Raw genomic sequence first — 71838 nt, 5'->3', positions numbered from 1 at the left:
TTTCTGACTGGAGTGAGCTCCTTTTTAAACCCAGGTGCCCTTATTAGCCTGCCTTGATTGGCTGCAGGTGTTCTAAATAAAGTAGCTATCTCCACTGCCTTCTAGAAAGATCTTAATTGGCCCCAGGTGCCTTGATTAACCTGGAGCAACTACCATTTGGTTACCAGGGTACTAGAGACTTGTTTAGCCTGGGGCTAACATACCTGTTTCTCAGTACTTTATTGTAGCCCTCTGGCCTTGCCCCATCACACCGCCTTCTAGCTAGCACTTACTATTTTGAACATGAGAGACTATTTCAGAGAGATTGGAGAAAGCTGGTTGCATGTCTGGTCCCTCTTAGCCCCAAGAGAGAACAAAGAACAACACAAACAGCACAAACAAAGACTTCCCTCCACCAAGATTTGAAAGTATCTTGTCCTCCAATTGGTCCTTTGGTCAAGTGTCAGCCAGGTTCACTGAGTTTGTTAACCCTTTACAGGTAGAAGAGACATTAACCCTTAACTATCTGTTTATGACAGAAGGATATTCCACCACCTCCCTAGGTAACCCATTCTAATGCTTCACCATCCTCCTAGTGAAAAAGTTTTTCCTAATATCCAACATAAACTTTCCACACTGCAACTTGAGACCATTACTCCTTGTTCTGTCATCAGGTACCACTGAGAACAGTCTAGATCCATTGTCTTTGGAAAACCCTTTCAGATAGTTGAAAGAAGCTATCAAATCCCCCCTCATTCATGTTGTGCATGGCATATTCTCAGTTTGTAGTTAAGTACTTAAATGTGTGCACAGTAAAATTTAGTTTACGACTTGCATCATTTGCAGAACTTCTTTTTCCAGAGAAGTTTTAATTATGCCCACTGGACTTACTCTAAGTATCTCTGAATGTTAGCATGGCATGCCTGTGTTGGTGTGTATCTGGGATAAGAACAAGATTATTAAAAAATAAGTTATCATCAGATCCCGAGTCCTACTTCAAAACTTACTAACTTATCAACAATCAAAAGAGATTGTTAGTTGTACCTGAAACCTCCAGTATTTTGAAGCTCTGCTGGACTGCAAAAATATGCAAATGAAGTACGGAGATTCCATTTTTTGCAATGATTTGTTCTGACACTGCAGGAACACAGCTGTGCTTGACTGGGCATCAAACATTTGGCCCATAAGTGCTCAGTATGATATTGGTATATTTTAGCAAGGTCACAGAGTACATAAAATGCTCATGTGCATCCAAAAGGTTGCCAGTGAAGCTGGTCAGAAAATTTTTGTTAAAAGTTTTCTGTCAGAAAATGTTATATCAATGTAAGTTATTTTTTTTCATGAAATCATATTGATTTCAATGAAAATTCCCATGAAAACAAATCTTCCCAAAACAAAGAGTGGTTTTGGTTCAGAAAATTTAATTTCAGGAAAAAAAAATCAATTTTATGTGTATAATTTTTTTACTTATTTTCATTTTTATAATACTTTTATTATTTTCTCAGTAGTGGTTCATAATTACACGTCATATTGTAAAGTTATGTCATAACAGGACATGTCATGTACGATTATGACAGTCAACATTTATTTAATTTATTTTTGTATTAAAATAATTAAGGGCAGCTTCTACTTAATACAGATTGAAACATCTTATTTTCTAGGTCAAATGGTCTCCCGTTTGTGTTATAATGAAACAGTTTGATGCTTTCATACCCAGTCATACCTTGGTTGGACAGCACCCTTTAAGCTCCATGGGTCAGGAATCCCTGTTATAAAGGGCAGATAGAACAACATACTCACCTTCCATGTCAGTTTTTTGCAGCACTGAAAAAACACAGATTCAAAAGATCTGGACTTGAGTGGACATCTGGCCCTTTCAGAGGCCTTATCAACTGGTACTGTTACCACAGAACCAGAAAAAGGTTGTTGCAACGCCAAAGGGAAAGACACATGAACCTTCCCATGCCACCTTGTATTTGGGCTTGTTCTGTATCCCATACTGTCCGCAGAGCTGTCAGCCCAGCGTCCCACTGATTATCTCCCACACCAACACCAGCAATAGTCTCAAGTTTCAGTGGCAGAGGTCTAGGTTGGATATTAGGAAACACTATTTCACTAGGAGGGTGGTGAAGCACTGGAATGGGTTACCTAGGGAGGTGGTGGAATCTCCTTCCTTAGAGGTTTTTAAGGCCCGGCTTGAAAAAGCCTTGGCTGGGATGATCTAGTTGGGGTTGGTCCTGCAGGGGTTTGAACTAGATGACCTTCTGAGGTCTCTTCCAACTCTAATCTTCTATGATTCTATGTTTGTCTGCATGTGTGTGTTTTCCCTGTGTGCTGTTCCAACTCTGCACAGACAACTGGCACAGCAGATCTCGAGCGAACTGCCCAATGATCACAAGATCTGGTAAGGTATGAAGGCATCCAGGCAGATTTATTTTGATGAAGCAAAGTAATAGCACCTGGCAGACTCTGAGAATATTAAGATATATGCCCATAACAATGGACGCAGCTCAGTCACTGGCGGGACTTTCCACTGTCCCCTAGGCTGCCCAAAGATATCTCCTCTGAGATACATTTTTATACCCTGATATAAACAAGTTATGTAGTGTATCCTGACCTTTTAGGAGGGGTCAGTGAGTTTGCTATTTTTGGGGAATGTTTTGTACCTTTTTTGATATTGGGATGTTTTGGTACCACTTGATTTTGGGATGTGTTTGCATGAGTACCTGTACTTAGCACTTTTTAGGAATGTGTATTTGTGATAGGACCTTCTGTGGCCAGGCAGCCTAGTGGCTAGATCGTTAGTTGTGGGGGGTTTGAAGGGGAAGCTGACCTCTCCTTCAGGTCCTGACCTAGGGTCCTATGTCACTCACCCCTAAACAGGAGAGAAGAACCTTTCTCCCAGACATGAGGAGGGCTTCAGGACCTGTTTTCCTGGGATGCTCCCTATGCAAGTCCTTTTAGTTTTGGGCATAGCCCCTCTAATCCAATTTCCCCACATTTGGGGCTTGTCTTCAGGTTCCTATTGGCAGGAGAAGACCTACTTGCCTCCAGTGGCTGTGCTGGTAGGCAGGCTGCTGGTCTGTGCCTTCAGGCAGACATACAGAGAGTTCCTGCCTCTTTGCCAATCAGCCCCTGACTGAGCCAAGCTCCCTTCTTTTCTCCCCTCTTCAGGCCTGGCATTGGCTGCAGGTATAATGGGGTGGAGCTAGCTGAACCCAGAGGTGTTCTTTAACCCCTGCTGTGCCTGGCTGCAGTCTCTCTGCTCCTTCACAGTATTTTTGCAATATTAGCCCTGTTCTTGACAGATACCATGAGCAGGTTCTACCTTATACCAGGCCTTTGATACAAGGGTTTCTATTTTAGGCTCTCTTCCTACTACATTATCCTTTAAAAATTGGAAGTCGAATTCTACTAAGAAAAATAGAAAGGAGCATAAACTCTGGCAAGCCAAGTGTAAAAGTACATTTAGGCAGGCAAAAAAGGAATTTGAAGATCAACTAGCAAAAGACACAAAAACTAACAGACAAAATATTTTTAAGCACATCAGAAGCAGGAAGCCCACCAAACAATCAGTGGGGACACCGGATGATTGAAATTGAAGAACTACTAACTGTTGTATGCAACCTCTCACTTCAATCATCCTCTGTACCGATTGACTGGAGGATAGCTAATGTAATACCAATTTTTTTAAAAGGCTAGGATCTTGGCAATTACAGGCCAGTAAGCCTAACTTCATTACCACACAAATTGGTTGAAACTATAGTAAAGAACAGAATTGTCAGACACACAGATAAACACAATATATTGGGGAAGAGTCAATGTAGCTTTTGTTAAGGGAAATCATGCCTCACCAATCTATTAGAATTCTTTGAAGTAGTCAACAGGCAGGTGGATAAGGATAATCCATTTGATATAGTGTTCTTGAACTTTTAGAAAGTCTTTGACAAGATCCCACACCAAAGGCTCGAAAGCAAAGTAAGCAATCATGGGACAAGAGGAATGGTCCTCTCATAGATCAGAACTGGTTAAAAGATAAAAAACAATTAAATTTAGGAATAAATGGTTAGTTTTCACAATGGAGAGAGGTAAAGAGCAGCGTCCCCCAAGGATATGTATTGGGATCAGTGCTGTTCAACAGATTCATAAATGATCTGAAAAAAGGGGTAGGTGGCAAGTGAGGAGGCAAAATTTGCAGATAGGAAAATTCTCAAGATAATTAAGTCCAAAGCTGACTGTGAAGAGTTACAAAGAGACCTCACAAAACTGGGTAACTGGGCAACAAAATGGCAGATGAAAATCAATGTTGATAAGTGCAAAGCAATGCACATTGGAAAACATAATCCCAAATATACATACAAAATGGTGGGGTCTAGATTAACTGTTGCCACTCAAGAAAGAAATCTTGGAGTCATTGTGGATAGTTGTTTGAAAACATCCACTCAATGTGCAGTGGTAGTCAAAAAAAAGATAATAAAATGTTGGGAATCATTAGGAAAGACAGAAAATAGTATATTGCCTCTATATAAATTCATGGTACACCCACATCTCTAAAACTGCGTGCAGATGTTGTCACCCCATCTCAAAAAAAGATATATCGGAATTTGAAAAAGGTTCAGAAAGGGGCAACAAAAATTATTAGAGGCATGGAACAGCTTCCATATGAGGAGAGATTAATAAGACTGGAACTTTTCAGTTTGGGAAAGAGGTGACTAAGGGCCTGGGGAGAGAATATGATATAGGTCTATGAATCATGACTGGTGTGGAGAAAGTAAAAAAGGAAGTATTATTTACTGCTCATAACACAAGAACTAGGGGTCAGAAAAAATTAATAGGCAGCAGATTTAAAATAAAGAAAAGGAAGGATTCCTTCATACAACACACAGTAAGCCTATGGAACTGTTTGCCTAAAGATGTTGTGAACGCCAAGACTATAACAGGGTTCAAAAAAGAACTAGATACATTTATGGAGAATAGGTACATCAATAACTATTAGCCAGGATGGGCAGGGATGGTTTCTCTACCCTCTGTTTGCCAGAAGCTGGGAACAGGTGACAGAGGATGGATCACTTGATGATTACCTGTTCTGTTCATTCCCTCTGAAGTACCTGGCATTGGCTACTGTTGGGAAGACAGAATACTGGGCTAGATGGACCATTGGTCTGATCCACTGTGCTCTTCTTACTGGCAAAGTTTCAAACTTTTTTTCCAAAATTGCTCCTGTGCGTCATTTTTCTCAATAAGACTGAAACCACAGGTTGCCCTCAGTTAAGATGGCCAGGACTGCCCCACAGCCTTTGCAGATGGCAATGAGGTTGCCCCTAGTAAAATGGCAACTGCCTCCCTTTCATTCCAAAGGGACAGAAGCCAGCCTACTCTCAAGAAAGACGGCTGCTTCCCTTTTGTGCTAAAAATCTTCATTAATATCTGATTAGTTTCATTCTCTTAAAATTATCATGGTTTTACAACAACAGGATACAATATAAAATGGTATATTTATCAGGCAAGAAGAATCCCATGCACAGCTACAGGCTGGGGCCTGATGGGCTAAGCAGCAGTTCTGCAGAAAAGGACCTGGGGATTACAGTGGACGAGGAGCTGGATATGACTCAGTGTGCCCTTATTCCAAGAAGGCTAACAGCATGCTTGGCTGCATTAGTAGAAGCATTGCCAGTAGATCAAGGGAAGTGATTATTCCCCTCTATTCGGCACTGGTCAGACCACATCTGGAGTATTGTTTCTAGTTCTGGGCCTCCCATTACAGAAAGGATGTGGACAAATTGGAAGGAGTCCAGTGGAGGGCAATTAACATGATTAGGGGGCTAGGGCACTTGATTTATGAGGAGAGGCGGAGGGAACGGGGCTTATTTAGTGTGAAGAAGTGAAGAGTGAGGGGGGATTTGATATCAGCCTTCAACTACCTGAAGGGGGGTTCCAAAGAGGACGGAGCTAGGTTGTTCTCAATGGTGGCAGATGACAGAACAAGGAGCAATAGTCTCAAGTTGCAGAGTGAGAGGTCTAGGTTGGATATTAGGAAACACTATTTCACTAGGAGAGTGGTAAAGTAGCAGAATGGGTTTCCCAGGGAAGTGGTGGAATCTCCATCCTTAGAGGTTTTTAAGGGTTAGGCGTGACCAAGCCCTGGCTGGGATGATTTAGTTGGTGTTGGTCCTGCTTTGAGCAGGGGGCTGGACGAGATGATCTTCTGAGGTCTCTTCCAACCATAATCTATGATTCTATGTCAGCTGTTGGTTTTCCACTGAGTGGAATAAATTAGTGTATATATAGAGAAACATTCTATTAAAAAGAAGTTGAGATGGAGAGGGCACAATTGTGGCTGACTGGATGGTGTACTTGAACTGTGCTTTTCCTATTTTCATTTTATCATCGTATTCTTTATTCCTATAGTGGTAACAGCTACAAGCTCCACCATGGGCCAGAGCCCCAATTTTAAAGGTGTTGTACAGACATAAAACAAAAAGACAGCCATTGCTCCAAGGAGCTTACAATCTAAGTAAAATTTGGTTAATGTTGGAGTCTTTTGAATGTTCACCATCACAGAATGATTCCCTGGGTATCCATTATTTATTAATTAGAAGTTTAGTGTCTGAATAATCTTACCAATATGAACATTTAAAATAGAACCATTGCAGTTGCTGAAAGAGGTTTGTCTGTTTTCTGCATTCATGGGAAAACAAGGGGAATGTTCACTGATGAACTGAAAGCAAGACATTTATTTAAAATCTCACATGAACATCATTTTCCTCCTGGTTTGTATAACATAATTCTGCATGTCACCCTTTTGATTTCCCATCTGACATCACTTTTCTGCTCCATAATTTTCTCATGGCACTTTTCACCTCCTCATTTCTTAGTGTGTAGATCAGCGGATTCAGCATGGGGGTGATAATGGTGTAGAACACAGCAACCATCTTGTCCTCTGATAAGTGGCTAGAAGGGCGGATGTAGGTGAACGTGCAAGGTCCAAAAAATAAAATCACTACAGCAATATGGGAGCCACAGGTGGAGAGAGCTTTATGACGCCCTTCAGAAGAACGTGTCCTCAAGGAGATTAAGATCACAATGTAGGATATAACCAAGAGAAGGAAACAACCCAAAGCAATCATCCCGCTATTAGCAACAACTATGATGCCAACAATATAGGTGTCAGTACAAGCCAGTTGTAGCAAAGGGTGAACATCACAGAAATAATGGTCAATTTCATTGGGCCCACAGAAGGGTAAGTGGGTGGTTATAAGAGTCTGTACCATGGAATGCACAAAGCCCCCTACCCATGAGGCCACCACCATCTGGCCACATACACGCCTGGTCATGATGGTTGTGTAGTGGAGGGGTTTGCAGATTGCAATGTAGCGATCATAGGCCATCACTGTGAGGATGAAGATCTCAGTGCAACCAAAGAAATGGACTCCGAATAGCTGTGCTATGCAGCCAAGGAAGGAGATTATTTTTTTCTCAGTGAGGAAGTCTGCAATCATTTTGGGGGCTGTGACAGAAGAGTAGCAGATGTCTACAAAGGACAGGTAACTCAGGAAGAAATACATAGGTGAGTTCAGATGCTGACTGCTAACTACAGTGAGAACAATGAGGAGGTTTCCAAGAATAATGCTTATATAGAAGCATAAAAACAGCACAAAACACATTTTCTGCAGCTTCTGATTCTGGGAGAGGCCTAAGAGGACAAATTCAGTCACATTGCTTATATTCGTCATGTGCTCTGGTTAGGTGGTAGCTGAGTGATATAGAGCTAATTTACCTGCCAAAATAAAGGAATTATATCATTAACACAGATATATTGACTAATTACATGAATGTCAAGCTTTATTAACCCAAGAGGTAGATATTGACAAAGATGAAGGTAAGATCAAGATTATCTAAACAAGCAATTAATTTTTCGTTCCACTAAAATCAGGCTGTTCAATTTTCACCAGTCAGTAGGATTCTGACCAGACTGATGTGTCAAGGTGCTTAGATGGAGTGGGGGCAGGCAGAAGTCATTAGAGTTCAATGAGGCCCACTCACCCTAAAAATCATTGCTTCACCCCAAGTGGCTGAATGGTCATTTTAATGGAACTCAAGTTTTTCTGATTTTCAACCAAATCAAGTGAATAGTATCCATTCATGCCTAGACCATTCCCTGAAATTTTATAATTGGATGTGGTTTTCAGAACTTATTGCATTACAGAACAAGTTTTATTGAGCCATGTCTAGGGCCACTCTTTGCTCAGTCAACTTTTAACAATGTATTATTTTACTATGGTACTACGGGAGACAAGTATATGAACACCTCACAGTTTTTAAGTTGCTTATCCTCATAACACCCCCAAGAGATAGGGAAGTGATATCAACTCCCTTTTACAAGAGAGGGCCTGAAGCACAGAGACTTCGGGCTTGTCTCCACAGTGGGGTAATGAGCACATGCAGGAGTGTGATTTTTAAAGAGCACTAATGTGTTACCCATTAGTTGGTCCATGTAGCAGATGATTATGTGCAATAACAGTTCCCTAGTGTACTTTCACATATTGATTTGTTTAAGATCACACAGGATATATGTGATAGAGCATAAAATGAAACTCAACTTTTCTGGGTCACCAGCAAGTGGTCTAGCTACTGGGCCATCCTTCCGCATTGATGTAGCTTCAAGATCTGCCCCTCTAGTTTTTGTACGAGAGTTAATAAAAGTAACCTATGAGTTCAAACATCTCATGCATGGGTCCAGTATTCAGTAAAGTCAGTGGAAAGACTCCCATTGATGTAAATGGGCTTTGGAGCAGGAAATCAAGTTTTCTATGACAATGTTTGGAGGGTATTTTAGACTATATGAACAAGAAATAACAGAGGCCAAATCATCTCCCCCTCCCCCAAGACTGATGGGTGAAGCATCCCACCTTTCCCTTATAGAAGAAGGTGTTTTTGCTGAATTGTTTCCCCTTTCTCTGTATACTTCAAGAACTGGGATTCACATAAGGGGAGAGGGTAAGGAGAGGGTAGGCCTACGTAGATAAGAGTGAGGGATACAGATCATCCCCTCTTGACTCAGCAGAGATTAGGTAGAAAGATTTATAAAGGCTGGGGCTATGCTACCTGTTCTGCTTCCCCCACACATTATAGAGAGGCCCCATTGAGGGATGCCTAGGGTCAGCCATGGCCAGGGAGTACATGTTTCCCTGTGCCCTTAATGGGAAATAGAGTGCTTGGATTTGGCGTGCACTTATTAGCATTTTTACAGAATAGAATCTCACCCTGCCAACTGACCCTAGTACAGAATTCCAGAGAGGGAAGGCCAGAGCCCCAGCTGGTGTCAATCAGCTTTACTACATGGAAGTCAATGGGGCAGAGCCCCAGCAAGAGGTAAATCAATAGAGGTCCATAAAGAACAATGCATCTGACTTCCAGGTGGTATAAATTGGCATTCCATTTGACATTAAACTAGCTCCTTTGATTTACATGAGCTTTGGATCTGGCCCACACTTTTTTGACCTTGTGTTCCAAAATATTTTAAAATCTAAGCCATAGGAAATATTCAAAATATGCTTGAGGAAGAGCATCCCTCTGTTATTATGGATGTATTTATTGCCTTCCTCACTCTATAGCTAGCAGTAGGCCTGCTTCTATCTAGCAAAGAAGTTAGTATAAAGAAATGACCATTGAGCCTTTCATACTGCATGCACCAGTTCAACGTATGAATCTGACCATTTGTACATGCAAAAGATCAGATAATTGCATGTACACATTGGTACTGATCTATGCAATCACTGCATCTGCACATGTGAGTGTAGGTTTGGATAGCTTATTATTGCCTGGGGCTTTTAAAATAATTAAACAATGATATTTTTCACTTAGGAAATATTCATTTCTGTCCAACAGGAATGGAACCAAGACCACCTATGCCTTTCACACAGAAAAGTGAAAAGACATTTGGGGAGGGTGAAGTCAGCCATCTTACTCAAATCACTAGTTTTAGAAACGGTGTTGTTGGAGCAAGAAAACTGATGAAACAAAGATTGTTTTCAAGAACACACCTCTTATTAGTAAGAGCAGGGGATTGAAACACAGGAAACAGAGGAGAGAAGGTTTTTTTTTTAAGTGGGATTCTTTCAGAATGCCATGAAGGATCAGTGCTTCTTTCAAAATAATTGTTATGATCAGTGATGTACATGCTTGTTTCATTTCTGTTGCCATGCTCTAACTACAGCCTGCTCCTTATTACTTAATGCCTTTTGTTCAGGCCAGAATCAAGGGTGTCCTAGACAAAGAGCAAAATCCAGACCTTTGAGAAAGTGATCCCATCAGAGACATTTCCATCCTGATAAAGCTAATGCTGTCCCTTTAACTTGTTCAGTGACGCATCAAATTGCTATGTAATCCATTAACAAACAAGGTCAATATAGACATAGACCCTACCTCTGTGTTCCCAGTCATTTGGGGAAGGAGGGGGTATGATCATTCTCTTGTTTTTTAAAAACGTTTCTCACCCTTCTTGCTGTGTGAAGAGACCCACACAAAAACATTGAGAGAAACTGACTAAGACCAGTTTCATTGGAAAGAGTTAACAGTTATATGGATATAGATATAACCCAACCCACCCCCAGAGTGGACACTAATAGGCTAAATCCTTATAAAAAACATTTCTACTGGCATAACTGGTTCCACACTTGCTGTTGTACTAGTACAACTATTTCAGTTTTCTTTTAAAAAAGTCACTTCATAGCCAAATGCATAGATTAATAGATTCAGGCCAGAAGGAACCACTGATCATAAAGTCTGAATGCCTGTATAGTGTAGACTTTTACATTTTAGCCAGTTATCCCTTTGTGCCCAATAACTTGTGTTTAACTAAAAGCATATCTTCCAGAAAGCCATCTGGTCTTTATCTGAAGGCATCAAGACATGCAGAAATCACTGCTTCCCTTGGTTCAGTGGTTAATCCCCTTCTGTTAAAAAAAAGGGGCATTTTATTTCTAATTTGAATTTGTCTGGCTTTTATTTCTAGACATTGGTTCTTGTCATGCCCATCTCTGGTACAGTAAAGAATCTTTTAGTACTTAGTATTTGCTACCTGCAAAAGTACTTACACACTGATCACGGCACCTCTTGATCACTGTGACCCTCAAATCTTTTATAGTAATTGCTTTGTAGGAGATAGTCCTCCATTCTGTAGGTACAGCCAACATTCATTGTTCCTAGATGTATGACCTTGCAGTAGTTATACAGGCAGAAAAACTGTTTAGACCAGGCCTTCTGACATAAGTGTGGCTTATTTGATTTAACTGAATCCCCTTCCCAAGTGACATAAGCAAAGACCAAAAAGGCATGCTTATACCAGAACGAACATTTCTGCATTTGGGATAATACTGGTATAACGATATCAATTTCAATCATTTAAGGATACACCTACATGGGAAAGTTTTGGGTAAGTCCTAATGCAGAGATTTTGATTATGTCATAACTCAAATTAATTGACATTAATGAACACTAGAATCCTGAATCTAGATGTTCTACAAACATTTTGTTTCTGGTTGTGCTGCAGCCCAGCGTGAATCAAGACCAGGAGTAAATATTTGAAGAATGTCTATGTCAACATTTACAGTCATGTTATGCCACTCAAATTAACTGAAGATCAGCTAATTTACAGCATGGCCAAAAATTCTCATCTAGACAAAGCCTACCTGGCCATATGGCCACACTGTAAGTTGGGAAACACTGAAACTGACAATATACAAAAGTACAGTCAGATGCAGAGTAACTAAACTGGGGAAATTCTCCCCCTTGCAAAAAATCTTAAATTACAGTGATCTTAGTTGCCCCTTGTAACAGTAGGTAGAACATTTTCAGATGGAAGTGTTATGTTTATGCAGCTTGTAGTGCAGATGTAGCCTAAGTGTGATTCTCCTGCTTATGTATACATTCACACTAGCTCTAGCATGAGTCTAAGTAGTACAGCTGTGGTTGGACAGACGGCTGGGCTGTCCAAAGTACATACAACCTTCCTGTAACCAGTGGGTACTTGGCATGGCTCAGCTGTGCCTTCACAGCTGCTACCCAGGCTACTGCAACTAGACTGCTCTTTATACCTGTGCTAGCTTAATGAGAGCTGCTTGCATACACACTTGAGCAGGGGAAATTATACCCCTATCTCATAGTACAGGTGTAGCCTTAAGGTGTCTTTCAGATTTGAGGCAAAAGAATCAGTACTTTTTGTGGTGTGTTTATGGAGTTAGGTGCTGTACAGAGTCCTGATCCAGGACTAGGGCTCCTAGGCACTATGGAAACCACCAAGATTTTGGGCCCAGTTCATTCTTGCCCTGCACAATGGTTGCCCTTCAAACCCACATTGCACTGACATAAGCAACTCTGGAAGATGCTGGCCGAGGAAGAATCAGGTTTAGAGCCCATAACCTTATGGCTGGCCAGCGTACCCAGTAGGAAATGAACTGGCATCTCAATCACACAAATACTGTCCCTGTTGACTGTCTGGGCAAAGAGACTAAGAAACAAAATGGCCAAAGATACTGACCTTTTGTCTGATCTACAGATGGGGTATTTTCAGGTAAAAAATAAGACCTATTTTTGTTGAGATTGCCTTAAAGTTAGCCATTCTGCACACTGAGAACTTCAGTGTCCATTCCTATAAATCTAGTTCTTTCCTCAGAACTAAACTCAGATAATTATACCAAAGCAGTTGGTAGAATATAAAGTGTTTTATCTCCTTGTCTGTCTCATCCACCTGTTGTGTCTTCCTTTTAGGGTATGTGTACACGGCAATTAAAGTTAAGCCTGCTGCACATGTAGCCATATCTGAGCAACCTAGCTAGAATACACACCAAGGTTCTCAGGCAGGGCTGCAAAGCTCATGCTGCTGCTGCTCTGCTGTATTGAGTGTAAAAGCTAGCTCAGGCACTACATGTGCTGCAATCACATCTGATTTCAGTGTGCACACCCCCTTAGACTACATGTTCTGTAGGGCAGGGACTATAGATTTCTACAGCACCTGGGGCTCTGGCATGGCTGTCCTCTGTCTAACACAATTAGAGCTGGACAATTTTCAGCCAAAATTTTGGCCAAAAAAAAGATTCAGTGACAGCAACACATTTCACAAATTGGTGTTGGTGTTACTGAATTGTTTCAGCCAAAAAAGTTTAAAAATCTGAAGAAAAACAAAGTGTTTTCATTTTTCAGTTAATGACCTTTTGAAATTTCCTTCAGTTACATTAAACTAAAGCATTCAAAAATGCTCACAGTAAAAAAAATTCAGTTTGAATGTTTCATTTGACACAATGTGAATTCTCAAACTTTCACTTTACCAAAAGATTTGGAAGTTGGTTGGACCCAAAGCTATATTTTTTTTTAAATTCTTTTGAATTGCCAGCAATCCAAAAAAATCTGCATGGTCCTAGTCACAATTTAACAATAGAATTTCCTGTCCACATGATTTCAGCAAGAGATAGGTGAGGTAGGCAGACTAGATTAAATTTTTAAAGAATATTTCGTTTGTTGTGCTTTCTACAGTTGAAGAAAAAGCCAAATTAACTATAAAACTTACCCTGACTGTGTCTGCAGATTCCAGTAGTCTCCTGAGTGTTTTGGTTTTTATCTCCTCAGCTTCTCCCTGATCCTGTGATAAAATCTTTAAAGAATAAAACATGTAAAGCATGGGATGCTTTACACAGGGCTTCCTGTACTGTGGCATCAGAAAATCATTTCAGTAAAGGTCCCCTGATTTGTAAATGCCACAAAACCTGTCCTCAGACATCCCATGCAAACTAATCTGTCACTCTCCTTTATCAATGTGGTACCTAAATGCTTTGTACCAAGATGAAGATGAACTGATTTACTGGACTAGACAGAAGACAACCCATGAATGCAAAGTGGTTCTCTCTTATCCAAGTATCTCCGAAAGCAGCAGAAGCCAGTTCTGACTTTCTGGGAAGAAAGTGATTTAAGTACCTATCCTCATCTTGCACCTTGTAAAAATCTGTCTGGATCCTTGGGGAGGATAAAAGGGTTTGTGTCCTGATTGCAAAGTTATAGCAGAAATCTTTAAAGTAAGTTAGGTGCTGGTAGTAAGTCACTGACTTTGATAATGAGTTCCCAGAGGCATTTCAATATTTCCCTCCACCCCCATCAGAAATAGCTGAAGGAGCAGCTGAAGTTTATATTGCATTGGACAAGTGTTTCTGGTAAATGTTTAATTAGTCCCTTTAGCTCTTTTCAAAGTTTCTCATTAAGTAGCACTGATAGATGTTAAGGCCAGCAGGAACCATTAGATCACATAATCTTACCCCCTTAGCACTATAGGGTTTGGAATCCAGTGCTAAAAAGGTCCATTTATAGAGTATAAGTGAAGTAGATAATTTTTAACTTCATGTATTCAAGTGAAAACAGGTGACAAAACAAGGAAAGCCAAAACAAGTGTAGTAACACTCACTCAGATGGGCAAGTTCCCCCCTTCTCCTCCACATGCTGACCCACAGAAGGGGAGATGTTTTACAGCCAGAAGCTACAGGGACTTGGCTTGTTCAAGTTATTGCAGCTCATGTTTGCAGTACTAGATACCCAGGGTCCAATTCCTGATGCATGCGCCAGGCCATCACAGAAGCACTCACATGTCCCTTAACTAACGTAATAATAATGCATAGCTGTTATGGAGTGTGTTTCATCTATAGGTCTCAAAGCACTTTACAGGTGAGGAAACTGAGCAGAGTGTTGCTCAGAGTTGCCCAGCAGGCCAGTGGCAGAATCAGCACAGACCCCGGGTCTCCTAAGTCCCTATCCAATGCATTAGTCCCTCAACCACACCCCCTGCCAATAAAAAGATCACATATTTTGACATATGCATTTGATACAAACACAGCTGTACAAGTCCTTTACAGTGATAGACTCAAGGAGCTCAGTCTATTTGGCTTAACAAAGGTGGTTAAGGGGTGACTTGATCAGTCTGTAGGTACCTACATGGGGAACAAATATTTAATAATGGTCTCTTCAAACTAGCAGAGAAAGAATTATTCAAAGGCTGAAAGTTGAAACTAGACAAATTCAGACTGGAAATCGGGTGTGAGTTTGGTTTTTTTTAACAATGAGTGTAATTAACCACTGGAACAATTTACCAAGGGTCCTGGTGGATTCTTCATTGCTGGCAATTTTAAAATCAAGATTGGATGTTTTTCTGAAATATCTCCCCTAGGAATGGTTTTGGGGAAGTTCTCAGGCTTGTATGATCCAGGAGGTCAGACTAGATGGTCCTAGTGGTTCATTCTAGCCTTGGAGGTCTATGAATTATAGAGATGGTAGATTTGCTAAAAAGCCCTCTTTAATCTAGAGGAGAAAGGTACAATAAGAGCCAATAGCTGGAAGCTGAAGCTGGACAAATTCAAACTGGAAGGTACAATTTTTTAGTTGAGACAGTACCATACAAGCTAGCAAACAGTGGTGGATTTACCATATCTTGATGTCTTCAGATCAAGAGTAGATGCCTCTCTGGAAGATACTATTTAGTTAAACACAAGTTATTGGACTCAGTTCAGGGGTAATGAGTGAAATTTAATAATCTATGATATACAAGAGGTCAAATAGGCAGCAGATTTAAAAAACAAACAAAAGGAAGTACTTCTTGACACACTGTAGTCAATCTGTGGAACTCATTGCCAGGGAATGTTATGAAGGCCAAAAATATAACTGGGTTCAAAATAAAATTCGTTACATTCATGCAGGATTGATCCAGTCAGTGACTATTGCCAAGATAGTCAAGGAAGCAACTCCATGCTTTGGGCATCTAAGCCTCTGACTTAGAAAACCTGGGACTGAACAGGGGATAGATCACTTAATTGCCCTTTTCTGTTCAGTCCCTCTGAAGCATCTTGCACTGGCCACTGTTGGAAGACAGGATACTGGGCTAGATGAACCATGGGCATGACCCAGTATGACTATATCATCTAATTTAAGAACAATGGTCCCTTCTGGCCTTGAAATCTATGCCGATAGTGTTTGTGTAAAAGAACTAGAGGAAAGCTGAGTCCATGCTAATGTTTTGCAATTCCTCTCAGACATACGAATGCCTATTTTGCAGGGAGATCTTGGACCTGGTCCAGTTGGGGGGAATCTACCAAACATGTTCTTCATGTTATGCACAGCTGACTTGCAATTCCTTGAATGATAAACTACTAGAACCAGAAAAAGTAATTCAGGAAACATAGCACACAGAAGGCATCCTTAATGAAAAACTATGAACTATTTCATTATTCTTTCAAGGTCAGGCTGATTTTTCCACTGTGAGGAAAGGACAATCAGGCCCATAGGGTTTCTATCCCTTTCCCAGAAAGGAAAAGGGAGCCAGCATATGCTTATTTCTTGAATGGATAGCATGTTACTGCCAGCTGCTCTTTACCTCTGGCCCCACACTACCTCCAGTTAGTTCTGCAGGCAGAGGAATCTCTGGTGCCCCCTGCTGCTGACTTCACATATCACAGGCAGCCACTTAACTTCAGATCTCTCTCCTTGGGCGTACAGCTTGGCATTAGGAGTAGCAGCTGTCTTAGTCTGTATCCACAAAAACAGGAGTACCTGTGGCACTTTAGATACTAACAATTTTATTTGAGCATAAGCTTTCCCATAAAAGCTTATGCTCAAATAAATGTGTTAGTCTCTAAGCTTAATATGCAGATCTTGGTCTCCTTGACAGACCAAGGAGTAATGGTCCCAAGTTGCAGTGGAGGAGCTTTAGGTTGGATATGAGGAAAAACATTTTTCACTAGGAGGATGGTGAAGCACTGGAATGGGTTACCTAGGGAGGTGGTATCTCTCCTTAGAAGTTTAAGGTCAGGCTTGGCAAAGCCCTGGCTGGGATGTTTTAGTTGGGGATTGGTCCTGCTTTGAGCAGGGGGTTGGAGTAGATGACCTCCTGAGGTCCCTTCCAACTCTGATATTCTATAATGCTACATAAGCAACAAAATGTTAGGTTTAGGTGAGGGCTAAGGCATCAGAGAGTTTCCTCTGCCCATTTCATGCTGCAGGCATTCTGTGGCCCTAATTTTAGTGGAAATCTGGCTGCTGAAGCCTTCCTCTCCACCTCCATGCATCCTGCACCTATTGCTGGGCCCCTCATCCTCATTCTAGCCAGTCTCTCCAGCTAGGCCTCTTACCTCCCACCTGGAAGAAAAAAATAACTGATTAAGTTTAGACAATTAATAACTTCAGTCAAGTTAAGATCAGCATCCTACCACTGAGAGATCAAGTCTAGGTAGGCTCATTTTAATAGTGAGGCAATGGGTCAAAAAGGACCTAATGACAAAAGTAAGGAAATTAAAATCCTTAGAGCACCCATGGCAATGACTCAAGCAGCCATTATAGATTCCCAGAAGGTACTTATCCCCCAAGTCACAAAACCAGAAGTGGGAAGGGAAAAAAGAAACCACCCACCTCCATGTGGCTGAATGGCAAAGCTCAAGAAATTAGCTGAGCCAAACAGGTATCCTTCAGAAAATGAAATTCTAATCCCCAGGAATCCAAGAGCACGTTCACAACAGCCCATAAAGTGTAAAATGGAATTTGGAGGGCCAAGAGGGAACTTGAAAAGAAAGTAGTCAAGGACCTAAAAGCCAACAGCTGTATATTCTTTCATGCTATTAGGAAGACCAGGGCTGGCTCCAGGGTTCTTGCCACCCCAAGCAGTGAGAAAAAAGCTGCAATCGTGATCAGCAGCAGCTCAGCTGTGCCGCTCTCTTCTTTGGCAGCAATTCAGCAGCAGGTCCTTCCCTCTGAGAGGAACTGAGGGACCTGACACTGAACTGCCAGAGAGCCTGACATGCTGCCCCTTCTTCTTGGCCACCCTAAGCACCTGCTTGTTGAGTTGGTGCCTGGAGCCAGCCCTGAGAAAGACTGTCAGAGAATCAGTGATATATACAGTGTGGCCATGTCAGTCTCAGGATATTAGATGGAATAGCTTTCATTGGACAACTTCTGCTGGTGAGAGACATGCTTTTGATCTTGACGAAGCTCTGTGGGGCTCACAAGTTTCTCTTGCTCACTGTAATGGTGTGGAACCCATCTCTTGTGAGCACACCTTCTGGTCAGGTGTCTGCACTTCTCTCAGTTTACAGTGACTTCTTCTGGCAGTTTCTCATGACTCAGCCCTCCATCCACTGTCTTGACAGAATCACTGTCTGTACAGAACACAATTCAAACAGACCCCCTTCCAGGGTATTAATCCAACAAAGTCTTTAAGCACTCTTGGCCCTAATAAGGGGCTATACCTGCAGTGCTTCCTCCCTGGAGACTTTTTCCACTCTGGTCTGTTCTCACTCCAGCTTGGCCTCCTAACAGTTCAGATCCCCTTCTGGGCAGTTATGACTGAGCAGTTATGACTGTGCAGTTGTAGGACACTTCCCCTGTGACCTATGGGGATGGGAGAAGAACTAGGCCCATCCACTACTCCAGGTTCCAGCCCAGGGACCCTAAGAATAGTAGCCACATGCCACCATGTCCCTTAATTAAACTGCTTTCAGTTCCCTGGATCACTTTCCCAAAGCCCCAGCCTTCACCAATGTTTCATCCTTACCTCATGGCTCTTCTGTGTCCAGGCCCAGCAGTCAGCCAGGAGCTCTTTCTTGCTCCTCAAGTCCCTGCCAACACTTAGCTGTCCATGGTGGTGCAGTTCCCTCTAGCCAGCCAGGAGCACCATCTGCACTCCTGTAGCTCTAACACAGAACTGATAGTGGGCAGCAGGGCAGCTTCTTTTATACTAGCCTTCAACCCTCTAATTGGCTAGCCCCTTGAAGCCTCCCCATGATTGGTTGCTTGGAGGACTTAGCTCCCCTACTCCTTTTCTGTGACAGATATTATAGGACCCTGAAGCCTACAGCAGGGACCTCTTCACTATCTATATTGTCTATGGTGTCTGTTAAGTATCAGTGACTGAGTAATCTGAAGCCCTTATCTGCCTTTCCATGGATGGACATTGGGGGGGAGGGGAGCTTCATCAGGAGATAATCCTTAGAACCTGTGTAACAAACAGCATAATAAAAATCAGATATACAGAGGTACACGAAGTAGTCATAAAAATATATACAGGTCACTCCCGTATTCTTCACATCAATACAAGGGCTGTGTGGCTTATTTTTGTGTTTTATTTGTGCCATTGGAATGTCAGTTAATGATACTGCCAAGAATGACCTTGAGCAGATCACTGCAGACTATGTGGCTCTGAGAAGAAGGATAAAGGAGTTTGAGGCGCAAGTGGTGTTCTCGTCCATCCTCCCTGTGGAAGGAAAAGGCCCAGGTAGAGACCGTCAAATCATGGAAGTCAGCAAATGGCTATTCAGGTGGTGTTGGAGAGAATGCTTTGGATTCTTTTGATCATGGGATGGTGTTCCAAGAAGAACAAGTGCTAGGCAGAGATGGGCTCCACCTAACGAAAAGAGGGAAGAGCATCTTTGCAAGCAGGCTGGCTAACCTAGTGAAGAGGGCTTTAAACTAGGTTCACTGGGGGAAGGAGACCAAAGCCGTGAAGTAAGTGGGAAAGTGAGATGCCAGGAGGAAGCACGAGCAGGAGAGTGCAAGAGGGGAGGTCTCCTGCCTCATACTGAGAAAGCAGGATGATCAGCAAGTTATCTTAAGTGCCTATACACAAATTCAAGAAGCCTGGGAAACAAGCAGGGAGAACTGGAAGTCCTGGTACAGTCAAGGAATTATGATGTGATTGGAATAACAGAAAATTGGTGGGATAACTCAAGTGACTGGAGTACTGTCATGCCTGGATATAAACTGTTCAGGAAGGACAGGCAGGGCAGAAAAGATGAGAGAGTTGCATTGTGTGTAAGAGAGCAGTATGACTGCTCAGAGTTCCAGTATGAAACTGCAGAAAAACCTGAGAGTCTCTGGATTAAGTTTAGAAGTCTGAGCAACAAGGGTGATGTCGTGGTGAGAGTCTGCTACAGATCACCAGACCAGGAGGATGAGATGGATGAGGCTTTCTTCAGGCAACTAACAGAAGTTACTAGATGACAGACCCTAGTTCTCATGGAGGATTTCAATCACCCTGATATCTGCTGGGAGAGCAATACAGCAGTGCACAGACAATCCAGGACACTTTTGGAAAATGTAGGGGACAATTTTCTGGTGCAAGTGTTTGGGGAACCAAACGAGGGGCAGAGCTCTTCTAGAACTGCTGCTCACAAATGGGGAAGAATTAGTAGGGGAAGCAAAAGTGGATGGGAACCTGGGAGGCAGTGACCATGAGATGGTTGAGTTCAGGATCCTGACACAAGGAAGAAAGGAGAGCAGCAGAATATGGACTCTGGACTTCAGAAAAGCAGACTTTGACTCCCTCATGGAGCTGATAGGCAGGACCCCCTGGGAGAATAACATAAGGGGGAAAGGAGTCCAGGAGAGCTGGCTGTATTTTGAAGAATCCTTATTGAGGTTGCAGGAAAAAAAATCCTGATGTTTAGAAAGAATAGTAAATATGGCAGGCGACCAGCTTGGCTTAACAGTGAAATCCTTGCTGATCTTAAACGCAAAAAAGAAGCTGACAAGAAGTGGAAGACTGAACAAATGACCAGGGAGGAGTATAAAAATATTGCTCAGGCATGCAAGAGTGAAATCAGAAAGGCCAAATCACACTTGGAGTTGCAGCTAGCAAGAGATCTTAAGAGTAACAAGAAGGGTTTCTTCAGGTATGTTAGCAACAAGAAGGTGGTCAAGGAAAGTGTAGGCCCCTTACTGAATGAGGGAGGCAACCTAGTAACAGAGGATGTGGAAAAAGCTAATGTACTCAATGATTTTTTTGCCTCTGTCTTCACAAACTAGGTCAGCTCCCAGACTGCTGCACTGGGCAGCACAGTATGGGGAGAAGGTGACCAGCCCTCTGTGGAAAAAGAAGTGGTTTCTTAGAAAAACTGGACAAGCACAAGCACATCCGAGGGTGCTAAAGGAGTTGGTGAATGTGATTGCAAAGCATTGGCCATTATCTTTGAAAACTCATGGCAAATGGGGGAGGTCTCGGATGACTGGAAAAAGACTAATGTAGTGCCCATCTTTAAAAAGGGGAAGAAGGAGTATCTGGGGAACTACAGGGCAGTCAGCCTCACCTCAGTCCCTGGAAAAATCATGGAGCAGGTTCTCAAAGAATCAATTCTGAAGCACCTAGAGGAGAGGAAAGTGATCAGGAAAAGTCACCAAGGGCAAGTCATGCCTGACTAACCTAATTGCCTTCTGTGAGGAGATAACTGGGTCTGTGGATGAGGGGAAAACAGTGGATGTGTTATTTCATGACTTTAGCAAAGCTTTTGATACAGTCTCCCACAGTATTCTTGCCAGCAAGTTAAAGAAGTATGGGCTGGATGAATGGACTATAAGGTGGATAGAAAGCTGGCTAGATAATCAGGTTCAGTGGGTAGGTCCTGGGGTCGGTTTTGTTCAATATCTTCATTAATGATCTGGAGGATGGCGTGGATTGCACCCTCAGCAAGTTTACAGGTGATACTAAATCGGCAGGAGCGGTAGATACCCTGGAGAGTAGGGATAATATACAGAGGGACCTAAACAAATTAGAGGATTGGGCCAAAAGAAATCTGATGAGGTTCAACAAGGACAAGTGCAGAGTCCTGCACTTAGGACAGAAGAATCCCATGCATTGCTACAGACTAAGGACCGAGTTGCTAGGCAGCTGTTCTACGGAAAAGAACCTAGGGATTACAGTGGACGAGTAGCTGGATCTGACTCAACAATGTGCCCTTGTTGCCAAGAAGGCTAACAGCATTTTGGGCTGTATAAGTAGGAGCATTGCCAGCAGATCGAGGGACGTAATTATTCCCCTCTATTCGGCATTGGTGAAGCCTCATCTCGAATACTGTGTCCAGTTTTGGCCCCCACATTACAAGAAGGATGTGGAAAAATTGGAAAGACTCCAGTGGAGGGCAACAAAAATGATTAGGGGACTGGAGCAAATGATTTATGAGGAGAGGTTGAGGGAACTGGGATTGTTTAGTCTGCAGAAGAGAAGAATGAGGGAGGATTTGATAGCTGCTTTCAACTACCTGAAAGGGGGTTCCAAAGAGGATGGATCTAGACTGTTCTCAGTGGTGGCAGATGACAGGACAAGAAGTAATGGTCTCAAGTTGCAGTGTGGGAGGTTTAGGTTGGATATTAGGAAAAACTTTTTCACTAGGAGGATGGTGAAGCACTGGAATGGGTTACCTAGGGAGGTGTTGGAATCTCCTTCCTTAGAGGTTTTTAAGGTTAGGCTTGACAAAGCCCTGACTGTGATGATTTAGTTGGGGATTGGTCTTGCTTTGAGCAGGGGGTTGGACTTCCTGAGGTCGCTTCTAACCCTGATTACACATAGGGTGACCAGATGTCCAGATTTCATAGGGACAGTTCTGATATTTGGGTTTGTATTATATAGGTGCCTATTAACCCTTCCCCCTACACACACACACACACCTTCTGTCCTGATTTTTCACACTTGCTGTCTGGTCACCCCAATTACATGTAAATATGCAAAAATGTGCATCTGGGCTTCTCACCAGCACTGATGTTATCAAGTATCAGGCAGTGTCAGAACTCTGCTCCCCTCTCTCGGCTGGTCTACACTACGGGGGAAAATCGATCTTAGATACGCAACTTCCGCTACGTGAATAACGTAGCTGAAGTCAAAGTATCTAAGATCAAATTACTCACCATCCTCACGGCGCAGGATCGATGTCTGCGGCTCCCCATGTCGACTCCGCAACTCCATTCGGGTTGGTGGAGTTACGGAATTGATATAAGCGCGTTCGGGGATCGATATATGGTGTCTAGATGAGATGTGATATATCGATCCCTGAGCAATCAATTGCTACCGGACGATACGGCGGGTAGTGAAGACATACCCTCAGATCTGCTGAAAGTAAAGGAAACAGCTTGCCAAAGATTAGTTCTCAGAAATAGATATCGTAGCAATCTGAGAAAGGGTCCTGGTGTATTTAGGTAGTAACCTGGCTCTGCTAATTGCCACAACAGTTTTCACTTTCTTCTTTGTTTAAATTTTTGCTGGTTTTCCCAATTAGCATATTTCTGTAACATTTGTGGTGACTTTTGCATCTGTCTTGAAACTTCATATCACCAAGTTCTCTGGGCCCATCCTATATATTGTGTGGCATATGGGCTGGGGCAGATCTGTTGGAGAATTTCGGTGTCTCACATTTTGTAACTAACTCCTGCTGTAAGGTTTGTGAGTGAGTGTGGGATTGGAGGCTAAGAACCAGCCTGTGACTCCGGTGCAGCATCCCTTGGCCGGTCAAGCCCCAAGATCTACCAGAACAGTGTCCAATCCACACACTACAAGGCTAAATACCAAAATCAAATCACCCTAGCCCCTCCTTATCACAGTACAATTTGATATATCTGGAAATTACTTTACCGATTAATACAGAGAAAAACAAAACACACAGAATGTATAGATTTGTCAAGAACGCGTTTTAAGATGCAAATACTGAAGTGTACAGAAAACAGCACGTGGTGAGTGTTTGTAAAGGGATTTTCAGGAGAATTCCTATCATATTCATAGACTGCTTAGACATTATTCTGGCAGCCACTATGGAAAATTGAAGGAGAGAGAGAGTGAGCAGCAGCAATTGCAATTTTTTATCTATTCATATAGAGGCAGCAAAACCTCAGGTACTGCTGTTCCATAGTAATAGCAATACACAACAGTGACATACTGGGTCAGAGCATAGTCCTGATATTTCAGAATATAGGAGGAAAAGTTAGACTCCAGGACTGGAATAGCAGGGAGGCTGTGGGTTGCGGTTGAGGGGCATCGGCAGAGCTGGGAGTTGGGGAGCCCAGGACTTGGATAGTAGGGGGCTGCCAGCTCATCCAGAATGTACAATGTACACCCTGCTAACATCACTCCTTTGTCATCAATACATTTTAAGAAAAGGCTAGACAAACACCTGTTGGGGATGTTCTACGTTATACTTAATCCTGCCTCAGCTCAGGGGGATGGATTGGATGACCTCTCAAGGCCCCTTCCAGTCTTACATTACTATGGTTATATATATATATGTCCTGCTGTATCCTAATGGGGACAGACATAACCAATCCCCAATGGGGGTGGCAAGTGGAAGTTAGTTGGGGGGACAGTTTAGGAATGGAGGGACACAGGCACAGCCTGCCCCCTACTCAAGCCCCATGTGGAGAAACCACCCCAGAGGCTGGGAGGCAGCCAAATGTAGGTAAAAGCATCTAGGGTAAAACTTATTGCCCTGCCTCCTGTCCAGCTTCCTGTAAAGGCCCATGCAGGTGGCAGGAACGTTAAAAGACATTCCTTGTGATATTTCACTGGAGAATTATCATGGAGGCTTGATCCAGTGTCCATCAGTGCTACCAGAGCAAGCTAATGGGAAGACAGAAACACAGGGCTCTGTTACCCAGGACAGCTTAAGATGCTCAGTGAAAATGCATACAACTTTGAGCTGGGAGAAGGTAGAAACCCTGCCCAATTCCCCTCGATCTGGTGAACCAAGCTGGCTATGGCGTAGCCACTCAGAGGCCAGATACAAAGGCCAGGGAGACAACTCCTCTGCACCACAGGCTAGGGTGACTTGACAACCCTGAAACTCTCCCCGTCAATGAAATAAAGGTTTTTCCTGGAGGAGGGAAAGGCTTTCAGTCCAGGGACAGACATGATTAAAAAGCATTCCAGGGCTGGGGACGGCCCAAGAGAAAGCAAGTCACCAAGACTCTTCCCCACCTGATATTGGGTAACCGGAGCCCAGGAGTAAGATTAACAGACTGTAAAGCCAGCAAGGCCCATTATGATAATCTAATCTGAACTCTTGCATAACAGAGGCAAGTGATTCCTGAACATCTGCTTGAGCCAGAACAGATCTTTCAGCCCTATAACTGGGGCACAAACATATGCAAACATGCGCAAATTAGAATCTGTTGGGGTTTTTGTCGGCCTATGTTGGTGGGGATGCTGTAGTAAGGCCTGAGGGTGCCTGTCCTGGTGAGCTAAAGTCTTATTTTATGTGAGATTTGCCTAAGGAAATATGCTACTGCACCCTTTTTGCCAAAAAGTTTACTGCCCTTGGGGCTCCCAGACAGGTACTGTGGCCTGCAAACGAAGGGACAGAAGCAAGGGTCTTTCCACTCTGTCTCTCATCACCTCTACCCAATGGAAAAATGGAGTTCTGTCAAAACTGACAGTCTCTATAGGGAAAAAAACAAAATTTATATGGAACTTTCTATCTAGAAAACTGAAGTAAAAAATTTTATTTGAGGACAACTCCAGTCAAAATCATTTATTTTAGTTTGGCAATGCAAAATGCAATGTTTTGCTTCATTTTGTGTTGACATTAATAGCCATCCACCTGAAATGCCTCAGTGTCTCATGAGAATTATAGTTCTAGGGCCCTCATTGTCTCTGTGCAATAGAGCTCACTACTGGATGGTCGTGATTTTTTTTTTGCACTGCCAATTTTTACATAGCACATTTATTTGGATAGTTTTCAGGCTGAAAGGACTTACTCCCAACCAGCTTTTGCAGAAGAGTCAGTCACACGTCCGGACCTGGTCCCTAAATCAAAGAGAATGAGTATTATGGGCATGATCCTGCTTCTATTGAAGTCCATGGGAATTTGGCTACTGATTTCAATTAGAGCATGATCAGGCTTTATGAGACTGATATTCGCGTAACTAAAGTTGAAGTATCTTAGTTCGACTTACCTGGCCGTCCTCACGGCGGCAAGTCAACCGCTGTGGCTCCCCCATCGATTTCGCTCACTCCTCCTGCCGAGGTGAAGTACGGTCGTCGATTCGGGGATCAATTTAGCATGTCTAGGTGAGACACGATAAATTGATCCCCGATAGATAGATTACTAACCGCCAATCTGGTGGGTAGTGTAGATGTGACCTTAGACAGCATGCTGGAGAATACACCTCAGGGAATGATCTTGCTCTAATGAGAGGAATGGGGGGATATAGTAAATGCCCTTCTATGTCTTCTCCATCTCAACTTCTTTTGATTCTACCATCTAGAGATGTCTCCAGAATATTCCAAGCTTGCTCTCTTGGGTTTTAACTGCATTACTGCATCTTCATTGGGCAGTCTCCCCTCCTTCTCTGGGACTTGCTGTATCTTTGAAGACCCTTTGGGGCTTATTAGCTCACCTCTTCTGGGTAGCTTCTGAGTAGGAACTAAATAACTGGGTTGAGGGCACTGCTTGTAGAGGGGAGTCAAACCAAAACCAAAATCAGTGATATTAAGAATAATGTTATCAAAATAATGATCATGGAAAGGCAGGGCACTGAAAGAAAGAGAAAAATAGGAAGAAGAGGATGCTGACTGGGATAATTGTGTAAATGTTTCCTGATTACCTTTTTTGAGAGTTACATCAGATCTTGATGAACAGAGTCAGATTGAAGAGAACAATGGGATCGGTGGAAAACAGCAAATCCAGAAGGCAGAGGGCATTTAAATTCTGCCACCATTGTGAAATAAACCAACAAAACAAATAACTCCAGTACAGAGGGCAGGCAGGAGAGAATCCACAGTGAGGCACACACAATGTAGCCTGTGACATACAGGAGGTAAGACTAGATGATCCAGTGGTCCCTTCTGGCCTTAAACCCTGTGCCTCTAATGGCAGACAAGTGTTTTGGCTGCTGAAACTGACACTAGATTGGGTAGAGGATATACAGATGCCCCTCAGTGCTGATGACCATCAGGAGATACAACTCATTATCTACATGAAAAAGTATCAGAAACTCATATAGTCTCAGCACTGAATACAGAGTTCCTAAACTAAACATGAAAGAAATATTGATCATCACTAGTTAGGTGTAACATTAGGCAGAAGAGGTAGCCAAAGTCAGCAACAGGATGTATGCTGTGAAAGGGTTCCTCTTCATGCGGAAGCTAAGGAACCAGAGGACGATCCCATTCCCCTACAGAGTGAAGCTCTTGATGGCTGCTACTAAACTGCCATTTGGGAATCCAGTCCTACATTTTATCCCATAACGCAGGCTGGACCCAGTCAAGTGCAAAGATGTTGTGCTCAGCTCTGTCATGCTGAAACTCTGCTGTGGTATGCCAGTCTCCCCACCAGCCTCTGTCTCTCATACACATGTTAGCAAAAAGGAGACAGAACCAACAATAGTCTGCTTTCTTGATCACTTTAAAGGTGGCCACCAAAGGTACAGAGCTGTCATATTTGGTGATTGAGCAAGGTAGCCTGGGGAAGACTGTAGCAGCCATCTGTACAAAGCTATACCGCTCCCCAATCCCAACTGATGGGAGAGGAGAGACACACAACCCTCAGCTCCTCATTCATCTGTGAAATCATGATAGAGATGAAGTGCAGAAAGCATCACATGGCTAATAGCAGGACTGGTGTCATCCTGGGTTCTCCCACCTTCGCATGAGTCCCCTGGGAGTGGAGGACTCTTAGAGGCAGCCAGGCTGGGGCATATATATTAGAGAAAGTTGTTTCTGCAATTCTGTAACTGGTGCTTTGGGCAGGGCCCTTGCATTGCCTTCAATTGCCAGGGATTCAAACTGGGGGGAGGGATAGCTCAGTGGTTTTAGCACTGGCCTGCTAAACCCAGGGTTGTGAGTTCAATCATTGAGGGGGTCATTTAGGGAACTGGGGTAACAATCTGTCTGGGAATTAGACCTGCTTTGAGCAGGGGGTTGGACTAGAAGACCTCCTGAGGTCCCTTCCAACCCCGATATTCTATGATTCCCTGCTTCCTGCCCATCTCACACTGGGGGGGGGAACACCAGTCCAGAGTGGAAGCTCAGCCCTGCATAGCTGGGGCAGGAGACTGGTTGAAGGCCAATCAGCTGGCATTGGGCAGAGACACAGAGAGAAGACACCCATCTTAGGGGAGAGCAGGTTCTGGGTTAGTGCAGCTGGGTGGAGAGGGCCCAAAACATAGCCTGAAATAGGAGGTAGGGGATCAGTCCAGACAGCAGGGTAGGGCATGTCAGTAGCCAGGCAGGGAGAGTGGTCTCAGTGATTGGATCCAAACAGGATGGGGACAAACACCAAGCAATGCATCAGAAACTGGGACTCACCCTCCATGCATTCACTCCACAGAGCAGACAGTCTCTGGGACTGGTTCAGGATCTTATGTGAGAGCAGTGTGAGGGGAAGAGGGTCTCTGGGTCAGAGGCAGGGTGACAGTTTATAAATTGGCACAGGTGAGTGATCTTAACTAAGTCCTATGAAAATGAAAAAAAAAATTTAACTCAGTTACCTAAATGCAGCCATTCAGGAATTATTCGGTCAAAGTAACCATGTTTCTTAGGCCTGGTCTGCCCTAGAAAAGCAGATTGGTTTAATTACACCTCTGCTTTATTTGTGTCCTTTGGGGATTATTTAAATCCACACCCCTGAGCGGCATAGTCACACCAACCTAAGTCCTCGGGTAGACAGTGCTAGGTTGAAGAAGTCTTCCGTTGACCTAATTACTGCCTCTCAGGGAGGTGGATTATGTACCCCAACAGTAGAACCCCTCCCATCAGCCTAGGAAGTCTCTACGCGTAAGCACTAAAGCTGTGCAGCAGCATCTGTGCCACTATAGTGTCTCAAATGTAGACAAGCCCATGGAAACCAACAGCTCACTTTAAAGAGTTGTCTTGAGACAGGCAAATTAATGAAAATGAAGGACTGGGCTGAGAGGAGCTGGTGACTGCATCCATCACAAATGCCTTGACAACTGGATGTGAACACACCCTTCACTTAATGATACTGTCAGGTTGAGTTCCTCACAAGCCCCCTATCTAACACAAAAGGGAGTTGTGAACTCACCCAGGAGCTTTGGACTGTGTAGGCAGGAGACTTTTGCTGGCTATTGGAGTGTGTTTGTGTGTGTGTGAAAAAAGAGAGAGAACCAAATTTGGGGTCATTTCTCCAAGGGGTTCCCAAGATTTATGCTAGTATAACTCTGTCACCACTAGGGGGTTATACAGCATAATCTATACCAGTAAGTCAGAGCGGCACAGCTACAACTTGTGTGTGCAGCCAGTGCCTTACAGCACAGCTCAGCATATGGCTGGGAAGTCTAGAAATGCCCTGGTTCACTGCTGGAGGTGACCCGGACAGGCTGGGATCTCTCTAGCCACCACCGGCTGCTAGGACAATCCTGCCTGGATGAACTCCTGCTGGGTCCTTGGGGAGGGTGTTTGCTGGTGGCCTTAGCAGAGTAGGTTCTCTGGTCAGGGAGAATGTCATGAGGCCAGGGCTCTCCCCAGAGCGATCGCTTCTCCCTTGGCCAGCTGGGCTCCCGCAGTTCGTTGATGGGGGGAGTTTCCCTCCACTCCCAGAGGTTCTTGCCCAGCTTTTCTCCACAGAGAGCTTACTCAGAGCACCTGGCATGGGGGAGTGGGACAGGGAGCTTGTGTTAAGGAGGAGCTGCTCTGTGGACCAGGGGTTTGACCCAGTGAGGACGGAGGTTACCTTGGGAACAGAACAGGTGGGCAAAGTGAGACTGGTTCAAGATCTCATGTGGAGAGCAGTGTGAGGGGAAGAGGGTCTCTGGGTCAGGGGCAGGGTCCCACAGGGAAATCAGTGTAAGGGGAGGCAGGTCTCTGCGGCTGGGGCAGGGTCTCATGTGGACAGCAGTGTGAGGGGAAGGAGATTGGTCAAGGTCCCATGGTGGGGAGCAGTGTGAGGGATGGGGAAGTTCTCTGGGGCAGGGTTGAGGTCACAGGGGCTGAGAACTAGGGGTGCTGGGGGTGTGGCAGCACTCCCTGGCTTGAAGTGGTTTCCATCATATACAGGGTTTACAGTTTTGTTCAATGGCTTTCAGCACCCCCACTATAAAAATTGTTCCAACATCAGTCCCCCTTCCTGAGCTCTGCTGGTGCGCCTCAGTCCTGACCCACAGCCATTCGAGCCCTAGGCTCACCCCACACAGCTCTGCCAGTTCTCCTCAATCCCAACCCACAGTCCCCCTGACACACACACTATTCCAATCCTTGCCTCAGTATTTTTTTTCCTTTCCTTCCACAGTGAAATACACTAATCTGAAAAAGGCCACTGTTATTCCAAATAGCAATATCCACATGGGGAGTTATATTGGTCTGATTATAGCACTATAATTAACCTGGTATAGTAATGCTGGAAAGTTTTCTGTGTAGACAAGCCCTCTGGTGCTGGTTGCTGCTGGAGGAAAGAGATCAGTCTGGACAGACTCACAATGCTCACAGCATTGATCAGTGCTGCGTGCTCCTGCGAAGCAATTGTTCCTGAGCATGAACTACCACCTCTTGGCCATTTCTTTTCATGCAGTTAATTGCTCATCACTCCCATATTATTCATCTAATGTTCAAGCATCATGATTTTATCTGGAAAGCCACTGCAAAAATCCAATGAGCTAAGCAAGGGGGGTGCTGGTGCATCAAGCCCACATCTCCCTATTCATATATCCCCTATGCTGTGGATTTAACACTCCACACCAAGCTGGGATTAAAGTAACAGTGTCCTGAAATCTCAAGGGAATCTGAGGACCCTGAAAGTTCCTGGCACAGAACCTTGGGAATAAGAAACCTCAGCACCCCCCTATTTCTGTCTCCTGGGAGGGAAGGGTGACTCTAAAATATGAGAATCCCATTTGCTAGCACTCAGAAGCAGGAAGCTGTTCAAACCAGCAAAGAGTCAAGTCTGTCATTTGGATATAGTACACAAAACCCAGGAGCTAGGTGAAAAATGAAGGAAAAATACAAAGTCTGTGACATTTTTAAAATCAATTTTATTCTGTTCCTTTGCTGGTTGCTTCAAAATTTCTCACTGCATCTTGTATTGAAGGTTTGTTGGTTTGTTGGAATCTGTAATTTTCAGTCTGATTTCAAATTCAAAAAGTTTTCTAAAATGAATGATTTGGGCAGGGGGGAACCCAAATGTCCAAAAACCTCCTGCCTTGTGATTAAGCCAATCAAAAAGGAATTGAGTGGTGGCAAGGAGTGTCTGGAAAAATTTATTGTGTCTCCCCTCTATCCCCCCATGAGATCATGTCCCTATCACTGCCCCCACTTCCTCAAAACACAAGGTAATTCACTGTTCAAAAACTTTTAACTCAGAGTTGAGGTTGCCCAGTTCTGCCTTGTGGCTAAGCAGTTAAGATAATGCATCATATGCTTTCCCAGCTATGCACCGGTGGAGCAATGCCCCAGTGCAACACTGTACCATTTCTGAGCCTGGGGAGGGAATGCGAAGAAGACTAGTGTGTGGGAAGTCTTACACCTTGGTAGGACTGGAGAGGCCATTAAGAGAGGGAAGGTGATAACTGATAACTGATAATTGAGAGGGGTCGGTCCTGGGGCTGGTTTTGTTCAACATCTTTATTAATGATCTGGATGATGGGATGAAGTGCACCCTCAGCAACTTCGCAGATGAATCTAAGCTGTGGGGGGAGGTATATGCTGGAGGGTAGGGATAGGGTCCAGAGTGACCAAGACAAACTGGAGGACTGGGCCAAAAGAAATCTGATGAGGTTCAACAAGGACATGTGCAGAATCCTGCACTTAGGAAGGAAGAATCCCATGCACTGCTACAGGCTGAGAATCGACTGGCTAAATGGCAGTTCTGCAGAAAAAGACTTGGGGATTACAAAAGGGTCCTGTGACACCTTATAGACTAACAGACATTTTGGAGCATGAGCTTTCCTGGGTGAATACCCACTTCATCAGATGCATGTCACCCATGAAAGCTCATGCTCCAAAACGTCTGTTAGTCTATAACGTGCCACAGGACTCTTTGCTGCTTTTACAGATCCAGACTAACATGACTACCCCTCTGATACTTGGGATTAAAGTGGACAAGAAGCTAGATATGAGTCAGCCGTGTGCCCTTGTTGCCAAGATGGCCAATGGCATATTGGGCTGTATAAGTAGGGGCATTGCCAGCAAATCAAGGGAAGTGATTATTCCCCTCTATTTGGCACTGGTGAGGCCACACCTGGAGTATTGTGTCCAGTTTTAGTCCCCCTACTACAGAAGGGATGTGGACAAATTGGAGAGAGTCCAGCGGAGGGCAACAAAAATGATTAGGGGGCTGGAGCACATGCCTTACAAGAGGAAGCTGAGGGAACTGGGGTTACTGAGTCTGCAGAAGGGAAGAGTGACGCAGGATTTGATAGCAGCCTTCAACTATCTGAAGCAGGGTTCCAAAGAGGATGGAGCTAGGCTATTCTCAGTGGTGACAGATGATAGAACAAGAAACAATTGTCTCAAGTTGCAGTGGGGGAGGTCTAGGTTGAATAGTAGGAAACACTATTTCACTAGGAGGACGGTGAAGCACTGGAATGGGCTACCTAGGATGGTGGTGGAATCTCCATCCTTAGAGGTTTTTAAGGCCCAGCTTGACAAAGCCCTGGCTGGGATGATTTAGTTGGGGTTAGTCCTGCTTTGAGCTGGGATTGGACTAGATGACCTCCTGAGGTCTCTTCCAAACCTAATATTCTATTATTCTATGATGGCCTGTGAGGAGCACATCTACCAGCTGGAGGCAGCTGGGGTCAGGATGGGGGTGGGGGGGATGAGGAGAATACCAGACTTCCTATCCCAGGTCTGGGTCTACTGTAGGGGGAAGGGGCACTGTACATCAGCAGCAGGATTGGAGTGATGTGAAGTGGCCTATTCATTTCAAGGGGATGTGCTTAGATGAATGAGAGCACCCCATTTAAATGAATACAAACTGAAACAATACCTCAGAGAGCTGTGAACTGTTGAATTCATCTCAGTTTTCTGATTCCCTCTCCTTAGATCTTGGTATTGTATGTTTGTGCCATGCACATGTCTATCCAACAGGTGTTCCATCAATACAGAATGTGTATTAAGGTCTGATGTTTCATAAATCTCCATCCCTACAAAAAGGATGCACACATCAGTGGAGAGCTGGGAGTGTGAGTTTTTCAGGGCTGTGTGGCATTAGTTTCTATCCTTGGCACTTACAAGTTACATCTTAGAATGGTCTGTGGCATTAGGACCGGTTGGATGCCCAGGTACTTGACTGATTATTATTTATGTGACCTTTGCACCAAGAAACTGATTGTGCTATGCCCTGCACAAACGAAGAATAGGAGGCAGCCTCTGCCACAATGGGCTGACACTGAGACAGACACAGAAAGTTTGTTATCCCTGCTTTACAGGTGGGAGACAGAGGCAAAAAAGGGACTAAGTGATTTGTCCAAGGTCGCACAGGGAGTCTTTGGTGAATGCAGGAGTTGAACCCAGCTCCCAGGGTGAGTTCCTACCCACAAGCCCAGCCTGACACCCTCATACTGTACTTCCAACATGCCCATACTAGTCTGTCCTCTCTGAGTGCCACGGATCATTGAAAGTGACATTCTGCTCTTGCCTTCCTCTCTGCTAACTACCAGAGCAGATAAAAAATCATTTGTGGGAAATTATTGTAGATGGCAAGCAGCTATTCAACAGATGCAATCTTTCTTTCTGGAAAAATATCAGTTCTGTTGATGTAAGTAGTAACCAAGGCTGGAGGGGACAAAGGTTGAGTCTTCTGAGTTGTAGACGGGCTGCTGAGGCCAGAGTGCTGACTCAGGACGACACAGCACACAGACACTCAGGGAGCTACATGCTTGTCTGCTGGCTGGGATGTTGAGCTACAGGAGCAAAGAATTTAAGGTACCCAGAGTTACTGGTCAAGCAGTGACAAGCCCTTGCTGGTCTAGACTGCACCCTAAGCCATCCCAGGAAGATGCATCATTGGTGAGATAATAATAAGGAAGAAATGGACACTAAAAGGAACAGCAAAGATGAGGAAGAAGACAGTGAGCAGGATAACAGCTAAGATCTTTCCTTGCTGACATCACTGTGAGCTACATCAGACTTTGAAAAACAGGAGCAGATTGGCCAGAACCATGAGGGTAGAGAAAATGAGGAAATTCAGGGCACACATGGGTAGAGGCATATTCCAACAATTTTCAGTGACATCAGCAAAACCAAAAGGAGACAATATTCCAGACAGCAGGCAGGAGAGAATCCACAGCAGGACACAGACAATGGAAGATAAGTCATTTGGAGGGCAGCATCAGTGCCAGATGGGATAGAGAACTGACAGATATCTCTCAGTGTTGAACGCCATCAGCCGGTCAAGGCTGGTGCTGTGTATGAGCAGATTAAGCAAAAATCTTCTAAAAGAAAACAAAATAAATGTTTGGCAGCAACAATTATGAGGAAACCAAGAAGGCAGAAGAGGAAACAAAAGTCAGTGGTGGCCATGTGCAGGATGTAGATAGTGAAGAGATTCCTCTTAATGCAGAAGCCAAGGAACCAGAGGATGATAACATTCCCCAGAAGCCCAAAGAGGCAGATGAGCAGAGTGACACCATCAATGCTTACTAGAGTTAAATCATCTTTTTGGCATCCAGTCCCACTATTTTTGGTCCCAATTATCCAGGCTGGGTTCAGTCGGGGGCAGAGATGTAGGGCTCAGCTCAGTCACCATGAAATCTCTGCTGTGGGATGCCAGTCTCTCCTTCTACCCCTCTCTCACACATACCTGTTAGCAGAGAGCAGATGGAGGTGAATCAGTAACATCCCCACCACTGTGTTTCACTGATCATTCCAGCCCCTTCCCAGCTTCATGGCCTGGAACAGCCAGATCCCAATGAGTGGGAAGGAGAAATATCCTGAGAGATAATGGCCATGGGAAAACTTACAGACAGAAAGAGACATAAAAAATGGTGATAGGTGAGGACCAACCTGGACAGAGAGGTGGGAGAGACAGAGTTAGGGTCAGAGAGAGATGAAAAGAGGGAGAAAGAAAAATTGGGAGGGGTTGGAAGTTAGCTATAGGTACAGAATGAAAGGATTAAGAGAAGTTGGGTGAGATTTGGAAAGTGAGGTAGAAAGAGAAAGATAGAGAACAGTCATGTATCATTAATAATGACAAAGAGCAATCCCTCACCTTCCTTACCTCCATCATTCTGGAGCCTGAATCAAGTGTTTACAGGAACCAGGCTTGGGCAGATTCACTTCCAACTTGCTCTGTCTCACGGTTATTAAATGGGTTTCTCAGTGTAGGATCTTCATGAAAAAGTTTTTTGAGTTTTATCTGTTACCCAGAAACTAAGAATTTCCCTGTAATCTGTGTAGCATCCAACACCCAGTCACTGCCAGAAGTCATTAGAGAAATGTCTTCTCCACTCTGGACAGAGTGGGACACAGCATATACCATTATTCCTTTCATGATCACTGGGCAGCTATGCAGCATCAGTCACTGTCAGAGATCTGCTTCCCTTCCCTGATTGCTTCTGATCTCCTAACCCAATGGCTTTGCAAAGATTAAGTAATAGATATCCAAGATATCCAAGAAAGCCACTCTTATCTGAGAAGAGCTGCTAATGTAGTTAGGGCAGAAGCAATTGTGTTAATAAGCATGACAACTGGCACCTTCTTAATGGTTCAATTTTGCTCTAATTACCCCAAATACTATATTTCTGTACCACTTGGTTATAACTTTTGTGTCTGTCTGGAAATCTTCCATCACCACAGTATGTAAGTCCATAATATATATTCTACAGATTCTTAAAGATATATTTCCTCTGATTATGTTTTTTTAAATTAATGTGGCAATAAATGTTTTCTGTTTCTTACTACAAACCCATCTACTAAAAAGAGATTGAAAAAAATGCGTTTTGATATGGTGGGCATTAAAGGAAGTAATGTACAGACATTAACATTGAATGGTGATGTCATTGTATTTGACCAAAACATAAGGACCCAAGATAAAGTAAGGTGTTCTAATGAAAGAAATACATATAAATATCTCTATAGTAAAACTATACACAATTCTCCAAATGAGTATTAGGTGTAATTTTCACACTGACTGGAGTGGCTCATGACTGTGCACCAACCCCAGGGCAGACTGTCAAAAAGCAAGGTAGACCTTCTAAAACTGGTGGTATGTTCTATAATTAGATTTCACCCACTCAGTAATAAATGTGAACTACAATAATCTTATAATGGAGTCACAGACCCTTGGACACTCCAGTCTATCTTGCCACCCAGGCAAGCTGGACGATGTGATACATGGTCACTTAAACCAAAGATCACAAAATATTCAGGTTGCTCACAGCCCCAAGACACAAGTCACTTACCCCAGGTCAATTTGTACCTTAGATCTAGGGTTGCCAAATTTGGTTGGACATATTCCTGGAGGTTTCATCACACGACATACTCTTTAATTATAGAGTATCAGAGGGGTAGCCGTGTGTCATAAACAGATGGTTAGGGGTTTATGTCTCTTTTACCTGTAAAGGGTTAAGAAGCTCAGTAAACCTGGCTGACACCTGACCAGAGGACCAATAGGGGGACAAGATACTTTCAAATCTTGGTGGAGGGAAGTCTTTGTTTGTGCTTTTTGTTTTGTTTGTTGTTCGCTCTCGGGACTCAGAGGGACGGGACATCATTCCAGGCTTTCCCAAGCTTTCTGAATCAGTCTTTCATGTTTCAAAATTGTAAGTAATAGCCAGGCAAGGCGGATTAGTCTTATGTTTGTTTTCTTAACTTGTAAAGGTTTCTTTTGCTGGAAGGATTTTTACCTCTGTTTGCTGTAACTTTGAGTCTAAGGCTGGGGGGGGTCCCTCTAGTCTATGTGAATCTGAGTACCCTGTAAAGTATTTTCTATCCTGATTTTACAGAGATAATTTTTACTTTTTCTTTCTTTAATTAAAAGCTTTCTTTTTAAGAACCTGATTGATTTTTCCTTATTTTAAGATCCAAGGAGTTTAGCTCTGTGTGAAGCCTCTCAAGGCAATCCAGGGAGGGAAAAGTCTGGAGGGAAAAGGAGGGGGATGGTTAATTTCTCCTTGTATTAAGACCCAAGGGGTTTGGGTCTGGGTTCCCCAGGGAAGGTTTCGGGGAAACAGGAAGTGTGCCAGACACTAAATTCTGGCTTGTGGCAGCGTACCAAACCTAAGCTAGTAATGAAGTTTAGAAGTGTTCGTGCAGGTCCCCACTTCTTGTACTCTAAAGTTCAAAGTGGGGAAAAAACCTTGACACCGTGTTAGTCTGGATCTGTAAAAGCAGCAAAGAGTCCTGTGGCACCTTATAGACTAACAGATTTTTTGGAGCATGAGCTTTCGTGGGTGAATACCCACTGCATCCGATGAAGTGGGTATTCACCCACGAAAGCTCATGTTCCAAAACATGTTAGTCTATAAGGTGCCACAGGAATCTTTGCTGCTTTTAATTATAGATTAATCTTTAATTCCTGGAGATTCCTGGACAATCCTGGAGGATTAGCAACCCTACTTAGATCTCACACCAAAGACAACTAAACTAAAAATTTATTAACCAGAAAAAGATACGAGTTATTTACAGGTTAAAGCAAGCAAGAATATATACACAAATGAGTTTCAATCTGTGATTCAAAAGGTGGCAGAGTTGTAATCTGTTCATTCCAAATGTCTGTCAGGGCTAATCCATGGCAATCAGCCTGGGGATCTCTTTTCTTATGTTTAGGAATCTTTGCCCCTCACAGTCCAGACAGCATGAGAGTTTCAATTTCTCCTTGTCAGGGATTTTTATTCCCTCCACTCCAGAGTTAAAACTGATGGGATGAGTTCATGAGTAGGTCTCTCCTTCCCAAAGGGAGCTAGGAATGCTATCAACAGGGCCTCTCTCCTTTGATGCCACGATTGTCTTCTGTGGGCCACCTTGTACACAGGATGACATCTTTACTTTAATTAATGATTTCCTGTTTGGTGAGTTACACAATTAGAGGTTTACTATGCAAACACTTAAAATAGCTTTACACCATGGGCTGTAGAGGTTATAAGTGAGATCAATGCATGAAGCATCCTATCAGCATTTTATAAAGACTAAACACAAAATACATTCTTATCAACTCAATATCTAATATCAATTTTAATCATACTAACACACAGGTAAGCAAGACTGATTTCCAGCTACGCATTTGTAAGTGTTCAGTGAAGCCTGGGGTCTTGGCTTGAGTTGCCACCTAGTCTACCAGTGTGACAATGATAATTAGTAAGGCTACATTTTAGTCACAGATATTTTTAGTAAAAGTCCTGGACAGGTCACAGGCCATAAACAAAAATTCATGGGCACATGACCTCTCCATGACATTTACTAAAAATACCCACCCTGACTAAAACTTGGGTGGGGATATTCTGAGGGGGGGAGGGCAGTCCGGGGTGCGGCGGGTGCTCAGGGAGTTGACCCAAGACCCCCGCTTGTACTGGGGGAGGCGGTTGATGGGGCTTTCTACTGGCTCCATCCCTGCAGCTCCTAGGCAGTGGAGGCAGGGCCTCCTCTTCTGCTCCCACCACAAGCACCAAGTGCCTCAGCTCCCATTGGCTGTGGTTCCCCGCCAATGGGAGCTATGCAAGTGGGGCCTGTGGGTGCGGGCAGTGTGGAGACCTCCCCCACCCCTTCACCACCTAGGAGTTGAAGGGAGGCCCTCACCCCACATAAGTGCCCCCCCACACCCTCAAAAACTCTTCCCCTAGCCCTGAGCCCCCTCCCACACACCCAAACTCCTGCTGCTGAAGAAGTCCTGGAGGTCACGGAAAGTCACAGAATCTGTAACTTCCGTGACCTCCATGACAGACTTGCAGCCTTAATCATTAGATAATTTAAATAATCCCAGAAGGACACCAATCAAGGAGCAGTGAGTGAGGGAAATGCAATGGACAGAGATCACCCAATAGCTATAAAACAAGGAAGCAAGTGTATAGCCTCCATTCCACCTGCATATGGTCACTGTGCAATAGTCCCCATGAGCCTGATTGATTAGGGGGTGGGCAAAGAGGGCAGTTAGCCACAGAGCCCTGGTTGACTACAGGACTGGTTGAAAATCCCACCTCTGGCTCCCTTCCCACCTCTTCTTGAGAGAGGGGAATGGCATTTTGGAGCAGAAGCTTAGCCAAACCCGAAAGGAGAAAGGAAATTGGCTGAAAACTCATCAGCCGTACAGGGATTGGGCTACAGAGAGAAGGCACACAGCATGTGGCACTGCTGGGCAGAGGGGGACAGCAAAATGCTGCCTGAAACTGGAATTAGGGGATTGGCCCTGAGAGCAGGTGGACACATCATCAGTAGACAGGCTGGGAGAGTAGCCCAGATATAAGTCTGGAGAGCTGAACACAGGGCTGTCCTTACCCATACGCAAAGTACACGGTTGCATAGGGCACCAGGAAATTTGGGGCACCAAATTTCCTGGTGCCCTATGCAGCTGCATGCTGCTCCAGCCCCTGCTCCACTTCTTCCCCATGGCCCCTGCCCCTGCCATGGAGTTTTAACTGTTATTCAAGTCATTTTCTTAGATGTTATTTTAATTCCATTAGCACTGAATAGCAGTTGAAATTCTATTTCAACTGAGACTGAACATCTCTATTTCCAGTATAAAAGCCTGCTAGCTTTTAAAAATGTATTTGTACTCTAGTGATTCTTAGAGAGTTATTAAACTTAAACAGGCATCAAAGAAGCCATTGTCCTTCTGACCATCATTGTAGAGGTTCTTCTTCTGTTTCTGTGTTTGGTAAGAATGTTGCTTAAGCATTGCTAGATAATTCCCCCAATATACGTTAATATTTCTTGCTCAGAAGGTTTCTTTATATTAATATCCAGCTACAGTGTAGTCATTTGTTTTCATATTACTACATAACACATTTTGTGTTTACATAGTAATGATACCAGTAAGTTACCACATTACATCCTTGAAATTAGACATAACATTTGCAAATAAACATCACTAAAGAAGCTTATGCCACAAATGCCAGGCCTTATTAATAGATGATTTAAACTCATTGGTTAGTTCATAGTAATTCTTAATTGTTTTCACTGCAATAGTGGTGAAGGTTTCAAATATCAACCTGCAGAAGCAAGAGTCCAGAGCTGCATAGAAGCACCTTCTGCATCAGTCTTCAGGCAACAATGGGAGACATGCCACCACAAGTGAAATTACTGTTCAGTGGTATTTCAAAAACAAAGTTAATGAGCCCATTATGGATCTGTTCCTGCTTCCATCCAAGCCAACAGGACTTCCCCCACTGATTCCAAAGGGAGAAGGATTGAGTCCCATGTGACCCACTGGTGTTCTTTACAACTGCACAGAAACCTGGGGATCAACTTTAGGAAGGATCCTGCTCTGGGTCGGGGAGGGGAAGAATTTAGCAAATGACCTACTGGGTCCTGTCCATCTTTAATTTCTTTGATGATGTGAACTAGGGAAATCTTCATCCCAAAAACAGTGTCCCAGACTGAGTGCTGCTGAGATTAAATTGACATCTTCACTGTGTCTTATCTGGAGGTTTCTCCACCCTCTCTGGAATCTGTCTTTTCTTCAAATATGCTCCGGAGCGCGATCTGGAGGCAGCCTCTGAATCGGTGCTGCCTGTAGCTCCCAACTAGGAAGTAAATAACTGGGTTGATGCTGCTGTTTATAGAAGCCAGCAGGTAAGATAGCTCATTAGCGTGACAATAATGAATAAGGTCAAGGAAGTATTGTACACTGAGGGGAACAGCAAAGATGAGGAAGAAGAGGACAGTGAGCAAGATAACAATGTAGAGCTTTTCTTGCTGACGTCGCTGTGAGCTATGTCGGAGCTTGATGAACAAGATCAGACTGGACACAATCATGATGGGAGCAAAAATGAGGAAATTCAGGCCATACATGGGTAGGAACGTAAGCCAACAATTTTCAGTTCCATCAACAAAACATAAAGAATACACTATTCCTGACAGCAGGCTGGAGAGAACCCAGAGCAGGGCACAGACAATGGCAGACAAGTTCTTCGGGCGGCGGCATCGGTGCCAGATGGGAAAGAGGACAGACACACACCGCTCAGTGCTGATGGCTGTCAGGAGATAAAGGCTGGTGCTGTATGCAAGCAAAGACAGCAGATGAAATGAGTTTATTAAGTTAAGTCCCACTAAAGGAAAACAAAATAAATGTCTGGCATTAAAGGTTATAAGGAAACCAGGCAGACAGAGGAGGAAGCCAAAGTCAGCAGCAGCCAGGTTGAGGATGTAGACAGTGAAGATGTTCCTCTTAATATGGAAACCAAGGAACCAGAGCACAATCCCATTCCCCACCAGCCCGAACAGGCAGAGGAGCAGAGTGATGCTGTCAATGATCACTGCAGTTAAATAATCTGTTGCGCATCCATAATTTTCATCCTCAGGCTCCTGGCTGGGTATAGTCACAGACAAGTACATTGGACTCAGCTCACTCATCGTGAACCCTCCACTGTGGGATGCTGGTCTTTCCTGTTCTCCTTCTCTCACACACACCTTTTAGCAGAGAGCAAATAGAGGAGAATTAGTGACTTTGACAACCCCAGTGCTGTTTTTCACTGATTATTCCAGCCAGAGGCGGGTCTACCATTTTTGCCACCCCAAGCAAAAAAAAAAACATAAAAAACCAACCTGCTCAGACTGCCACCCAAACTGCAGAAGCAAAAAAAAGCCACTCAGACTGTACTGCCCCAGGCGTGTGCTTCCTCTGCTGATGCCTGGAACCGGCCCTGATTCCAGCCCTTCCCCAGCCCCCTGACTAGGAACAGCCAGATCCCAAGGAGTGGCAGTGAGAAATATCCAGAGAAATAATGGTCATAGGGGATACTAGGGACAGAGAGAGACCTGGAGAAAGACCGATGTATACAGACCAGCCTGGAGAGAGAGACAGAGACAGAGTTAGGGAGACAGAGAGGAATAGAAAGGGAGAAAGGGAAAAGGGGAGGGGCTGTCAGCCATGTATGTGCAGAGAATGGCAGGAATAAGAAATGTAGGGTGAGAATTCAAGAGTGGAGTTGAGTGAGACAGAGAAAACAGGCATATATCATTAATGATGACAAAGAGCAGGCCCTTACCTTGCTTTCTTCCTTCCAACGTCCAGGGATCTGAATTAAGTATTTACAAGAGCTGGGCTGGGGCAGGTCTGCTTCAGAGTCTCTCAGTCTCACGGTCACTAACTGCAGTTCTCACTGTAGGATCTACATGGGAAAGATCTCTGAGTAACAGTGTAATATAAAGACACTAAGAATTTCTCTGCCAACCCCTGTGCAGCGTCCAACACTCAATCCCTTCCCCGGTCCTGTCGTAGAAATGTCTTCCTCACATTGGGCAGAGGGGCACACAGAGATCACAGTGTCCAGGCATCTTATGTCCACTGGGCAGCTTGATAACATCAGACAACATCAAGGCTATGCTTCCCTTTTCTAGCTGCTTCTGGCCTCCTGCACATAAAGGAAATGCTTGCACAAGGTTAAGTCTCACAGGATAGAATCACAGGAAGTTGCGTTTCTCTGAGAAAGGTTCCTGCTGTTTTAGGGCGTTACCCTACCATGTTCATTACAACGAAAATTTGCACCTTCTTAATTGTTTAATTTTTCTAAATGACATATTTTTGGGACACTTTAGTTATGATTTTTGTGTCTTGAGATTTCCTAACACCAGAATATCCGGGCCATGATGTATATTCTACACATCCCCAAAGAGATATCTGATGTCCATATAATTTATAAAATTAATGGGGGAATAAATGATTTCTCCTTTTTTCAAGAAACCATCTACTAGAAAAAGAGATTGAAAAAAGGCATTTCAACAGAACAGGTATGAAAGATGATATTGTCTTGACATTCACATCAAATAGTGACTTTAAAAGAAGTAGTAACTATAAATATCTAAGATCCAGACTAATGCGGCTAACCCTCTGATATAAATATCTATATCATTACATAACATACACATTGCCCCACAGAGTATTAAATATAGTCATTAAAAAATTTAAATAATCCCAGAAGGACACAAAGACACAGCAGTGAACGAGGAAAATGCAATGGCTATAACAGAAAGAAACAAGTGTGGAATCCCCTCCTCACCTGCATGGGGCCACAGTGTGAAACAGCAAAGAATCCTGTGGCACCTTATAGACTAACAGACGTTTTGGAGCATGAGCTTTCGTGGGTGAATACCCACTTCTTCAGATGCATGTGGTGGAAATTTCCAGGGGCAGGTATATATATGCTAGCAAGCAAGCTAGAGATAACGAGGTCAATTCAATCAGGGAGGATGAGGCCCTGTTCTAGCAGTTGAGGTGTGAAAACCAAGAGAGGAGAAACTGGTTCTGTAGTTGGCAAGCCATTCACAGTCTTTGTTCAATCCTGAGCTGATGGTGCCAAATTTGCAAATGAACTGAAGCTCAGCAGTTTCTCTTTGAAGTCTGGTCCTGAAGCTTTTTTGCTGCAGGATGGCCAGTCCTCCCTAACAAGCCCCGATGGATATGGGGATGGGCAGAGAGAGGAGGTGGCCCCAGGGGCCTTGTTGTCTGTATCCCTGGCAGGAAATCTCACCCCTGGCACCCTGCTGGCAAACCTCCTTGTATATGTTATTTACAGCTGAAGGATCCTGACCGGGGTGGGAGGGGGAGAGGGAGGAATTTAGCAAGTGATCTGCAATATCCTTTCCATCTCTGATTTCTTTGATGCTGTGATCTGAGGAAATCTCCATCCCCACAACTGGCTCTACCTGGCTGGGTGTGTGGGGACTTAATTGGCTGTCTCCATTGGGTCTCCCGTGGGAGGTCTCTCCATCCTCTCTGGGATCTACTTTAACTTGAAAGACCCTCTGGAGTGTGACACCAATAAAGCCTCTGAATCACTGCTTCCAGTAGCTCCTTACTATGAAGTAAATAACTGGGTTGGCGCTACCATTTACAGAGGTCAGCATGCAATATATGTCAGTCTGGTGATAAGAACTGATAAACTGAAGGAGGTATTGGACACTGTTAGAAACACACAAGATGAGGAAGAAGAGGATATGAGCGGAATACCCTATACTGTTTTCATGGTGACATCAGCTTGAAGAACAGTGTCAGATTGGACAGAAGACCCATAAGGGGAATGAAAATCAGGAAATTCAGGCCAGACATGGGTATGAGTGTCATCAGACAGTTTTTCAGTTCCATACAAAACAGAAAAAAGATACCGATCCTCTTAGCTGGCAGAAGAGAGCCGAAAGCAGGGCACAGACAATGACAGGCAGGTGTTTTGCGTGGTAGCATTGGCACCAGCTGTTGTTAAGAAAGGAAAGACACCTCTCAGTGCTGATGGCTGTCAGGAGGTACAAACTGGTGCTGTATGTGACCAAAAGCAGCAGGGAAAATGTCCTCATTAAGTACAAAAAAATCATGAACTACAACAATAGAAATATTCAACAATATTAATTATGAGGAAAACAAGCAATGGTACCCAGACTGAGGATGTAGATGGTGAAGAGGTTTCTCTTAATGCAGAAGCCAAGGAACCAGAGGACGATCCTGTTTCTCACCAGCCCAAGGAAGCAGATGAGCAGAGTGATACTATCAATGATCACTGCAGGTAAATCATATATTTGGCATACAGTCCTATTTTCTGGACCCCAGAATACAAGCTAGGCTATGCAGGAGATAGGGACACTCCACTGAGATCAGTCATTATGAAACCTCTGCTCTGTGATACTTGGTCTTTCCCCACATAGCCCCATTCAGTCAAATGGATGAACCACTTCCAGGGTAGCAGAGTTCAACAAACTGTAAGTCCTTTTCAGAATCTTCGGCCCCATCTCTGGGCCCTTTAAGTTCCCACCTCGCTTGGGCTTCCCAAGAGAGCCTTGTCCATGTCTCAGGGCTGAGGCCACTTTCCCAGTGATTGGTGGGGGGGACCCAGGCCCATCTACTACTCCAGGTCCCACCCAGAGACCCTATAAACAGCAGCCACATACTGCTGCCTCCAGTTCGTTGTTGCTGTTCCCTGGGTCTTACCTGACATAGGCCCTTTCTTTTCTCCCTACCCTCAGGGCTGAAGTTCTCAGATCCTCCTCGCAGAATGCCAGTGCCACCCAAACCCCCGTCCTCTGGTTTGGCCTTGAGCTCCTGTGACCAGGAAGGAGCACTCCTCCAGCCTCGCTCCTCTGGTCCCCATGGGAACTGACCTGCTCAGGGTCTGCAGCTCTTTTTATCTGATTGTGCTGGGTTCTGATTGGCTGCTTCAGTGCAACCTGTCTAGGCAGGCCTTGAGAACACACCTTTGCTGCTTCTTCCTGGGGTGGAGAATGGGCCAGGACCAACAGGCCTCATAGGGTGGGGTGAACCCTGTCACAGAAGGGTTCCTTATTTTTTTTTAACTCTTTTAATTGTCTCCCCTACTCCTATTTTGGGAGTGCGTGTTTAGCAGACGTGCAAAGGAGTTTTTGTCTGTCTGGTGACTCCTAAGAAAGCCAGATCCCCAGAGCACTGATCCCCATCAGAGTTAATGTCCTGCCATTCCATAAAGCAGCAGATCAGATACCTTACAAACAATCACATCCAACACACTGTGTGTGGGTCCCTGCAGCACCTCCCACTCCCCCATGGGCTCCTGACAAATGGAGGCCTCATGGCTGGGAATGCCCTTCTTTAGAGACCCCTTTCTGAGGCCATGCTTTGCACCCCACTCTTGGTTTTGATCTCTCCCACTCCCAGCACTGCACTCCAGCCCCAGTGTCTGCCCAAACTGCAACAACACCTCCTTGTTCCTGCAGTTGGGCATAGTCACAGACAAGGCTTTTCGACTCAGCTCACTCATCATGAACCCACCACTGTGGGATGCTGGTCTTTCCTGTTCTCCTTCTCTCACACACACCTGTCAGCAGAGAGCAGACAGAAGGTATCAGTGACTTGGACATTCCCAGCACTGTGTTTCACTGATTGTTCCAGCCAGATCCCAGTGAGTGGGAGTGAGAAATATCCAGAGAGATAATGGCCATGGGGGATACTAGAGACAGAGAGAGACACGGAAGATGACTGATATGTACAGACCAGCCTGGAGAGAGAAAGACTGACAGAGTTAGGGAGACAGAGAGCAATGAAGAGAGGAATAAAAAGGGAGAAAGAGAACATGGGAGGGGCTGTCAGCCATGTATGTGCAGAGAATGGCGGGAGTAAGAAATGTTGGGTAAGAATTGAAGAGTGGGACTGAGAGAGACAGAGAGAAAAAGAGACAGAGAAAACAGTTATGTATCATTAATGATGACAAAGAGCAGGCCCTACCTTCCTTCCTTCCCTCCTTCCAACATCCAGGGGCCTGAAACAAGTATTTACAGGAGCTGGGCTGCACACCCCATTGGCTCCTGACAAATGGAGGCCTCATGGCTGGTAATGCCCTTCTTTAGAGACCCCTTTCCGAGGCCATGCTTTGCACCCCCCTCTCGGGTCTGCTCTCTCCCACTCCGAGCATCTCACTCCAGCGCCAGCGTCTGCCCAAATTGCAACAACATATCCTTGTTCCTTCTGTCACTTTAAGTGCCTGCTCCAAATCCAATTACATTGAATGAAAAGATTCTTGTGGATTTCCATGGGTTTTGGATCAGGACCTTACAGTACACCTCCATCCATCCATTCCTATCATCTATGGCTGTCTCTGGATCAGCCAATTTGTTCTTGTTAGCTGAGCAGCTTCACGTGTGTGACCTTAGTTACCTGTCGCCCTGACCCAGTTGAATGGAGCAGCAGAAAGCGTCTGGAAATGTGGGGGAAGGGTTTTGAAAATCCCAACCTATCAAGCAACCATTGACCACCTATCATCTGAGTAGTAATAAGCTTGATAGCATTCATCATCATACAAAGTTTGACAGGTTTCCACGCCCCTTTTAGGGCTTATGTCCCGCCTTCCCACTCCCCGTTTCCGTTGGCGCAAAAGTGTGGCGCCGTCGGCCATTTTGAAAAAATGTGTGTGTGTGTATGTGTTTGACTAGGGGAAGTGTTGTGCATGTTTGTGCTTGGGTACATGGAGAGAAAAAGGTTGAAAAAAGAGTGTGAGAGTGTTAAGAGGAAAAAAGAAAGTTTGAGTAAGGTTTAGAGGAAAAAAAGGAAATTTGAAAGAAGAGATGTAAGTTAGTGAAGAAAAGAGGCTAGTTATGAAAGAATAGAAAGATAGAACTTAAAAAAAGGAAATATTTGTTTTGAAGGGCTAGTTTAAGAAAAAATTAAATAATATTGAAAACTAGGTTGAAAAAGGAAACGGCAAAACCTGTTTTGGAGGCCCAGGATAAAAAAGGTGAATAAAAAGGCATTGAAACTATTGAATACCAATATAGGTTAAGAAAAAAGCATTAAAAACATTAAAAACTAGATTTAAAAGGGGAATTTACTAAAGCAAAACCTGTTAATAAGCACATGGCCAAAAACTATAAAGGGATACTATGAAAAAGCATTTAAAATGATTAAAAACTAGGTTTCAAAAGAGAATTTACAAAGGCAGAACCTGTTTGGTAAGCACAGGGTAAAAAAGTGAATAAAAAAGCATTGAAACTATTCAATATCAGTGTAGATTAGGAAAAAAAGAGATTAAAAGAAAGAACAGGACAAGAAAACAGAGCAAAGATAGAGAGCACATGGTGGAATCAGAATGAGAGAGAGAGAAGCAGGCAGAGTCTGTTTAGTAAGCACAGGGTAAAAAAGTGAACAGAAAAGCATTCAGAATCAGGGTGGATTAAAAGAAAGAACAAGACAAGAAAAGGGAAAAGAGAGCCCCTTTGCAAAGGGAAAAGATAGACAGCACATGGTTGACTCAGAGAGAGAGAATTCTCACCTTTTACGTCTTTCCGTAGAATGAGGCAACTTTTCTGGTTCAGATCCTCTCAGACTTGTTATCACCACCTTTGGATCGGCCCAATTAGAGGTGGTTTTACAGCAGCATCATAGAATTCATTTTCCTGAACCAATCCTAGAGTCCCAAGATTTTAAACAGGAGCCAACTCCCTCCTCCCCCCTTCCTTTTAACTGTTTTATTCTTATCTAAAGAAACAGACCCCCCCGCATTTTTCTGCCATGTAGCCCTTTTACAGGGTTTTTTTTTATAAAAGTTAAATCCATAAGCTTTTAGTAACACTATTTTTTAAAGTTTTTCCCCTAGGTTTTAAACTAACAGGGTTTTTTTTTTTAGTAAAAACAATGTGAAGCTGCAGCAAAGCTCCTGTTAGCAAAGCAGCCTCTGTGAATCAGTGGATCACAGAGAAGGAGTTTGCTTTTTTACCTGCTTTTTAACAAACACAGGCTAAAGTTACATTAAGTTTTGCAAAGGGATAATGGCTTAAAAAGACAAACCTGAAACACATCCCTTTTATATTTGTTTTGTAATAAAAAAGAGCAGGCAGAAGCACCCCAGGTTTTTAGTAACAGACAGTTTATAAACCCCTTATTTTGTAAACCACTGAATTAGAGAGAAGAAAAAGATTGCTTCTTTTCCCACTTTTTAACAAATAGAAGTGAACGTCTTGTAAAGGTATAAACATTTGAAAAGATATGTCTAAATGAAGACACATTTTTTTATTTAACCCCCTTGGCCTAAGTGTTTCAATGAAAAAGAGCGGGCAGAGGGATTTTTATAAAAGTTAAAACCATAAGCTTTTAGTAACAAACAATTTTTAAAAGTTTTCCCCTAGGTTTTAAAATAACAGAGGTTATTTTTTAGTAAAAATAATGTGAAACTGCAGCAAAGCACCTGTTAGCAAAGCAGCCTCTGTGAGTTAGTGGATCAGAGATAAGAAGGCTGCTTCTGACCCAAACTTTTTAACAAACACATGTTAAAGTTACATTAAGTTTTGCAAAGGGATACTGACTCGAAAAGACAAACCTAAGAAACAACCCTTTTGTATGTGTTGTAAATAAAAAAAAGAGCAGGCAGAAGCATCCTAGGCTTAAAACCCCAGGTTTTTAGTAACAGACGGTTTATATTCCCCTTATTTTGTAAACCAGTGGATTAGAGAGAAGAAGACGATTGCTTCTTTCCCCACTTTTTAACAAATAGAGGTGAAAAGCTTGTAAAGGAATAAAACACTTGAAAAGACAAGCCTACCTGAAGACCCACAACCTTTATTTAGTCCCTTAGGCATAGGTGTTTCAATAACATGTAAGTCCGCAGAAACAACCCAGGCTTAAAAACACAGAAAGCCTGTTTATGAAAGTTTTTCTCTAGGTTTTAGGTTAGCACTGATTATTTTTTTTTAGTAAGGACGGCAGGCTTTTGCTGCAAACCAGCTGTCAGCAAAAACAGAGTCTGTGAGTCAGTGGATCGCAGAGAAGGAGTTTGCTTCTTTACCTGCTTTTTAACAAACATATGTTAAAGTTACATTAAGTTTTGCAAAGAGATAATGACTTGAAAAGACAAACCTAAGACACATCCCTTTTGTATGTGTTGTAATAAAAAAGAACAGGCAGAAGCACCCCAGGTTTTTAGTAACAGACAGTTTATAAACCCCTTATTTTTTGTAAACCACTGAATTAGAGAGAAGAAGAAGAATGCTTCTTTCCCCACTTTTTAACAACTAGAAGTGAAAGCCTTGTAAAGGTATAAACACTTGAAAAGACATGTCTAAATGAAGACACATTTTTTTATTTAACCCCCTTGGCCTAAGTGTTTCAATGAAAAAGAGCGGGCAGAGGAATTTTTGTAAAAGTTAAAACCATAAGCTTTTAGTAACAAACAATTTTTAAAAGTTTTCCCCTAGGTTTTAAAATAACAGAGGTTATTTTTTAGTAAAAACAATGTGAAACTGCAGCAAAGCAGCCTCTGTGAGTTAGTGGATCAAAGATAAAAAGGCTGCTTCTTTCCCAAACTTTTTAACAAACACAAGTTAAAATTACATTAAGTTTTGCAAAGGGATAATGACTCGAAAAGACAAACCTAGGACACAACCCTTTTGTATGTGTTGTAATAAAAAAAGAGCAGGCAGAAGCATCCTAGGCTTAAAACCCCAGGTTTTTAGTAACAGACGGTTTATATTCCCCTTATTTTGTAAACCACTGGATTAGAGAGAAGAAGATTGCTTCTTTCCCCACTTTTTAACAAAGAGAGGTAAAAGACATGCTGAAATGAAGGCACAGTCCTTTGGTATAGGTGTTTTAATAAAAAAAGAGCATGCACAAACAGTCTAGAGTTATAAAAGTAATGTATAGTGACAAAAAAAAGTTTTTCCCCTAGGTTTTAGACTAGCACTGCTTATTTTTTAGTAAAAACTGTGAAGCTGCAGCAGAGCTCTGTTCTGCTCTTTTCTAAACAACCAAGACCCTGTAACAAAAGCTGAACAACACATACTATAAACCATTTTAAAATGTGTTTTTTGAAGTGATGTCTAAAACCCCCTCTTTTTAATGTATTAAATAAACACATGAAATAACAAACCTACCTGAAGACACATTTCTTTATTTGTAGGGGTGTTTCAATTAAAAAAAAGAGCATGCAGAAGCATCCCAGACCTAAACCCACAAAACCCTTACTAAGAAAAAGCTCCCCCCTCCCCAAGGTTTTTAGTGTGAACCACTTGAAACAGCCTTTTGAAGGTATTGGATTAGAAAAGAAGTGTTTCATTAAAATGTAAAAGAGCAGGCAGAAGCACCCCATATTTAAAACCCCAGATTTTTAGTAACAGACAGTTTACGTTACTCCTTATTTTGTTAACCATTGGATCAGAGAGAAGAAGATTGCTTCTTTACCTGCTTTTTAACAAAGAGAGGTGAAAGGCTTGGAAAGGAATAAACAGTTGAAAAGACAAGCCTACCTGAAGACCCATAACCTTCATTTAGCCCCTTAGGCATAGGTGTTTCAATAACATGCAAGTCCGCAGAAACAACCGAGGCTTAAAAACACAGAAAGTTTTTCCCTAGGTTTAGGCTAGCACTGGTCATTTTTTAGTAAAGGACAGCAGGCTTTTGCAGCAGAGCAGCTGTCAGCAAAAACAGCCTCTGTAAACCAGTAGATCAGAGAGAAGAAGGCTGCTTCTTTGCCTGTTTTTTAACACATACAAGTGGAAGTTATATTAAGTTTTGTAGAGGAATAAACACTTTAAAAGACAAGCCTATATAAAGACAGAGCCCTTTATTTAACATTTTTACATGTGTGTTTTAATTAAAAAGAGGGCTTGCAGAAAACACGCCAGAGGGAAAACCACAGAACCTTAGTAACAGCTAGTTTATATCCCCCTTATTTTGTAATCCAGTGGATCAGAGAGAAGTTTATTTTCCTTCCCATATATTTGAAGCATTATGTTTTTGTAAAGTTTATTATGAAAAAGGCAGTATTGCCTGAGCTGTAACAAAACAAGGCCCCTCTTAGAGTTATTTTGTAGAAGTTTAGTGAACTAAAAGTCTTAAGATACTAAAACAACAACTGAGTAAGAATATGAAAACTGGCAATTGAGGGGAGTTTACATATGTTTTAATTAGAAAAAAAAACAACCCAAGATTGCTTTTTAAAGTTTTACCAGAGATATGGAGCCTTCCTCACCCCAGCTCTACACACACACACACACTTTTCTCCTCCCCCGCCACCCTTCCCCTTTTTTCTTCTTTTTTTAACTGTTTTTTAAAATCTAAACCAAGGACAAACATTTTTTTTAAAAAGCCAGGGCCACAGAGATAAGGCCATGCGGGTAAGAAAGCTGTCCTGAGTTTTAGGGGGCATGTTGATAACTCTTTTAGTGAAACAGTTTTGTAGGCAGCCTGTTTGTGTAAGTTGTTATGCTTTAGCATGGGCAAACGTTTATTGTTTGAAAGCACTTTTCCACTTTATGAGGTATTATCTCCCCCCATCTTACGACCTATCAGAAATATTAAAAACAACAAGCTAAAAGATACATTGCAGCAAGGACTGCAAAATAATAGTTACAATATTGTTGATTATTACCTTGTCTAAGGCCTAAAGAATATATTTTGTTTTGTTTTTATAAAACACTTTTATGCAAACTGTAACACTAGGTGATGTACAGCATTAAATAATATGAAACAGTAGACGAGAGATCTGAGACATTGTTGAAATCAGGGGGGCTATGATTAAGTCCTAATGCAGAAGGCCTTGGGGTGGAAAATGAAAAGGTACAGCTGAAGCGGAAGATGGTATGATTTAAGAGGGGTTTTGGGGGCTGCTTTGCAACAGTCCATAGGGAGCCTATAACCCTCATGAACAAACACCAGGGCTGGGTGAGGTGGTTGGGCCTTTGTTAGAGGAACAGGCCGTTCATATACCTTTTGTTGTTGTTCCTTTTGACAAACCCCACATCCCTGAAACTCCATAAAAACACACTTTACACAGTTATTTTTAACTGACATTTTATTTTACAACTCGGCCTGTTTTGTTCCCAAAACACGCTCTAACTGTTACTGTTTTTTCTGAGCAAGATTTTGTAATTTGCTGAAAGAAGAAGATGTTCAACATTTTGCATTAAACATTTATCTGTCAGTTTGATGATTTCATCTAAAACCCTATTGGGGTTCTCGGCCTCTGTCACTTTGTCCACCAATTCTGCCCCTAGAGCTAAACGTTCCTGGGTTAAACAGAGGCACTGCAGTGTGTATCCCAGTGTGATGATGATATTTAACACACTTTCCATACACAAACTACCGCTAATTTCTTTAATTGTACAATTCACATCATCTAAAGACCAGTACACGCAGGTATGATGCCTCTTACCGGGGGCATCTATGGCACACCCAGGACAATCTTCATTTTGTTTTTCTCTCAGGCAGTGCTTGATGATTCCGTGCACAGCCGCTCACACAATTGCACGCATCGCTGTTTTACGGTTATGAACTCGCACCAGCTTAATACCGAATTTCTCCCTCAACTTTAGATAGTACAGGCCTATAGAGTAAGCGTCCCCCGCTGTTTCGGCATTCTGTGAAGCATCTGCTTTTGTGTCTGGGCAAAAACGGATTGGGCCCAAACCACTCGGTCCTTCGGAGCTGTCAGTGTTCAAAACCTCCAAGTCCTCTGAAGAACCATCGCTCAGCTGCTGAAAAATTGACAGTATGAAATGCGTGTAAGGCATCTTTGTACTTTTTCATAACATGATTTTAAAACCTTTTACACCGTGTATCAAGAGATCCTGTCCGTGGGGCAGCTTTTAAAAACAACAAACAACAACCTCCAGACAAGACACAGTGAAGATGTCAATTTAAATCTCGGCAGCACCCAGCCTAGGACACCCTGTTCTCGGGGTGGAGATTTTCCTAGTTTACATCATCAAAGTTTAAATAGAATCATCAGACCCGTTTAAATAGAAGCTCCTCCTTACAATGACAGCCCTAAACTATTGGCTAAAAGTATCATGCGCCATCCCTCCCTAAGTATGGAGGAGCTTCTATTTAAACGGGTCTGATGATTAAAGATGGCTGCACTTCGAAGGCCCTGGCCAACCGGCTGTCAAGCTTCTTATGAAGAGACGTTATATGGTTCCTGCTATGGGCCCTGAAGAAACAAACACACCATTGTGGCAAACAGTGTTTGAGACGGGTCATGGGGGCAGGGAGACAGGGATAGCTAATGATGCATGTACCTGCAGAAACAACGTGGTGGAGAAACACGAGGCCAGACCACTGGGCCATGATTTGTTTGAGACTCCTGCCCCTTTCCAGGAGAACCCCAACAAATCAAACAAAGGTCTGTACAGAGACAAGGCACAGGTATGTTGTATATGAGAACGTTCAAAGGGGTTGTTTGGCAGGAACCGATGCTCAGTTGGCTAGAGCCTTTTGGATCAAGCCTGCCCAGAGACATATTTCAGTTGTTGTTGTGGAAGACACGAGCCACCACAAGAGAAATTACTAGTCAGTAGCATATCAGAAACAAATTTAATGAACCCATTATGGACCTGTTCCTGCTTTCATTCAAGCCAACAGGACTTCCCCCACTGATACCAAAGGGAGGAGGATTGGGTCCCATGTGACCCACTGGTATTCTTTACAACTGCACAGAAACCTGGGGATCAACTCAAGGAAGGATCCTGCTTTGGGTCAGGGAGGAGAAGAATTTAGCAAATGACCTACTGGGTCCTGTCCATCTCTAATTTCTTTGATGATGTGAACTAGGGAAATCTCCATCCCAAGAACAGGGTGTCCTAGGCTGGGTGCTGCCGAGATTTAAATTGACATCTTCACTGTGTCTTGTCTGGAGGTTTCTCCATGCTCTTTCAAATCTGTCTTTTCTTCAAAGATGCTCCAGAGTGTGACCTGGAAGCAGCCTCTGAATCGGTGCTGCCTGTAGCTCCCAACTAGGAAGTAAATAACTGGGTTGATGCTGCTGTTATAGAAGCCAGCAGGTAAGATAGCTCATTAGCGTGACTATCATAAACAAGGTCGAGGATGTATTTTACACTGAGAGGAACAGCAAAGATGAGGAAGAAGAGGACAGTGAGCAGGATAACAGTGTAGAGCTTTTCTTGCTGATGTCGCTGTGAGCTACTTTGAGACTGATGAACAGGATCAGACTGGACACAGATCATGATGGGAGCAAAAATGAGGAAATTCAGGCCATATATGGCTAGGAACATAAGCCAACAATTTTCAGTTCCATCAACAAAACATAAAGAATACACTATTCCTGACAGCAGGCTGGAGAGAGCCCAGAGCAGGGCATAGACAATGGCAGACAAGTTCTTTGGGCGGCGGCATCGGTGCCAGATGGGAAAGAGGACAGACACACGCCGCTCAGTGCTGATGGCTGTCAGGAGATAAAGGCTGGTGCTGTATGCAAGCAAAGACAGCAAATGAAATGAGTTTATTAAATTAAGTCCTGCTAAAGGAAAACAAAATAAATGTCTGGCATTAAAGGTTATAAGGAAACCAGGCAAGCAGAGAAGGAAGCCAAAGTTAGCAGCAGCCAGGTTGAGGATGTAGATTGTGAAGATGTTCCTCTTAATGTGGAATTCAAGTTGATTACATCCTAAATACACTTTGAGTCTTAACAGATAAGAACAGCTTTCTATTATATGTATTCTGTGAGATTTAATCTTTGGCAAGTCATTTCCTTCTTGGTTAGGAGATCAGAAGCTGTGAGAGCAGGGAGGTAGAGCTGTGACACTATCTGATGTTATAAACTGCTCATGAGATGCCCCAATATTGTCAACGCTGTGTTCCACCCTGCCCACTGTGAAGACATTTCTCTGGTGGGACTTGGCAGGGACTAGGTGTCAGATGCTGCACAGGAGCTGACAGGGAAATTCTTAGAGTCTGGATTACAGATTATTCCTCAGAAAGAGTTCCCAAGAAGATACAATTGGGGTCCCATGTGTTAGTATCTTTTAGTAAATATTAACCCTTTTAGTCCTTTTCTTTTTGCATATTTGTTTATTTTGTATATTAACTATTATTTAGAATCTGTATGATATTAACAAAGAGTATGGTTGGATTCTAAGGCCTAGCGTACTGATCCTTAACCTACAAATAACCCTATTCAGGAATTCTATGCTTTAGGCTGTATCTAATAATCCTTGGCACCTCCATGTCAATAGAACTCCAGATATTCATGAAAACCATCCTCTTATATAGATATGAGGGAAGATTGTTATGGCAGGTGTTTCCTGTTGGGGGAATCAACAAAGAACGATGATCGAGGGGAAGAAGGACTGACTGAAATATATTATCTTGAAGAACACTTGGTCCTTTCAGCTGTAAATAATTATGCCTTCACACATCAATCAGGTAAACTAAGAATGTACGGATATTAAAGGAAATTCCATCAGAATGTAAGAAATGACATCTGAACATGTGGTTCTGGGATAGTGATTCTGGCAAAGAGGGGTTTATCTGTCTAAAACCCTTATATAATGACAGAAATTTTGGCATTTAGCTAGGAAATGAAACTGTTGCGCCCCACCAGTTACAGTGAAGAAGAAACACAGAGCCAGCTTTTACCTCACATTAAGGCTGGTAATGTATCTGTTCTTTCTGTATTCTGTATAGTGCTGTACTAATGACTGATTCATAATCTTTAATTCCAGGTGAGTCTGTTATTCAACAAACTGGAATCATCATTAACTTCAGATATGCAACGCATGGGACTGAAGAAAAGTAAGGTGGATGGATTCTTTGCTCTTTGACATCATTAGTGATACTTGGCTGGTCTCTTTCTCTCCCCCTCTGCAGCTCTCACCCCCTGTCTCCTTCCTACAAGGCTGACAGCCCCTCTCAGTCTCTGTTTCTGCCTCCCTAACCCTCTCTCTCGCTTGGCCAGGCTGGTTTCCTCCCATACCCCTTTCTCCCTGTCTGTCTCTGTCTTCAGAATCCTCCCTGGCCATTATCTCTCTCAATATTTCTCACTCCCACTCATTGATATCTGGCTGTTCCAGGCCATGAGACTGGGGATGAGATGGAATAATTAAGGCTGGGGATAGCCGAGTTACTGATTTCCCTCTATCTGATCTCTGCTAACAGATGTGTGTGTGAGATGAGGAGAAGGAAAGACCGAGTATCACAGAGCAGAGGTTTCATAATGACTGAGCTCAGCGGAGTGTCCCTTTCTCCTGCATAGCCCAGCTTGTATTCTGGGGATACAGAAAATAGTACTTAATGCCGAATATATGATTTACCTGTAGTGATCATTACTGATGTCACTCTTATAATCTGCCTCTTTGGGGTAGTGGGGAACATGCTAATGAACACAGTAGGGTAACACCCTAAAACACCAGGAACCTTTCTCAGAGAAAATTATATAGACATCAGATATCTCTTTGGGGATGTGTAGAATATATATCATGGCCCGGATACTCTGATGTTGGGAAATCTCAAGACACAAAAATCATAACCAAAGTGTCCCAAAAATATATTATTTAGAAAAATTAAATAATTAAGAAGGTACAAATTTTCATTTTAATGAACATAGTAGGGTAACGTCCTAAAACAGCAGGAACCTTTCTCAGGCTACGTCTACACTACAGGATAAATTCGAATTAGCTTAAACCGATTTTATAAAACAGATATTATAAAGTCGATTGTGTGCATCCACACTAGGCACATTAATTCAGTGGTGTGCGTCCGTGGTCCGAGGCTAGCGTCGATTTCTGGAGCGGTGCACTGTGAGTAGCTACTGTAAAAGAATGAGTCCAATAATGTCGATTTGCATCCACACTAACCCTAAAACAATATAGTAATATCGATTTTAGTGTTACTCCTCTCGTTTTGTAGGAGTACAGAAATCGATTTAAAGAGCCTTTTAAATCGATATAAAGAGCAGTGTAGTGTGGACGGGTGCAGCATTAAATCGATTTAACGCTGTTAAAATCGGTTTAACAGTGTAGTGTGGACCAGGCCTCAGAGAAGAGCAATTTTCTGTGATTCTATCCTGTGAGACTTAACTTTGTGCAAGCATTTCCTTTATGTGCAGGAGGCCAGAAGCAGCCAGAAAAGGGAAACACAGCCCTGTCTGATGTTATCAAACTGCCCAATGGTCATGAGATGCCCTGACACTGTGATCTCTGTGTGCCACCCTGCCAAATGTGGGGAAGACATTTCTATGACAGGACCAGGGAAGGGATTGAGTGTTGGATGCTGCACAGGGACCGGCAGGGAAATTCTTAGTGTTTTTATATTAAACTGTTACTCAGAGATCTTTCTCATGAAGATCCTATAGTGAGAACTGCAGTTAGTGACCGTGAGACAGAGATGCTGAAGCAGACCTGCCCCAGCCCAGCTCCTGTAAATACTTGGTTCAGGACACTGGATGTTGGAAGGAGGGAAGGAAGGAAGGTAAGGGCCTGCTCTTTGTCATCATTAATGATACATAGCTGTTCTCTCTGTCTCTTTTTCTCTCTGTCTCTCTCAATCCCACTCTTCAATTCTCACCCAACATTTCTTATTCCGGCTGTTCTCTGCACATACATGGCTGACAGCCCCTCCCACGTTCTCTTTCTCCCTTTTTATTCCTCTCTTCATTGCTCTCTGTCTCCCTAACTCTGTCAGTCTTTCTCTCTCCAGGCTGGTCTGTACATATCAGTCATCTTCCGTGTCTCTCTCTGTCTCTAGTATCCTCCATGGCCATTATCTCTCTGGATATTTCTCACTCCCACTCACTGGGATCTGGCTGGAACATTCAGTGAAACACAGTGCTGGGAATGTCCAAGTCACTGATACCTTCTGTCTGCTCTCTGCTAACAGGTGTGTGTGAGAGAAGGAGAACAGGAAAGACTAGCATCCCACAGTGGTGGGTTCATGATGAGTGAACTGAGTTGAAAGGTCTTGTCTGTGACTATGCCCAACTGCAGGAACAAGGATGTGTTGTTGCAGTTTGGGCAGACACTGGGGCTGGAGTGTGGTGCTGGGAGTGGGAGTGAGCAAACCCGAGAGTGGGGTGTAAAGCATGGCCTTGGAAAGGGGTCTCTAGAGAAGGACATTCCCAGCCATGAGGCCGCCATTTGTCAGGAGCCCATGGGGGAGTGGGAGGTGCTGCAGGGATGTGATTGTTTGTAAGGTATCTGATCTGCTGCTTTATGGAATGGCAGGACACTAACTCTGATGGGAATCAGCACTCTGGGGACCTGGCTTTCTTAGGAGTCACCAGATAAACAAAAACTCCTTTGCATGTCTGCTAAACACGCACATCCAAAATAGCGGTAGGGGAGACAATTAAAAGAGTTAAAAAAAATAAGGAACCCTTCTGTGACAGGGTGTGTTGTCAGATGCTACCGGTGTGGTGCTCTGCTCTGTTCAATGTTGATATCAATCTGCTGCGTTTGTGTGTTTCCTCTGTGTGCTGCCCCAGCTGTGCGCAGATAGCTGACACAGCAGATCCCGAGAGAACCTCCAATGACCACAGACTCTAGTAAGGTATGAAGGCACGTCGGCCAGGTTTATTGTTGAAGAGAAACACAGTCTCTAGCTTCCGGCCAAACGAAGTCCAAGGCGCTGCTAAGGTGCTGCTAGCCAGTACATATGTGCTCCCTGGCAACGGACTCAGCTCAGTCAGTGGCGGGACTTTCCACTGCCCCCTAAGCTGGACAAAGACATCCACTCAGGGATGCATTCTTATACAGAGGTACAAACAAGTTACGCATCACTCCTAACGTATTGAGGTGCAACCCCTCTACTTAGCAAGGTACAACCCCTCTACGTAGTAAGGTGCCGCCTCTCACCTTGTACATGTTGGTTCGAACAAAACAACTCTATCCATCCTATTACCCTTTTGGCCCTGTCACTGGGGTGGGTCAGCCTGTTCCTTGTTATCTGTGTGGAGTGTAGAAGTATGCAAATGTTCTGATATCTGGTGTCCAGTACCTTTTAGGTATGTCTCTTTTTGCAGTATCAGCCCTTTCCTTGCCAGCTTCTGTGAGCAGGGACTGCCTCTGGCTCACAGCTTAACTTTGCTTATGTTAGCAAAGTCTTGACCATGACTTTAGTTCAGGCCTCAGGCCTCATACTGGACCTTTGATAAGGGTTTACGTTTCAGGGCCTCATCTTACTACAATGTGCACCCTGCCCTTCGAGGCCCGTTGGTCCTCATAGACTCAGACTCATAGACTCTAGGACTGGAAGGGACCTCGAGAGGTCATAGAGTCCAGTCCCCTGCCCTCATGGTAGGACCAAATACTGTCTAGACCATCCCTGATAGACATTTATCTAACCTACTCTTAAATATCTCCAGCGATGGAGATTCCACAACTTCCCTAGGCAATCTATTCCAGTGTTTAACTACCCTGACAGTTAGGAACTTTTTCCTAATGTCCAACCTAAATCTCCCTTGCTGCAGTTTAAGTCCATTGCTTCTTGTTCTACCACTGGAGGCCAAGGTGAACAAGTTTTCTCCCTCCTCCTGATGACACCCTTTTAGATACCTGAAAACTGCTATCAGGTCTCCTCTCAGTCTTCTCTTTTCCAAACTAAACAAACCCAATTCCTTCAGCCTTCCTTCATAGGTCATGTTCTCAAGACCTTTAATCATTCTTGTTGCTCTTCTCTGGACCCTCTCCAATTTCTCCACATCTTTCTTGAGATGCGGTGCCCAGAACTGGACACAATACTCCAGTTGAGGCCTAACCAGCGCAGAGTAAAGCGGAAGAATGACTTCTCGTGTCTTGTTTACAACACACCTGTTAATGCATCCCAGAATCATGTTTGCTTTTTTTGCAACAGTATCACACTGTTCACTCATATTAAGCTTGTGGTCCACTATGACCCCTAGATCTCTTTCTGCCATACTCCTTCCTAGACAGTCTCTTCCCATTCTGTATGTATGAAACTGATTGTTCCTTCCTAAGTGGAGCACTTTGCATTTATCTTTATTGAACTTCATCCTGTTTACCTCAGACCATTTCTCCAATTTGTCCAGATCATTTTGAATTTTGACCCTGTCCTCAGGGTTTAGCTGATCGCCATATTTGGGGTCGGGAAGGAATTTTCCTCCAGGGCGGATTGGCAGGGGCCCTGGAGGTTTTTCGCCTTCCCCTGCAGTGTGGGCACGGGTCGCTTGCTGGTGGTTTCTCTGCAGCTTGAGGTCTTCAAACCAATTTTGAAGATTTCAATAATTCGATCCTGGGATAGGGGTTGTTGTAAAATTGGATGGGTGGGGCTCTGTGGCCTGCCTTGTGCAGGAGGTCAGACTAGATGATCAGATTGGTCCCTTCTGACCTATGAGTCTATGAGTCTATGAGAGCAGTTGCAATCCCTCCCAGTTTGGTAACGTCCGCAAACTTAATAAGCGTACTTTCTATGCCAACATCTAAATCGTTGATGAAGATATTGAACAGAACCGGTCCCAAAACAGACCCCTGCGGAACCCCACTTGTTATACCTTTCCAGCAGGATTGGGAGCCATTAACAACTACTCTCTGAGTACGGTTATCCAGCCAGTTATGCACCCACCTTATAGTAGCCCCATCTAAATTGTACTTTCCTAGCTTATCTATAAGAATATCATGTGAAACTGTATCAAATGCCTTACTAAAGTCTAGGTATATCACATCCACCGCTTCTCCCTTATCCACAAGGCTCGTTATCCTATCAAAGAACGCTATCAGATTAGTTTGACATGATTTGTTCTTTACAAATCCATGCTGGCTATTCCCTATCACCTTACCACCTTCCAAGTGTTTGCAGATGATTTCTTTGATTACCTGCTCCATTATCTTCCCTGGCACAGAAGTTAAACTAACTGGTCTGTAGTTTCCTGGGTTGTTTTTATTTCCCTTTTTATAGATGGGCACTATATTTGCCCCCTTCCAGTCTTCTGGAATCTCCCCTGTCTCCCATGATTTCCCAAAGATAATAGCTAGAGGCTCAGATACCTCCTCTATTAACTCCTTGAGTATTCTAGGATGCATTTCATCAGGCCCTGGTGACTTGCAGGCATCTAACTTTTCTAAGTGATTTTTTACTTGCTCTTTCCTTATTTTATCTTCTAAACCTACCCTCTTCCCGTAAGCATTCACTATACTAGACATTCCTTCAGACTTCTCAGTGAAGACCGAAACAAAGAAGTCATTAAGCATCTCTGCCATTTCCAAGTCTCCCGTTACTGTTACCCCCTCCTCATTGAGCAGTGGGCCTACCCTGTCCTTAGTCTTCCTCTTGCTTCTAATGTATTGATAAAAAGTCTTCTTGTTTCCCTTTATTCCCATAGCCAGTTTGAGTTCATTCTGTGCCTTTGCTTTTCTTATCTTGCCTCTGCATTCCTGTGTTATTTGCCTATATTCATCCTTCGTGATCTGACCTAGTTTCCATTTTTTATATGACGCCTTTTTATTTTGTAGGTCACGCAAGATCTCAAGGGTAAGCCAAGGTGGTCTTTTGCCACATTTTCTATCCTTCCTAACCATCGGAATAACTTGCTTTTGGGCCCTTAATAGCGTCCCTTTGAAAAACTGCCAACTTTCCTCAGTTGTTTTTCCCCTCAGTCTTAATTCCCATGGGACCTTTCCTATCAGCTCTCTGAGCTTACCAAAATCCGCCTTCCTGAAATCTATTGTCTCTGTTCTGCTGTACTCCTTTCTACCCTTCCTTAGAATTGCAAATTCTATGATTTCATGATCACTTTCACCCAAGCTTCCTTCTACTTTTAAATTCTCAACAAGTTCCTCCCTATTGGTTAAAATCAAGTCTAGAACAGCTTCCCCCCTAGTAGCTTTTTCAACTTTCGGAAATAAAAAGTTGTCTGCAATGCAGTCCAGGAACTTATTGGATAGTCTGTGCCCCGCGGTGTTATTTTCCCAACATATATCTGGATAGTTGAAGTCCCCCATCACCACCAAATCTTGGGCTTTGGATGATTTTGTTAGTTGTTTGAAAAAAGCCTCATCCACCTCTTCCGCCTGATTAGGTGGCCTGTAGTAGACTCCCAGCACGACATCACCTGTGTTTTTTACCCCTTTTAGCCTAACCCAGAGACTCTCCACCCTTCCGTCTCCTATGTCCATCTCCACCTCAGTCCAAGTGTGTACATTTTATATATATAAGGCAACACCTCCTCCCTTTTTCCCCTGTCTGTCCTTCCTGAGCAAACTGTACCCATCCACACCAACATTCCAGTCGTGTGTATTATCCCACCAAGTTTCAGTAATGCCAATAATGTCATAGTTGTATTTATTTATTAGCACTTCCAGTTCTTCCTGCTTATTACCCATACTTCTTGCATTTGTATAAAGGCATCTAAGATACTGGTTTGATCTTGCCTCCCAGCTTTGCCCTGACCCTCCTTCCTCTCTGCTATTATAGCCCGTGCTCCCTCCTGTTTCCAACCCATCTCCCAGGTCTTGTTCCCCACTTACCTGTGGGCTTTGCTCACCTGTCCCCGTCGAACCTAGTTTAAAGCCCTCCTTACTAGGTTAGCCAGTCTGTGCGCAAATAAGGCCTTGCCCCGCTTCGAAAGGTGAACGCCATCTGTTCCTAGCAGTCCTTCCTCAAATAGCATCCCGTGGTCGAGGAAGCCAAAGCCCTCCTGGCGACACCATCTTCGCAGCCAGGCATTCACCTCCACGATGCATCTGTTTCTGCCCGGACCCCTACCTTCAACAGGAAGAATCGAAGAGAATACCACCTGCGCTCCAAACTCCTTAACCCGTACTCCCAGAGCCCTGTAGTCACTCTTGATCTGCTCAGCGTCACACCTCGCAGTATCATTTGTGCCCACATGGATGAGTAGCATGGGGTAGTAGTCAGAAGGCCGGATAATCCTCGACAATGCCTCTGTAACATCTCGGATACGGGCCCCTGGCAGGCAGCATACCTCACGGGATGAACGGTCAGGGCGACAGATGGGTGTCTCCGTCCCCCTTAGCAGAGAGTCTCCAACCACCACTACCCTACGTTTCTTATCAGTGGTGGCAGCAGACCTCCCAGCCTTAGGGGTACGAGGCTTCACCCCCTTAACTGTTGGGGGTGATTTCTTCTCTCCTGTATCAAGAAGAGCATGACGGTTATCTTTTACCACAGCAGGAGGGTTCGCAGCAGCGGTGGAGCACTGCCTGCTGCTAGAAGTAACCAGCTGGCTGTGTCCACCCTGAGCCTCCTCCTCCACTGGTGTGTCAGATACACCCTGAGGCATCTCCTCCTTCACTGGAGTGTCAGTAGTCCTGTCAACTGGGACATCACCATCAGCTGTCTCCACATGGATACTGTCCAGGAATTGCTCATGGACATAGATGTTCCTCAGCCTGGCCACCTCCTCCTGTAGCTCTCCCACCTGCTGCCTGATAGATTCCACCAGTAGGCACCTTTCACATTGGATGCCACCCCCAGCCTGGATATCAGTAAGTGGAAATTGCAAATTACAGTCTTTGCAAGCCCACACCAGAATCTGGGTAAAAGCATCCATGCTTTGGTGCTCTGTCTGGCTACAGGTGCAGGTGGAGGAGACAGAAGCAGTGCTGGCACAGGTGTTGTGGGTCCTCCTCACCATTGTAAGCCTCCCTCTGTCAAACACTCTCAAATTCCTGTCTACAGCTCCCTATCCGCTCCTCTCTGCTGTAAACAGAAAGGTTTTCGATGTGGCTCAGGTTATGGGTTCAGGGGACCAATGGGTCACAGATGAGACTGACAAGGGACCCCCCCCTTCCTACTCCCCTTCAGAACTCCCTTGCAAAACTCCCTGTTCGCTAAGCTCCCTGGTCACTTGTGCGCAGCTTTATAAAGCCCTGGCCTGAGTGAATGCCCCGCCCACTGGTTAAGGTTCAGCCAATTACCAGAGGCTTCTAGCTTTCAAACCTTCCTAGTAGCTCCACCTCCAACTGCCAGCTACAGCACACGGTCCTTCAAACAAACAAACCAAACCGACTGACAAACACAAGCTCAGCACACAGCAAGTAACCCCCAAACACACACACCAACCCAAACACTGCAGACAGTCACTTACCCCACAGATGCTGTATGCGCTCCTCCTTCACCTGGAGAACTCCCTTGCAAAACTCCCTGTTAGCAGCTCCTGGTCGCTAAGCTCCCTGGTCGCTTGTGCGCAGCTTTATAAAGCCTAGCCCATCCCACCGCCGGAAGAAGCAGAAAAGGTGTGTCCTCAAGGACTGCCTAGACAGGTTGCACTGAAGCAGCTAATCAGAACCCAGCACGATCAGATAAAAAGAGCAGGTCAGTTCCCATGGGGCCAGAGGAGCAAGGGTGGAGGGGTGCTCATTCCTGGTCGGCCTTGAGCTCCGAACCAGAGGACGGGGGGCTGGGTGGCACTGGCATTCAGCGAGGAGGATCTGAGAACTTCAGCCCTGAGGGTAGGGAGAAAAGAAAGGGCCTATGTCAGGTAAGACCCAGGGAACAGCAACAACGAACTGGAGGCAGCAGTATGTGGCTGCTGTTTATAGGGTCTCTGGGTGGGATCTGGAGTAGTAGATGGGCCTGGGTCCCCCCCACCAATCACTGGGAAAGTGGCCTCAGCCCTGAGACGTGGACAAGGCTCTCTTGGGAAGCCCAAGCGAGGTGGGAACTTAAAGGGCCCAGAGATGGGGCCGAAGATTCTGAAAAGGACTGACAGTTTGTTGAACTCTGCTACCCTGGAAGTGGTTCATCCATTAGACTGAATGGGGCTATGTGGGGAAAGACCAAGTATCACAGAGCAGAGGTTTCATAATGACTGATCTCAGTGGAGTGTCCCTGTCTCCTGCATAGCCTAGCTTGTATTCTGGGGTCCAGAAAATAGGACTGTATGCCAAATATATGATTTACCTGCAGTGATCATTGATGGTATCACCCTGCTCATCTGCTTCCTTGGGCTGGTGAGGAACAAGATCGTCCTCTGGTTCCTTGGCTTCTGCATTAAGAGAAATCTCTTCACCGTCTACATCCTCAGTCTGGGTACCACTGCTTGTTTTCCTCATAATTAATATTGTTGAATATTTCTATTGTTGTAGTTCATGATTTTTTTGTACTTAATGAGGACATTTTCCCTGCTGCCTTTGGTCACATACAGCACCAGCTTGTACCTCCTGACAGCCATTAGCACTGAGAGGTGTCTTTCCTTTCTTAACAACAGCTGGTGCCAATGCTACCACCCAAAACATTTGCCTGTCATTGTCTGTGCCCTGCTGTGGGCTCTCTTCTGCCAGCTAAGAGGATTGGTGTCTTTTTTCTGCTTTGTATGGAACTGAAAAACTGTCTGATGACACTCATACCCATGTCTGGCCTGAAGTGGGCTGCAGCCCACAAAAGCTTATGCTCAAATAAATTTGTTAGTCTCTAAGGTGCCACAAGTACTTCTATTCTTTTTGCGGATACAGACTAACACGGCTGCTATTGTGAAATCTATTCCCCTTATGGTTCTTCTGTCCAATCTGACTCTGTTCTTCAAGCCGATGTCACCGTGAAAACAGTACAGAGTATTTCGCTCATATCCTCTTCTTCCTCATCTTGTGTGTTTCTAACAGTGTCCAATACCTCCTCCAGATTATCAGTTCTTATCACCAGACTGACATATCTTGCATGCTGATGTCATAAACAGATAGCTAAGGGTTAATGTCTCTTTCACCTGGAGCACCTGACCAGAGGACCAATCAGGAAACCGGATTTTTTCAACTTTGGGTGGAGGGAATTGTGTGTCTGAGGTCTTTGTTTTCTGGCTGCCTGCTTTCTCTGAGCTTTGGAAAAGTAGTTCTGTTTTCTAATCTTCTGTTTCTAAGTGTAAGGACAAAGAGATCAGATAGTAAGTTATATGGTTTCTTTTCTTTGGTATTTGCATGAATATAAGTGCTGGAGTGCTTTGATTTGTATTCTTTTTGAATAAGGCTGTTTATTCAATATTCTTTTAAGAAATTGCCCTGTATTGTGTCATCTTAATACAGAGAGACCATTTGTATTTTTTCTTTCTTTTTATATAAAGCTTTCTTTTAAGACCTGTTGGAGTTTTTCTTTACTTCAGGGAAATTGAGTCTGTACTCACCAGGGAATTGGTGGGAGGAAGAAATCAGGGGAGATCTGTGTGTGTTGAAGTGGCTAGCCTGATTTTGCATTCCCTCTGGGTGAAGAGGAAAGTACTTTTTGTTCCAGGACTGGGAACAGAGAGGGGGAGTCACTCTGTTGGGATTCACAGAGCTTGTGTCTGTGTATCTCTCCAGGAGCACCTGGAGGGGGGAAGGGAAAAAGGATTATTTCCCTTTGTTGTGAGACTCAAGGGATTTGGGTCTTGGGGTCCCCAGGGAAGGTTTTTCGGGGGGACCAGAGTGCCCCAAAACACTCTAATTTTTTGGGTGGTGGCAGCAAGTACCAGGTCCAAGCTGGTGACTAAGCTTGGAGGTTTTCATGCTAACCCCCATATTTTGGACGCTAAGGTCCAAATCTGGGACTAAGGTTATGATAGCTGACCTCTGTAAATGGTAGTGCCAACCCAGTTGTTTAATTCATAGTAAGGAGCTACTGGAAGCAGTGATTCAGGGGCTTTGTCGGGGTCACACTTCAGAGGGTCTTTCAAGTTAAGGTAGATCCCAGAGAGGATGGAGAGACCTCCCACGGGAGACCCAATGGAGACAGCCAATTAAGTCCCCGCACACCCAGCCTGGTAGAGCCAGTTGTGGGGATGGAGATTTCATAGATTCACAAATTCATAGACTCTAGGACTGGAAGGGACCTCGAGAGGTCATTCAGTCCAGTCCCCTGCCCTCATGGCAGGACCAAATACTGTCTAGACCATCTGTAGTGAGGCAGTGTGGCTCCCCACTGCCACAGAGGAGGAAGAGCCCATTCGGAGGCCAGAGTGGGCAGAGCCACGGAGCTCTGAGCCCGCCCCTCAGAGGGTCAGGCGGTGACTCGGAACTATAAAGGCCGGCCCTCAGAGCTCAGTAGGAGCCCAGCCGGTGGAGAGAGCAGACGTCCCTAGTGGAGCCCATGACTGGGAAGCTCCTGCGGCCCGAGGCAGTCACCCAGACAGGTGGGGCCTACCCTGCGCCCGCTATCCGGAGGAATTGCTGGACCTACCCTGCACCCGTTATCCCGAGGAATTGCTGGGCCTGCCAACCAACCCCTGCCCCGACGAACCCATACTCTTGGATCCCCCAGAGGCCAACACCAGGACCCAGGTAGGGCCCGAGGGAGAGTGTGGAAGTAGCCTGGGGGCAGCCGACCCCAGTCTGGCTGCAGCACTACCAGAGCCTATGTCGGTGTGTTGCGGCCAGGATCCCCACTGACTAAGTAGTGGATCTTCAGCAGCTGCTAGGGCCCCGGGCTGGGACGCAGTGGAGTGGGAGAGCCTGCATCCCCCCTGCCACCCAACTCCTGAGTGGCAGACTCCCCCTCTCCCTTGTCTGAGGAGGCTGGAGCCTGTTGTTACTGCTCAGCCCTGACTGAGGGCCTGAGCTCCCTGACTTAGTGTTTGTTGCCCCGCCCTGACCTAGGGCCTGGGCTTAATACTGTGTACTACTGTCCCTCAGCCCTGACTGAGAGCCCAAACCCAGACTTAGCAGTGTTGCCCCGCCCTGACCCAGGGCTGGACTAACCGCATTTCAGCCGGCTACAGCAAGGGCTACTGAGGGAGACCCCCTGGCCAGACTAGTTCCCCAGAACCATCAGTATGTAGTGAGCCGGTGTGGCTCCCCACCGCCCCGGAGAGGGTTGAGCCCCGGCGAATTCTTGTACACATGGTACCAGAAGTGGGAAGCTGATCCCTTGACCCCTGTGAGAAGGGGGTGGAGGGGAAGAGCCACCCCCAGAGAACCATGGAGATGGAGCGACTATTTAAGCTGCTGATGGAGAGCCAATAGCGTCAGCAAGCCGCCCAGCTACAACAGCAGCAGCAGCAGGCAGCTGCCCAACTCCAACATCAACAACAGCGGGACGCTGCCCAACTCCAGCAGCAGCAACAGCAGCATGCCGCCCAACTCCAGCAGCAGCAGCAGCTCATTCAGCAGCTTGGAGCCCAGCTGCAACAGCTAGTGACAGTGTTACCACACCCCATACACCCGCAGCTAGGGGCCGAGGCTGGGTCACCATGCCCGGCCGCCCCAGTGCAACTAACCAAAATGGGTCCCGACGATGACCCCGAGGTGTTCTTGGTAATGTTTGAACGGGTGGCACTGGTCACTGGGTGGCCCAAGGACCAATGGGCCACCCTTTTGGCCCCATACCTAACAGGGACTGCCCAGACAGCATACCGGGGGCTGGCGACGGAAGAGGCAAGGGATTATAGCCGGGTAAAGGCCACAATCCTGGATGCCTTAGATGTCAGCCCAGAGACTTTTTGGCAGCAGTTCCGGAGCCAGATGTACCCCACAGGTACCAGACCCCAGCTGGTGGCCCAAGCCCTGAAGGAGGCGTGTAGGCGGTGGCTACGGCCGGAGACGAGGACGGCAGAGGAGGTTACGGAGCAAATCATCCTGGAACAGTTTGTGCACACCCTCCCCGGCCGAGGACGGGCCTGGGTGCTCCGCCATCGGCCGGTGACATTAGCTGTGGCCATCACGCTGATGGAGGACTTTCTCGCTGCTGAAATGCCCGTGGGGACAGCCTTTCAACTCAAACCCCCAAGCCCGAACACTCTAATGCTGAAAGAAAAGGGGACACCCCAGCCGGGCTGCGGAGCCTTGGCCACGGGCAGGAGGCCCACCCAGGACCTCAGTTCAGAGGTCTGGAACCTTCCCCTCAGCCTGGACTGGTGCCCCCCCTTGCTGAGTGTCATGAGGGTTCACCGGAGTCCCCCTAGGAGTCCGAGGGGAGCCCCCTTCCAGGGCGGTCGCCCTGAACTCGGACCCTGTTTCCTTTGTGGGAAATCAGGACACTTGCAGCGGGACTGCACGGAAGTGGACTGCAGATTCAGGCAGGTCTGTGCAGGGGACACCAGGGCTCAGCTACCACAAGCTCCCAAGATCACGGTCCTGGTAGTGGTCGGGGACCATGCCACCCAGGCTTTGATCGACTCCGGTTGCAGCCAGACACTGATTCGCCAGGCTTTGGGACCCCGGGTGGACCCCCACCGGTTAACAATTCACCTGCAATGGATCCATGGGGATGTCCAGCCTTACCCGAGTTCTTTGGTCCCATTAACAGTGGCTGGCTTCATCCGACGAATTGTTGTCGGCTTAATCCCTTGACTTGCATACCCAGTGATCCTGGGGCGGGACTGGCGCGCCTTTGAGGAGGTCCTCCGGTCGACCCCGCTGCTGGAGGGGGAGTGCCAGGAGGCCCTACAGGAAGAGGAGTGCAGGATCCCAGGAACCAAAGTAGGGACTGAAGAAACCGACAATCCCCTGCTGGGGCCCACGGTCGAACCCCTCCTCCATACTGATTTTTGCCGTGACCAGAGAGCTGACCCTACCCTTAGCTGGGCCTATGAACAGCTAGTAACAGTCGATAGGACCATCATTGACCCCCAGCGCGCAACCCAGTGGCCCTACTTAGAACTATGCCAGGACCACCTTTACTGGATCTACCGTGACCCCTGCATGAAGGAACCCAAAACCCAGCTGCTGGTACCACGGTGTCACCGGCAAGCTGTGATGAAGCTGGCGCATGCTATCCCAGCTGCTGGGCATTTGGGCCATGAGAAGACCCTCGCCCAGATTTTGACACGGTTCTTCTGGCCCGGCGTTCACCAGGCAGTAAGGAACTATTGTAGCTCCTGCCCGGAGTGCCAGTTAGCCACTCCCCCATGAGTACCAAGGGCACCCCTTGTCCTCATGCCTATAATAGAGACGCCTTTTGAACGAGTGGCCATGGACCTGGTGGACCCCCTCCCAAAAAGTGCTTCAGGGTTCCAGTATGTCTTGGTCATCGTTGACTACGCCACCCGTTTCCCTGAGGCCATTCCATTGCGGGGCACCACTGCCTGAACCATTGCTGGGGAACTGGTGAAGGTCTTTACTCGGGTGGGCCTTCCCCTGAGAAATCTTAACAGATCAGGGCAACCAACAACCTCCAGGTTGTTACAGCAGGTCTGCGAGCTCCTGGGGTTAAACAATTACGCACCTCCGTCAACCACCCGCAGACGGACGGGCTGGTGGAACAATTCAACTGGACCCTCAAGGAGATGCTGCGGAAGTTTTCCCCGGATGAGCTACACTGGTGGCACCAGTTGCTCCCTCCCCTGCTGCTAGCCATCCATGAGATACCCCAGTCATCAACCAAGTTTTCCCCATTTGAGCTGTTGTATGGGCGCCATCTGTGGGGCCTGTTGGACTTGATGAGGGAAACTTGGGAGCAATCCCCCTCTCTAACCCAAGGACTCCTGAAGTATGTCCTCCAGCTGCAGGAGTACTTTGCTCAGCCTTGGGCCCTGGCTCATGGAAACTTAAAGGCTGCACAGGACAGACAGGAACAAACTTATAACCAGGAGTCGCAGGTGCATGACTTTGAACCCGGGGATTGGGTCCTGCTTCTCCTGCCTTCGAGAGAGTCGAAGCTACTGGCCCTTTGGCAGGGACCCTACGAGGTAGCTTGGAAGGATGGCCCCATCACTTACAAGATCTACCAACCCTACTGACACAAGAAGACCCAGCGATACCACGTGAATTTGCTGAAACCGTGGAGGAAGCGGAAGGGCCTGCTGATTAACCCTTACCCGCCAGAGCCTGAACTGGGTCCCCGCGCGCCCTAGACAGAGGACCCTGCTGCTCCCCTGCTCAGCGATACCCTTACAGAAGAGCAGCGCGAGCAGGCCAAATGTCTCCTGCAAGCTTTCCAGGGAACCTTCATGGCCCTACTTGGATACAAGACCCTGGTCTATCACTCTATCCAGACCGAGCCAGGGAAGGTAATCCAGGAAACAACCAGGCCACTGCTGTACCGGATGTGACAGGAGGTGGAGGAAGAGGTACAGACCATGCTGGCCTTAGGAGTCATCGAGGCGTCTCAGAGTGAGTGGCTGTAGCCCAGTGGTCTTGGTACCCAAGCCCGACGGCACCCACCAATTTTGTATACACTTTCGGCAGGTGAATGCCATCTCACAGTTCGACGCCTATCCTACTATGGCCCCATCGAGAATATGTGGCCACTTATCTGGACGATATCGTGGTCTATAGTTGCCACTGGGAAGACCACCTGGAACATGTAGCAGCAGTCCTGAGGTCCCTGCAACAGGCGGGACTGATGGCCAACCCGAAAAAGTGTTGCATCGGATGGCAGGAGACCACATACCTAGGATACACTACTGGGGGACGACGAGTGAAGGCCCTCGTCGGGAAAGTGCAAGCCCTGGCAGCCTGCCCGACACTCACCACGAAAAGCCATGTCCGACAGTTCCTGGGGCTCGTTGGGTACTATCGGCGGTTCATCCCCCAGTTTGCTTCCATCGCAGTGCCCTTAACAGAACTGTAGATGAAGAACAGTCCCTGGCAGGTGCGGTGGTCCCCAGACTGTGAAAATGCCTTCTGGACACTCCAGATGTGTCTCTGCCAAGAGCCGGTCCTATACAGCCTGAACTTCCGCCAGGGGTTCAATCCTCCAAACAGATGCCTCAGAGGTGGGGCTGGGAGCCGTCCTGTCCCAAGAAGTCGATGGAGAGGACCACCCGGTTCAATATCTCAGCCAAAAATTATTTCCCCGGGAGAAGAACTACGCAGTGATTGAGAAAGAGGCACTGGCCGTGAAGCAGGCCTGTGACGCCGTTTGCTACTATCTCCTTGGGGCTCCATTCACGCTAGTCATGGACCATGCCCCCCTCTGATGG

The 71838-nt window shown here is 44.8% G+C and overlaps 3 protein-coding genes and 2 pseudogenes across 3 annotated transcripts; all 5 read right to left on the bottom strand.

The window, feature by feature from the left end:
• Positions 1–6773: 6773 nt before the first annotated feature.
• On the bottom strand, positions 6774–7712 carry LOC115651583 (olfactory receptor 4S2-like). Its single transcript, XM_030562653.1, has one exon. The coding sequence runs from the start codon at positions 7710–7712 to the stop codon at positions 6774–6776; it is 939 nt and encodes a 312-aa protein (XP_030418513.1).
• A 25974-nt stretch (positions 7713–33686) lies between these two features.
• Positions 33687–39536, bottom strand: LOC115651252 (annotated as a pseudogene).
• On the bottom strand, positions 39216–42185 carry LOC115650720 (mas-related G-protein coupled receptor member H-like). The gene is made up of 2 exons (XM_030561042.1): positions 41848–42185; positions 39216–41269 (listed from the first exon to the last, which is right to left on the bottom strand). The coding sequence occupies exon 2, from the start codon at positions 41210–41212 to the stop codon at positions 40277–40279; it is 936 nt and encodes a 311-aa protein (XP_030416902.1). The 5' UTR covers positions 41213–41269; positions 41848–42185; the 3' UTR covers positions 39216–40276.
• On the bottom strand, positions 42092–44784 carry LOC115651251 (annotated as a pseudogene).
• Positions 44785–53906: 9122 nt separating this feature from the next.
• On the bottom strand, positions 53907–65068 carry LOC115651250 (proto-oncogene Mas-like). Its single transcript, XM_030562191.1, is given in 3 exon segments — positions 53907–54073; positions 54076–54725; positions 64917–65068. Coding segments are annotated over 3 exon segments (969 nt in total).
• Between the last annotated feature and the right edge of the window lie 6770 nt (positions 65069–71838).

The sequence above is a fragment of the Gopherus evgoodei genome, chromosome 4 (genome assembly GCF_007399415.2).
Source record: "Gopherus evgoodei ecotype Sinaloan lineage chromosome 4, rGopEvg1_v1.p, whole genome shotgun sequence".
NCBI classification, from domain to species: domain Eukaryota; kingdom Metazoa; phylum Chordata; order Testudines; family Testudinidae; genus Gopherus; species Gopherus evgoodei.
The sequence above is the reverse complement of the archived record's forward strand: the minus strand, read 5'-3'. Positions and strand labels throughout refer to the sequence as shown.

Bases quoted from the DNA above. Each gene is read 5' to 3' on its own strand.
- LOC115650720 (XM_030561042.1), bottom strand. From the start codon at position 41,212: ATGAGTGAGCTGAGTCCAATGTACTTGTCTGTGACTATACCCAGCCAG.
- LOC115651583 (XM_030562653.1), bottom strand. From the start codon at position 7,712: ATGACGAATATAAGCAATGTGACTGAATTTGTCCTCTTAGGCCTCTCC.